Raw genomic sequence first — 72,089 nt, 5'->3', positions numbered from 1 at the left:
AAAAGTGACTGCCCGTGACTATAAGAACATCCACCTTTAATGGTGTTTTAGTGTAGGGTGGTCACACAGGAATAGTTTGTGGCCTACCCCTTTTTGGTATTTTACTCATAACTTTGTCTTAGAGTGCCCGATTCAGCTAAAACTTGACTCACAAGGGTTTTCGACCATACCAAATCCAACAGCGGTGGTGCCACAGTTGTTTGACTCACCAAAAATATAGCTCTAGTTATAGGGTCCATTTCAGGGTGTTAGAGGCCGATTTTGCCAAAATTTTTTCTTTGTGTTCACTGCCTTAAACATGTCTGATGGCGATGAACCTTAGCAGGTGGTCTTTTGAAGTGTTAATAAAGCTCTTAACCAATTTTGGAGTAATTCTAATACTGTCAAAATTTCCACTTTATTTTGTAGGCTTTATTGACCAGCTTCCTCTTTATTCCACATCAAGGACTAAGGTGTTGAAAAATGTGTTCAAGTAGGTACCCCTCATCTTAAGGTAAATGTCTTTCTCTCTCTTTTCTTCTTCCTTCTCTTCTTCTCTCTCTTCTTCTCTTTCTTCTTCTTCGTCTAACTTTTCTCAAAGGCTATGAGTAGTAATGGTTGTGTCGCGCATGCCTCTTTCTTTCTTTCGCTCTCTCCTATTGTGGTTTCACAGGTCATGCATGGTGATGGCAGTGCCATGCCGAGCTTCTTTCTCCCTCTCTTTGTTCATCTCTATCTCTCAGCGAGGTTCGCAGTTGGCGCTGCTCATCGTCGTCCGCAAATGTGTCCTCGACGTCCTGCGAAAGCCAGACGTCGATGCCTATTGTTGCCCTCAAGGGTCTCACCACCTATTGCAGATGGTGATGCCTATCGCCACCCGCAAAGGATGACGGCATTACCTATTGTCGTCTGTGAGTTCCCTTCATGCACTTGGTGCCTATTGCCGTCTGTGAGCTCCCTTTGTGCACTCGGTGCCTATCGTCGTCTGCGAGCTCCCGTCGTGTGCTTGGTGCCTATCGCCGTCCACAAGCCTCCTTTGTGCGCTCGGTGCCTATCGTTGTGCACTAGCTTCTTTCGTGCGCTCGGTTCCTATCGCTGTCCACGAGCTTATTTTGTGCGTTCGGTGCCTATCGCCATCCACAAGCTTCTTTTATGCACTCGGTGTTTATCACCGTCCGTAGGCTTCTCTTGCGTTCCACGCCTATCGCCATGTGCTTCATAAGGAACTATAGTCGTGCGCTTTACAAAAGGGCTATCGCCACGCGCTTCACAAGGAACTATCGCCCCTCACGAGGGGATGTGCTGCCTTCTCGTGTTGCCAACAGCGATGCCTAACGCCATTTGTAGTTCACCGCTCACCCTCAGACTGTGAGCAATAGTGTCCAGCGCTGTCTAAGGGCCGCAACACTGTTACTCCACGGCTATGGGTGTCGATATCTAATGCCGTCGGGACCCCATCTCTTCGTCATCTTGCACCTTCTCTTTATTCTATTCTCTTCTCACTTGACTGAGGAAGACTCAGTCTAGCACTGCCATAACAGTCTGGATGTTGAGCAGTATTGTCATCGTGCTGGTCCTGAGTACCATGCCCATCTTACTACCACTCTAAGTCGGTCACTAGTCTAGCTATCATGCTAGTCTCGTACCTTCATCAAGTCCTCTTCCCTTTTCTCTCTTTATTCAAACTCTCTTCTTCATCACCTTAAATTCTCATGAATGTGCATTGCCCGAAGACAAGGGTGGGTCCTTCAGCCCAATTGTCTTGCAAGTTAACCATGATAGTGTTGTGCAGAAAACAAGGAGATTACAGGTCAAGGGAGGAGATTCCGAACCAGTTGAAGCAGCTGGGGGTCTTTCCATCGTGATTTACGAGGGCGCCCACGTGTGTAAGCCCGAGTAAGTCACGGACCCAGGTGAGGTTGGTCCCCACCTCACATTCAAAGTTCCTCTCTCACCAGTTGGAAACCTGCCCTTGTTCTGTGAACGAGGTTCTCGAGAGAGCGATCTAAGTTCGGGATCTTCCGAACCCGAGACACGTGTCACTTGATCACCTAGATCCGGGGAGGCGAGATCGAGGCACCTAACCACCCAACAGGGCTGTGTCATAGTGATGGCCGTGACACAGTGCTTGTTGTGCAGAAAAGGGGACCCGCATATCGAATTCTGGGGTCTTTCTCAGGTGATTTTCAGTGTTTTTTGGCAATTGTGATTCCTGTTTTTCTAATAAAATCTACTGTAAATTTTTAGGCAGTGTTTCAAGGCCAAAATACATAGATCTAAAGCTCAAGGACCCCAAGGTGGGCGTCAAACTATTTATGCTCAGATTTGCGTCGATCTCAGAGCGAGATCAACGTAAATCTCTAGCTGAACGAGATAATTTTAGAAATCAATAAAAAGAGAGGTGTCACTCAAATTATGGGCTCAAAAACTTCACAAATCTATACGAATCTTGTACTTTCTTGAGTCTACTGGCAGTGCCAGCTTTTGAATCTATGTATAGTGCTTCTAAAATTTTAGTAAATCTATAAAATTACTAAAATAGAAGAAAATGACGAATTTAATAGAGAAAAGGTGGGGTTGCTTACCATGGGGACCCGAAACCCAGAGTTTTAGTCCTAAATTAGGCTGTTGTTCTCATGCCACCATCTCCTCTTTATATGCCTTTTGCTTGCTAGGATTTGTTGGATCTAAGGTTATTTTACCTAGATCTAGGGTTCCTAAGGCTTAGAAAGGGGCTAAGGATTTTTCTAATTATTTCTAAGGTGAAAAGCTTATTTTCCCAAATTTTCTAATGGATTTGGATTATCCAATATTTAATATGAAATTTAGGATTTTTTTTATGTTTTTGGGGAATTTTCCTATTTTTCCTAAATTTATAGGACTTATCGAATGGTTTTTCTTATTTTTTAGAATTTTCTAGAATTTTCTGGAATATTTCTAGGGATTTTCCTAAGTTGATTTTCTAAGGATTTTTCAGTATATTTTTGGATTATTTTCCTTGGATTTTAGAGGGGTATTTATAGGTTGAGCTAGACTCAGGTTTGTAAATAAATCAATTTGATCAAAGGTTTCAGAATTAGTCAATATTTTGATTTTTTGGAATATAAGAATTTTCATCACCTTAATCCTATTTATCATAGAATTTGGGCGAAGTTACACCGCCTCAGTCCATCGGGTCACACGACCCGTCGTGCCACATGGCGAGCGGCCCAGGCACATGATTATTTTGGTCATTTCCCCTAGCTCCTACTGAGGCTCTAGTTTATTAATGGTGGATTTGATTTGAGTAATTATTGGACCATTGGAAAGCTCTCAAGGTCTACTACAGCTTGAGATAGTTTTGAAAGGTTTTAGGACAACTGAACTATGTTTAGTACACTAGGACTTGTGTGATCATCATGATTAAAAAACAAGGCTTTTTAGGAATTCCCTTAGCCAGAATTTCGAGGGCATTATCTACACACCCTCAAACGATTGATCAAACTGAAGCCTTCAACAAAACTCTCTGCAATGCTCCAAAGAAGGTAGTTTCTATAATTAAAAGAAATTGACATGAAAAGCTATCAGAAGTTTTATGGGCCTACAAAACTACAGTAAGTGGTGCCACTAACGCCACTCCTTTTTTCTTAATATATGTTGGGGAAGTCCTACTGCTCAAGATTGCATTGTCATCCTTACGCATCGCAGTCCATGACCAAATAAGCGAGGATGAAAGGGCTCAAATCCGACTTAAGGAGTTGGAAGCTCTGGATGAAAAATGCTTTCACGCGTAACAAAATATCGAGGTCTACCAGGCCCAAATGAAATAGTCCTTCCATAGGAAAGTCAAAGACCGTAGGAGACCTTGTCCTTGCCTTGAGACACCCAATTGCGTTCCCTCATAAACCTTAAGGGACCGTTTGGATATCTGGAACTATATTGTTTGTGAAATATATTACAGACGTAATACATTACTGTGTAATACATTACCTGCAAATGGATTGTCATTGTTTGGGTAGTATCTAGATGCAACTTGGGAAATACATTGCTATTGTTTGGCTATGTATGGAAGAAATATGAGAAATGCATTACCATACAAATATGAAAAATACGTCTATGTTTGGCTAACATGGGTAGACTTTGGTTTCAACATGATAAGTCATTGGAATAATATGATTGGAATAACATGATTTTATTGTGATAGGCCTCATTTTTATTTATTTTTTATAGAAGTCTTTCAAATGTCTCTCAATATATAATTTCAAATAAACAATAAACTTATGATACCAAAATCAAAATCTTTATGGTACAAGTTAAAAAATGGGAAGAAGTTTGATTAGTAAACTATAAGGTTTGGTAATTGCAGTAGAAAATTTTGAAGCATTAGAGGAGACTAAAGATGTATCTTATTTCAATTGAGTTTTTAGTAATATCTTATGAGGATTATGTTGTTGTGTGGATTTTTTTATTATGATTGTGTTGTGTAATTTCTCATCGATTACTGATTATTATTTTTATTATTATTTTTTTTATAGGAGAGCTGATGGCGGGCTACAACCCAAAATTGGGGATAGAGGGATGTAGAATTTTGTTTATTATGATTGCAGTAGAAAATTGTCCCTCGTCAAGTTCTACAACTGTTCAAATCAATTTAGATTTCCCCTTACTTTCACTTACCAATTATTAAAAAAAATTATTTTTATATAAGAGTCAAATGAGGGCTACAACCAAATTGGGGAGAGAGGGATGTATAAATTTTTTGTTATGATTGCAGTAGAAAATTGTCCTCGTACACCTATTCAAATCAATTTAGATTCCCCCATTCATATCCCCTACTTTCACTTTCTACTTAGCTTAATAATTATACAATACAGCTTCCAAAGATTACCCGTCAACTTCGTCAGAGATTTTTCACCCTCAGCGCGCGTAATGGATTTCGTGATTTTTGGGGAAATCTCAGGTAATGTCTTTCCACGTATTCAAGTAATAGATTTCCACGTATCCAAACGGCCCCTAAGGGAAGTTTGAACCTAAATGGGAGGGACCCTACATATATGGTGCATATTCCTTAGTTAACGGAAAAAGAGAACCTGTGTTGTCGGGGATCAATGATAGATACCTCAAATGCTATATTTCTTAACTCAATGAAACTCGTAGATGCTAGAGTCGAAACTAGATGTCGTTGCTCTTCAATATTGGAAGTCTTTGTGATAGCTTTAAAATATATTTTCATATTAATTTATAAAGTTTAAAGCTTCAAAAAAAGTGTAGATAGAAATATCTATCAAAACTTGACAATCTTGAAAATTGATGGTCCAAAAATGTGCTTCAAAATACACTATTTTCAAAACTTGCAATCTATTTTTTGCTCATGTCATGCATCTTGATGTCGAGATGATCAATTTGAAAATACTTAAGCATCAAAACAACCTCTTCTAGTGAAATTTTTTAGGCATCCTCAAATTTGATTGTTTGGAGCATCGGCTCTATATAAACTTTTCCATATATATATATATATATATATATATATATATATATATATGGAAAAAGTTGACGTAAGCCCATTAACCCGTATATGAGCTGAGTGGCCCAAATTCAATCTGGGCCAATTTGATGGTCTCAATCTCATTTCTTATTTTAATTTTAATTTTTTTGTACAAATCCAAATCATATAAAATTTAGGCTTATAGTATTCTCATCAATGCGCATTTAATAAAAATATTAAAACAATAATTTGTAAAATATAAATCGATCAAAATACCCTTAAAAAGTTTTAGGACTATTTTCATCAATATTGTTTTTGCAAAAATAATTTGATATTTTTATTAGATTCTCCTATTTTTAAAGAACACACACTCAAAATTTCAAGTAATATGGATTTATAGAAAAAAAATAAAATTCAAATATGAAATGCAATGGTGATCATTGGATTGACCCAAATTGAATATGGGCCGTTAGGCTCATTTGTAGCTGTAGGCTAGTGAGCCTACGTCATCTTTTTCCTATATATATATATATATATATATATACCTATGGCCAAAAATGAGTAGATTTTTTCCAATAGAGTGGATAAATTGACCACACTACGCAACATTAAACTTGAGAATATGAATTTCCAGAACTGTGAATGTATTTGCATCCATATGTTTGATGACCAAATGACATCCAAATGGGACTCAATCCATCTCAAATGAAAAGCTTGTATGTCTACTTCAAGTTTTCTTTTTATGGCGTGATGAGATATCATATGTATTAGAAGATATGGCTTAAGATGCTGAGACATGTTCACACAGTCGTTGTAAATTCTAGCGACTATGACCCTTATTGGGCCGTACTTTTAGCCTAGCTAACAGTGTCCAAAAACATTGAAATTACTGCTATTGGAAAGGTCTTTGAATGTACTCAAGGTTGTATGCTTTGAAGTTTATGAAAGTCCCCACAGATTTTGAATTATGACCCGAAATGCACAAGTATGTCGCTACGTACTATTGTAGGGAAGATTTCCAACAACTAATGCTCACCCTATACTGAGCTTTTGACCCATACTAGTAGTACATACTAGTAGTACATACTGGTTGTACTAGTATGTACTAGTACTACTAGTATGTACTACTAATACTACTAATACTAGTACTTGTAGTACGTATTAGTCTAGTAGTACATACTAGTGCTTGTGCTAGTAGTATGTAGAACTAATACTAGTACTCGTACATGTAGTACGTACTAATACTAGTAGTACGTACTACTTCTAGTACTACATACTAGTAGTACTAGAACTAGTTGTACGTACTAGTACTAGTAGTACTTGTAGTACTAATTGTACTTGTACTACTAGTAGTACTTGTACTACTAATAGTACTAGTACTAGTACTACTAGTATGTACTACTATGATGTACTACTAGTAGTACTAGTACTAGTATGTACTACTAGTACATATAAGTAGTACATACATGTAGTACTAGTACTACTAGTATTTATTACATGTATGTACTACTTATATGTACTAGTAGTACGTACTAGTACTAGTAGTACATACTAGTACTACTAATACTAGTAGTTGTGGTAGTAGTAGTACATACTACTAGTATATATTAGTACTACTACTAGTCACCCAAATTTCTTCAAATCACTGTTTTTATAAAGAATTGTGTATTAGCTCAAAGTTTCATGTTTGAGGCATCCTGAAACTCCCCCTAAATCGGGATCTACGCCCTCGCTAAGAGGGGCATGTCACTATTACTTGTCACTGCCATATTTTATGACCATGCGGGCCTAAGTTATCTTGATATATGATAAAAGCAAATGTCATATGACAAATCTCATGTGATTGCCATAAAGATATGTGAATGATGTCATGTAAACTACACTTTATGAGAAAGAGGGGCCACGAGTGCGATAGTGATGAAATAAATTCTTAATGAATGCCAAATGCTACTGAGAGGGCTTATGTGTAAATGCCCTGTGAAAGCTTAGGAAAGACATGTCTTTCGCTTAATGCTATGATGTTATTGTTGGTACTTGTGTGTGGCCATGGGGCCTTTAAACGTGAAATATTTATCTCTCTTATAATTTAATGCTTATCACTAAAAAAGGAGGCTTCGTAGAGAGAGAAAGTATCGTTATTTAACAGCTAAAAAGTAACTACCCACTTCTCAAGATTACAGGGCCACGTTTTCTCAGAGATTTCAAGAGGAAGCCGAACGTTGGAGAACAGCTTCCTCCATCCCTCTTTAAGAAGGGTTTCATGATCAAAGAAGGGTTTCATGGTCATGGAGAGGTACACAGAAATTTATAGAGTTCTTATAGTTCTGGTAAAAGTCTGATCTTTGCGATCGATAGTTTAAAGACACTGCCTCTAATCTTAGGAGTGGGTCCATCTCTTCCCGTAAGCTTTTTTAACATTGGTATCAGAGCAGGTTGTGGAAGCATGGTGGGCCCATAACCTACAGGTCCCAATTTTTTTTTGGTATTTTATATCTTATTTTTTTTATGAGTTTAATTTACAGTAACTTTGATATTGTGCTTTGTCATTCACATATATCTTGCTGTAAATTTTTTTTCTAACTTTAAATTTAATAGTCTAAATTTATTTATTTTTTATAAATTTCTCTCTCTTAATTTATTAGATTTAGTGTTTGTTTTTACTGGTATTGTTGGTTCTGGAATATTTTCTCTCCGTAAATTCTTTTGCCATATTTTCTCTCTCTAGATTGCGTTTGGCTTATGTGATCATAACGTATGCGAATGAATCCTCTGTTTAATCTTTTGTAGAGAAAAGTTAAAAGAGATAGAGACGCTAGAAGAATCATCAAAAGAATATAAAGAGAGAGAAAATAAGTTTAAAGTTGTTGTAGAAGAGTTATAAGTTTAAAGTTGTTGTAGAAGAGTTATCGTAACTTAGCATATGCCTCAATATTAGGTTCTCTCTATACGCTTCAATATTAGGCACTTTCTCTATACCTCAATATTAGGCTATCTCTCTAAAGTAGGAACAAGATGTGTAGTTATTTTCTCTCAGATCAAGTTGCTGATACAGTACATACTTGAGCCCAAGGTCAAGTAACAGAAAATAAGGCAAATATTCTCTCTATTTTCTAATAAAATTAATAATAATAATAATAATAATAATTTGTAAGGACTATAAAAAAAAAAAAAACTCAAAATCTTCTACTCTATGCAAGGTAGCTGAGCATCTAAATTTACTTATTGTTATATATACTTTTTTTACTGACCATGGACTGTTGAAAATCAAGCGGCTGGTATCTTCTTTCTTCCATCTTTTTGTTGCTGAAAATTAGTGCATATTATTATTATTATTGAATCTTATTATGCACGCACCAATTCTGTTGGAGTAAAGGCTTACATATCAATTGCATATATATATATATATATATTTATTATTATTATTATTTTATTATTATTATTTATTTATTTTTTTCATGACCTACAATTTAGGGATTTTCGACATATTTTATTTACATAATAATTGTCGCTGCATTGCATAATTATCCTATGCTTTGGTCTCTTCAAGTTAGAAAATTCCATGATCTTGATTTTGTAAATTTTCCTCTTTTTTTTTTTTATGATTATGCAATGCCATATTTTTTGTTGAAGAATATCAAATATCATTGTAGACTCTCTATCTTGTGCTAGGATATATTCTCATATTTATGAATATTATTCTTATGCAAGATTTGACATAAAAGTAGTTGTTGCCTTATTTTATTAATTTTTTGTTGCATCACAACAGTGCGAACATAAACTGTTCGAGAAAATTTTTCTTTGAAGTTGCAGCTCACTGAGAGTCGGCAAACTTATTGATTTAGCTAGCAGACAACTTTTTCTTAAACACAATTAAATTTGTTTTTGAACTTTTAGGTGTTATCTAAAAATTTAAAATGACATCTAGGCTAGTCATGTTAGAATTATCCAAACTTGAAAAACTCAATGGGACCAATTTTTCTGTGGAAAAGAAAAATTGGATATATTCTTTTTCAAGATAAGGTAGATTATATCCTAAAAACAGAACCACCAGTTTTAGAGCCTAATGTCAATGGTCAAGCTAAAAGGGGACTTGAAAAATGGTTAGAAGATGACAAAGTAGCTAGGACTACTACATTGAACTTTATGGAAGATGATTTAATTAGAGTATTTGAGCACCCTATCTAAAAAGTATGGGACCACTTCTGAGACCCATATACAATTGTTGTTAGAAAATATAATTCTTGCAGAATGAAAGAAATGAACCTAGTGATCAAGCATGTCAATAAAATAATAGTGCTCGCAAATGACCATGCTGCAGCTGGGAATCTAGTCCCCGATTGCATGCAAATATCCATTATCCTTAACAATCTCCCTCCATCTTGGGAGTCTGTTGTAATTGCATTAAACTATTCTGTACAAGGGATAACCATGTTAAATCTTTCCATGCATCTTCGTATTGAAACTGAGAGAATCATGAGGAAGAAGTCAAATGAGCTCCACTTTACCCAAAGTTCATCTGCTTAGATCCTCAAGAAACCTTTCAATTATCAGAAAAATACTAGGTATAAGTGAATTAGGAGAAGTTTTAAAAATCAAAAGGGTAAAGTTGAGAAGACCTGTTTTTATTGTAAGGAAATTGGACACATCAAGTTTAATTGTCTTAAGCTAAAAAATAAAAATAGGAACCAAAATAACAACCCTGATAGAAATAATCAAAATAAGATAAATGACTTGATCTGCGTAGTCCTAGAATCAATAGTTGCCGATCATGACCTGAGAAATTGGTGGGTCGACTGAGCCTCCACTCGACATGTCTCGAGGACCAAGGATAGATCCACAGAATTGAAAGAGATTGCAGCCGGTAACTAGCGGATTTATATGGGAAATGACACCTACTGCGATGTACTAGGTGTTGGTACTTTCAAGCTATGTTTATCAGGAAGAACAAATCTCTTATTGATTGATACATTGTATGCGCCCAATATGAGGGGGAATTTGATTTCTGTCCCAAAGCTAGACGACAAGGGTTATGAAATAAGGTTCAGGTCTGGTCGGGTTACCATTGGGAAGCATTCTAGAGCTTTGGTGTACGGTACTAAAGTTGACAATTTGTACCGAATGAATATTAATAAAAGTTCATCATTTTGTGGTCATATTGATACTTCTTTTGATGCTTTTATGTGTATAGATGATCCATATTTATAGCACTTAAAATTAAGACATATAAATAAAGACAAAATGAATCAAATGGTTAAAAGAGGCTTGCTCCCCAATTTAGGAGAAATTGTGTCCAAAACATGCGAGCCATGTATTTTTGGTAAATTAACTAAGAAGCCTTTCCCTAAAGGAAAAAGGTCTAGTAAATTACTTAGTATTGTTCACTCTGAAAGATAAGGGTTTGGAAGACCCTGTTTCTCAGACTCCCTCTACATTTGGTGAGAATGATTCAATTAAATCAAGTATACCAGATAGGCTTAAAAGAACTAGATCCTCACCTACTACTTTAGAAGAACTTTATGTATTTATGAATGAAGATAATTACTCTTCAATGAGTGGTGATACAATAGATGAACCTCGTAGCTACAGTGAAGCTATTAGCTCACATGACTCAACTAAGTGGACTCAAGCGATGGATAATGAACTTGATTCTATTAAAAGAAATCAAGTTTGGGAGTTGGTTGACCTCCCTAAAGATAGAAAAGCCATCGGTTGCAAATGAGTCCTAAAGAAAATGCTTAATGCAAATGAATCCATTAATAAATGTAAAGCTAGGTTGGTAGCTAAAAGATTTACCCAAAGGGAGGGCATAGATTATGTAGAAACTTATTCTCCAGTAGCAAAATTTTCATATATTAGGATCATCCTTGCATTAGTTGCATATTATGATCTAGAATTATTTCAAATGGATGTCAAAACAGCTTTCTTAAATAGAGAATTAAAAGAAGATATATACATGAAACAACCAGAATGATATGTAGTTAACGGCCAAAAAAAAAAGTATATAAACTTAAGAAATCTTTATATGGTCTAAAACAGTCTTTTAGGCAATGGTACTTTACTTTTCATAATGCACTGAAGTTGGTTATATAGCCAATAGGTTATACTATTGTGTATATGTCTGAAATAGTGGAAGCAATTTTGTTATATTGTCACTATACGTGGATGATATTTTGATAGCCGGTAATGATATTGGCATGATTAACCATACCAAATCATGGCAAAGTTCCCATTTTGAGATGAAAGATATAGGAGAAGCCTTATATGTATTGGGCATTAAGATAACAAGAGATAGAAATTCAAAACTGCTATGATTATCTCAAGAAAATTATTTAGAAAGTGTTTTAAAGAGATTTAAGATGGAAAATTACAAGCACATAGATATACCTGATTGTAAACGCTTAAAATTATCATAGAAAATGTGTCCATTAAATAATAGTGACAAAGCTGAAATGGAAAGAATTCCATATGCTCAAGCTGTAGGATGCATAAATTATGCCTTGTTGGGTACAAGACTTGATTTGAGTCATGCATATGGTCTTGTAAATAGATTTCAGAGTAATCTTGTGATGGCTCATTGGCAAGCTGTAAAAAAGATACTCAGGTATATTCAAAAAACTAAAAATTACAAGTTGTGCTTTCAAGCTGATAACTTAGATGTTACTGAGTACTCTGATGCAAATTTTACAAGAAACCCAGATGATAAAAAATCAACTTTAAGAATTGTATTCCTCTTTGGTGGTGGATGCGTTTCCTTATCTAGTAAGAAACAAGGTTGTGTAGCTCGATATACAATGGAAGCCGAGTATATTGCTTGTAGCATTGCTACAACTTATGCCATCTGGATAAATGCTTTATAAATGATTTGAAGCTGGATCTAGCCGACGGACTTGATAAAAATTATTTCGATAATCAGGCTGCTATTTCATCAATTACAAATGGAGCTTATAGTTCCAAGGGTAAGCACATTAAAATTGATTATCATTATATTTATGATAGTATTGGAAAGAATGAAATAACTGTAAGTTATTTGCCATCTTCAAATATGATTGCTGACCCTTTAACAAAGGGATTGAGTACATAAATATTATTAAAGCATGTAGTTTTGATGGGACTTAAAAATATTTAAATCAGAAACTCCCAAATGGGATATTTTTTGATGTCTTGATCATGAGAAGAAAAACTGCATTAGCGTGAAAAACCATAACATGACTTTGGATATGTTTTGTTATGAGATGTATAACCGCACTTGCATGAAAGCCTCATGACAAAAATATGCACATAAATGTTAAATTCATTAAGTTCTAAAGACTTTATGATATTTCAATATATCTGACCCTCATGGCCAAGTGAGAGATGTTGGTACATGTGTGTAGCCATGAGGCCTTTAAATATGCAATATTTCTCTCTCTTATAATTTAATGCTTATCATTAAAAAAGGGAGGCTTCTTAGAGAGAGAAAGTGTTGTTATTTAATGACTAGAAAGTAACCACCCACTTTCCAGGATTACAGGGCCACGTTTTCTCAGAGATTTCAGGAGGAAGCCGAACGTTGGAGAACGGCCTCCTCCATCCCTCTTTAAAAAGGGTTTCATGGCCATGGAGAGGTACATACAAATTTACAGAGTTCTCACAGTTTTAGTAAAAGCCTGATCTTTACGATCGATAGTCTAAAGACACTGCCCCTAATCCTAGGAGTGGGTTCATCTCTTCCCTCAAGGTTTTTCAATAGTTATGATGAAAAATGATTCATCTGTGTGAGATATTAACTAATGAGAATAGAATTCATCCATTATGAGGCATTGAATTGGCCACTACGTGGTGGGACACTCACCGGTAGTGGATATTGTTGAGATACTGTGATAAACGACCAATGCTTATGTTGATATTGACCACTACGCGGTGGGACACTAACTGGTAGTGGATACTGCTATGATATTGCCTGCTACGTGATGGGACACTCATCGGTAATAAGGAAAGAGATGTCGGCATATCCCCTAACCTTCATAATGATAGGAACGGGTTAAGGGAGAGGAAAGAGGGTCACACCCTAGATTTGTGAAATGAAATGATTGATGCCTTACAAGGTAATGCCCTATCGAACCCTAATGCGCGCTGGAGACCATATGCGTGTGTTGAGGGTATTACAAAATGGATTAACCCACTTGTCATTATCCTTCATCTTGTATGATGGTAGAGATCCTAAGCAATGGGATTGACTTAGCCTAATGGATAGGGCCTCTACTGCGGGAATAGGTAATTTAAGGAGTGAGTGAGTAATAATTGAATTTCTATATAAGGAATGTTGAGCATTATAATGATAGAATGGTTTATGATTTCACTAATTGAATGCTCTGATCGTACTGATTTAGTAATGACTGCCATTTAAATGAAATGTTCTTACTTGTTGTCTTGACCTGATATTCATATATGCCAAACTATGACTCTTTACGTTAATAAACTGAACTGTTATCACACATGGATAGAATCATTATCAATGCATAACACTAGACCTGCTTACTGGGTTGTATAGCTCTTCCCATTATTTTTCCCTTCTCCTTGTAGTTTGATAACGACAAATGCAAGGCTGGGAGTTTGTGTTTTACAGCCGGAGTACGAAGCTAGTGTTCTTGAAGAAGGTGCTTGGACCTTATCTATGTCTAGGCTGTTTGGCCCTGGTTTTTTATCTATGTTGATATGTGTAACATCAGGCCTTGATGCCCCGAATTGAATGTAATATTTTGGAAGAGTTCTATATTATGGATGGTTGGTGTATGGAATATTTCCTTACTCTTCTACTGTTAAGTTTGTTGCTTTAGTTTTCTTCCATGGTTTGCTCGATTTCTGAATATAAAGGTGTTGAGTCCACTCCTACCTGAGTGACAAACGTTGCATTGGATTATGAACCCCCACTCGAACGCCCATCATTGTGTAAGGTACGGTAATCGGGGTCCGGGTCATAACAAGAAAAGTTAAACATAGGTAGGAGTAAAGAGAGGGAGAGAAAGAGGCAGGGGATAATAGGTTGGAGAATCATGATAATTTATCTCTCCAGATTCCATCAATGATGAAATCTCTTTTTAAAGCCGATTCTAAACCGATACCAAAGGTAAAATGAGAGGCCTTGTGACCCAAAAGGAAGCGAAAAGGACAAAAATCGTGTACGCAACCTCTCAAGACTATTCATACCCTAAATACATTTCCAGGATGGTTTTAAGTGGACATGGCACATTTATGGCATTTGGATCGAATTGTTGTGACTGAAAAGTATTTCCGCTCGTAATTATTTTCCTCATTTCGAGTTAAAAATAAAAAAATTTGTATCATTATCTTTTACCTTATGAAATTGATTTCCAACCAGATTTCTCCGTTATAGAGACATCCACTTTATAAAATATAATTAATTCTACATTAACAAACCCTATGATTTAGAGAGAAACTATCTTAAAATTTATGTTTTAAAGAGAGAAAGTATTTTAAAATTTTAGAGAGAAACTATTTCTAATTTTAAAGAGAAAAACTATAAAAAAAATTTATGAAGAAAAATTATCTTAAACTTTTTTTAAAGAAACTATTTCAAATTTTAAGTTTTAGAGAAAAAATATATCCTAAAGTTTTAGAGGGAGAAATTATATCAAATCTTAGATAGAGAAGTATCTAAATATGTTTTAGAGAGAGAAACTATTTCAAAAATTTTAGAGAGAGAAATTATATCAAATTTTAAGTTTTATAAAGAGAAAGCACCTGAAAATTTTGAGCGAGAAACTATCTCAAAATTTTTAGAGAGAAACTATTTAAAAATTTAAGGTTTAGAGAGAGAAAATATTTTAAAATTTTAGATAGAAACTATATCAAATTTTAGAGAGCGAAGTACCAAAACAGTTTTAGAGAGAGAATCTATCTCAAAATTTTTAGAGAGATTCAATTTTTAAGTTTTAGAGAGAAAATACTTGTAAATTTTTCAAGATAAAAACTATTTCAAAAATTTTAGTGCAGGAAACTATCTCGAATTTTAACTTTTAGTGAGATCAACTATAAAAAAAAAATTTCAAGAGATAAACAATCTTAAATTTTAAGTTTTATAAAGAGAAAGTATTTGAAAATTATGGAGAGAAAAGCTATCCAAAACTTTAGGTTTAATAGTGAGAAAATACCTGATATTTTTTAGAGAAACTATCTCAAAAAATTTAAAGAGAGAAGCTGTCGCAAATTTTAAGTCGTGGAAAGAAAAACTATCTCAAATTTTTAAGTTTTAGAGAGAAAGTACCTAAACGTTTCTTAAGAGAAACTATCTCAAAATATATAGAGGGAGAAATTTCCTTATTTTTTAAGTTTTTAGAGATAGAAACTATCTCAAAATTTTTAAAGAGATAAACTATTTCAAATTTTAAGTTTTAGAAAAAGAACAGATCTCAAAATTTATTATCTCAAAATTTTTAAAGAGAGATTTTTTCAAATCTTAAATCTTAGAGAGAGAAATTATCTCAAATATTTAGAAAGAGAAACTATCACAAATTTAATGAAAAAAAATGACATTATAATGAATAATACAATAAAAATATTTAACAAAAAAAGTAAAAAAAAAAAAAAAAAAGCCATAAAAATGTTAGGCATACATGTACCATCCAAACAGCAAAAATTTATTTTTATAGAAAATACTTTTCTTGAAATACAATTGAAAAAAAATAAAATTTTCCAAGTAATATTTCTCCATAGATCCAGAAGGCCGGTAAAAGGGAGTCGAAAACAGGGAATTATACGAAAACGAGGAACATTTGAAAAAAACATGTGAGGCTACATGAAGGGAAACCATTAACGCTGTTTTACGTGACAATCCCAATTTATTTGGGATTTGTCCTCGAGTAAGTTTATGCTGTGGGGGTATGCCGAAAATGAGGCTAGCAATTGGGTGGCTGGGCCGATTCGGCCTTAAAAACTAGAGCATGGGCTACATTATGTGGCTCGAAGGCCGGGGTTGGACCGGGACCTCTTTTGTCCTAGTTAAGTCCAGATCAGGCGGGTTAGACACGGCCAAGGCTAGGGTTAGCCTGGCTAGGCTCCGGGAGAAATTATAGATACCCCTTAGACTCTATTTTCGAGGCATCCCTCAAATACTTCTTAAATTATACTATTAATTCTAATATTATTCATTTTTACACCCATCTTTCAAGTAAAAGCATTGATTTTTAGACCATTCCTTGCATTTTAACCCACGTTTCTCTTTTTTTTATTAGCCCCCACTTTTTTTCTCTAAGCCGGTCTAGCACATACTATTTTGGGCATTAGAAGCCGGTCAAGCACATTTTTATGCTGGATTGTCACAATTTCAATATAAGTCCGTTTGTTACAATTTGTATCAAACTAGCACAATTCTAATATCAGAAGTTGGACTTGAACATTTTGAAGATTAGAAGCTGGTCGGACACATTTTTCTGCAGAACTGGCACAATTTAGACAACACATTTTGGGAGAGAAAAATAGGCTAAACTAAAGAATATTTTGGTCTTAAAAATTAATTTTTTTCACTTTACGACAGGGTGCATGAATAAATGTGCAAATAATGTAATTTTAAAAGGAAAATAGTTTGATAGGGCTGCAGTCCTATTGAAATAAATAAATCCTCACCTCATAACTCATCGAAAATTCTACGTCAAGTATTGGAAAACGTTTACATCTATCATTTCGACTTGATATCAATATTATTGTCGGAAAAAAACAAGGGAATTTCAAGCTCTAAAATTTGTGTATATTATAACAAATTATCTAGACTGTCTATTTTACTTCAAAAAATAAGTATTCAATGATTTGCAAGATCTGTATTATTTTTTGAGGGGAAAGTATATAAAGAGACTATTTATCTTTAGTACAAGATGATCACAATTAATCTTGACTATTGGATGTGAAATTTTCTTTAACTTTGTGACACACCTAAGCTATTAGATTTCATATCCGATGATTGTAAGTAATTGTGACAGCCCTATATAAAAAGTAAATGGTCTCATTGTATACAAACCCTTTTTTGAGTATCAAAATTTATTGTTGGTGTTAGAAATTGATTTTTGAGTCTTCATAGATATTTTTGTTGCCAAAAGTACATTCCCTGAGGATTTGAGGTACGGCTTTATTTTGCTTTTGTAATCCTAGGCCTTATAAAAACCCCATCCAATTTAGAAAGCATTGGAAGAAGAAAAATGTTTTGTGAGTGAATGGAGTCACTAGCCCACTCAATCGCAAACGTCTATATTTAAGATAAATCTCCATGACTAAAAATCTCCTATGGATAGGAAATTTTTTTACAAAAGTGTTTTAAAATTTTATTTTATTTTATTTTTTACATTCATGATCATCATAATGTAGAGCATGGATCTTTACAAATTTGGACCCAAGACCTGTATAAAAAAGGGTGTGGTTTCTATAAGGTTGCAACCTTAAACAATCCAATTAAGGCGTACCCCCAAATTTTATCATAACATGTAATTTGGGTATAAAGAATTTTTAGGATTCTTTGAAAATCTATTTTCATATCTAATTATAAAATTTAAAACTCCAAAAATAATTAAAATCAAGTAGATCTATAAACATATGAAAGTCTTAAAAATGGACGGTCTAGATAATGTATTGCAAGATGCACTATTTTTGGGACTCAAAATCTTTATTTTATTTTATATTCATATATCACGATGTCGAGATGATCAATTTGAGGGTTTTTCAATATCAAAACAACATTTTCCGATCGATTTTTTAGGTGCATCTTTAATTCTAAATTTTAAAGTTGCAACCTTATATAAACTTTTTCGATAAAAAAAAGATTGTTAGACGGAGCCCGCATAAGACTAATATGAGTCTGGGGACAAAAACAGGGTCCATGGGAAGAGCGGGGAGAAGCCTAGAAAGCAGGGTCAGAGCGTATCTACAACTTCTCATGTTTTCTATCATCACTGGGTATTCATTCAATGACCGTTTGGGTGTGTCATAGGTCCAACAATTTTTGAAATATTATTTGGATGGGAAGGACACATTCCAACCGTCTCGTCTTATAATCTAATGGCTTGGGGAATGCCAAAAAATTGTTGCGAACCATACGATCGATCTCTACCTCTTACTAATTTATTCACATAAATCCCCAAAAAAAGGGTCCTTCCACCGGCCCCTGCAATCTAATGGCTTTGGGGTTTAAGTTGAAGGTCTGAAATTGTAGCAAACAACGGTCCTTCCACCAGCCCCTGCAATCTAATGGCTTTGGGGTTTAAGTTGAAGGTTTGAAATTGTAGCAAAACAACGGTCCTTCCACCAGCCCCTGCAGTCTAATGGCTTTGGGTTTAAGTTGAAGGTTTGAAATTTTAGCAAAACAACGGTCCTTCCACCAGCACCTGCAACTGGAAGACTCCATATCCGTCTGCTATGAATTCAGACTCTCTCTCTCTCTCTCTCTCTCTCTCTCTCTCTCTCTCTCTCTCTCTCTCTCTCTCTCTCTCTCTCTTTCTCTCTCTCTCCACTTGCTTTCACAAATACCACTTCCCTGGACTGTGCTCACCTTTTAAGGTGGAAAGCATAAACTTCAAACAAAAAAAAGATGAAAAAGCAAAAGCAAAAAGTGGTGCACAAATTCTCTTCTTCTTCCTCTTTTGCAGCTCCTCTCAAGCGCGCTTTGCTTCTTTTCTTTTTGTCTTATCAATTTATGCAACTTATGCTGCACACTTTTCATTGCTCTGTAATCACTCCATTGATCTCCCCAACAACGTGTATTCATTTTACGAAGGGGAACAATCCCATCTCAGTATGGGCCTTTTTCCCTGTACCAACGAAATGGGGCACAAAATTCATCAGATTAGGAACAACTGGTTTATTACTCTCCTTCTACATTTCGTCATAATCTTTCTCAGATTTTCCACCTCTCTCTCTCAATCGAATATTTGCAGGACTGCCTGTGGTGAACTACCCATTAACTACCCTTTTGGCATCGATGACGGTTGTGGGAGCCCCCATTATCGAAACCTTCTCATTTGCAACAATGGGAAGGACCTACAACTCAGGACACCTTCTGGTCGATACCGTGTTCTGAACATCAGCTACACCGACCCCCACATTGTGGTTTCAGATCCTCTCATGTGGAACTGTGAGAACAGGCATCTTGCTCCTAGAGCCTATGCATTCAGCCTGGATACAAGTACGCCATTTTCTCTTTCCAAAATCAACAACTTCCTCTTCTTCAATTGCAGCGACGCCGTCATATCTCAACCCCACCCAAGCTTTTGTGAACAAAGCACCGATCGATGCGACCCAACCTGTGATACTGCCAGTTATCTTTGTCAAAACATACCCATTTGCCCTTCTTTGCTTGGTCACGCCCCGTGTTGCTCGTACTATCCGAGAACCTCAGAATCGTTGCGATTGATGCTTGAACATTGTCAGTATTATACCTCTATATACTGGAGGTTTCGCGATGGAGCCCCCCCTTATGATCAAGTCCCTGCTTATGGTGTCAGGATAGATTTTGAGATACCTGCTACCACAAGGTGCCTCAAGTGCTTGGATGTCCGTAAGGGCAAAGGGACCTGTGGTTTTGATACCCAGTCTCAGAGTTTCCTGTGTCTTTGTGATGGAGGGAATGTTACCACTTACTGTAAAGGTATGCTGCAAAATTTGAGTATTTGCATCTATTGAGCTCTCTCACTTCTGTATATGTGAATGTGTTTATTTAGGCTCTAACCTGATTGAGATCAAGTCATAATTGTAGCTCTGATTTGGTTTTAATTACTTGGTATTATAGAAGTTGAACAAAAACCAGTTGGAGGATACTAGTTAAAATATTTAGAGTTGCTTTTTAAAGTTTTCCTACTAAAGGTCTTCATTAATAAACAAACCAGTATATGGGGACATATCAAACAAGATTATGGCAAGACATTTAATTGGAAAATAATCAATTAGTGATACTTCTAACAATTTCAAATATTCTATAATCCTCTATTGAATAAAAAATGATTTTTCAGTTTATGGTAGTAATCTCCACTTCATAACCATATGTTAAGAATATATCAATTATTGTCACTTGAAAAATTGTTTTTCAGCCGAAAATATTGGAAAAGAGCAAAATTTTAGTGGTCTGGGACTGGTTTAGAGGATGTGGCTCAAATGATTTGTTTTAGCTTTAATGGTTTCCATTTAACCAAAAATTTATCCAAGGTGGGAAGGTAATGATCTGTTCAAGGACTCATCTGTGCCATGATGACCCTGGTGAGCCAAATGAGTTCTGAAGAATTCTAGTAATCTGGCCCTTTCAAGGCAGTTGTTGGCTCATTACTCATAGAAGCTATGATGGGGATGTGAGGTTCAATGGAGAGAAGAAGTATCTTTACTGAATCTCTCTTAGGTAGAATCCCTTACTACCAAATTTTTTACAATAAAATGTCCTTAGATATAAGAATTACATTAACAATAGCTTGTTTGAGAATTTTGAAAAGGGAATATTTATAATTTTAAATCACTTTGAAGGTCCAATCATCATTAAAAAAAAGTCAAAAGAATCTTTTTAAATTTGAAAGTGAGTTTTGCAAGGATTTTGATTAGACAAAAGTGTCATTCTTAAAATACAAGAACCATTTATGATCAAAACTTTTTAAGTAGTAAATTCTAAGTACACCATTAGTTTGACACACACACACACACATATATATATCGAAGAAAAAATCAGATGCCATGGATAAAACGACCGCCACAGACGTAGCCTATCCGTGGCGGTATTGTTACGGACATTGTACTGTTCATTGCAGCTTCGTTCAATAAACCGCCAAGGACATAGCAAGTCTGTGGTGGGACGAAACACCAATCATTTAGGCATTTTTAAGACTTTTCTTAGACCAAAATATGCCCCCTCTTTTGCCCATATTTCTAAAACACAACTCCCAATATGTGTAATTTCGATAAAAAAATGCGTTGAATCGGTTTGTTCTGACCCGAGACAAAATATGCCTCATTGGCTTTTGACAAAAATTGCCAGTCCGATAAAATATGTACCGGACAAGCTTCTAACATTAAAATTCTATTAGTCCACCACAAAATATTTCCAATTGGGTTATATTGTGTCGGTCTGGCACATTTTGTGCCGGATCGGCTTTTATATTCAAGGTCTGTCGGATCGGCTTAGAGAGAGTACATGAAACGTGGCCTAAAACGAGGGTACTTTGGTATAAAAAAAATCAATTTTTTCATTTGGTGGGTGGTTGTGGAAAAAACACAATGTTGGGATTAATAATATAGTATAAAAAATATTGGGGGGCATATGCCTAGAGAGTACAAATTGGAGGGTACCTATAATTTTCACTATAAGGCACTACCCGTCAAATTAACGTGCTAACATGGAATGCTCGTTCCTATATTGTGTTGGTGAGTGCCTTAATCACAATGTCAGCTGTTTGATTGGAAGTATGTAAATACCTTTATTTCTATGGCTTGAACCGTTTTTCTTATCACTTTCCGGGAGCTTTTATGCGGCTTGAACTTTTTTCATTATCACTTTCTGGGAGATTTATGCGAGTATTTTGGGTAATTCAGTAGGGAAGAGAGGCCCGTGCTCATTTTTTAATAGACTGGGAAGTGACATTTTGAAGGTGTTAGACTGGGGAGTTACATTTTGAAGGTGTTAATTGGGAACGTCAACAGTAGGAATGGATACCATGATGTGGTAACTGGGTGTGAGAATGCTACCACGACCCAGCCCCTTTTCGTAATATGTCAAAATTAGCCTTATAGAAATCGTCATCATCATTATCAGCTCATGTTCCCAACTATTTGAGATCGGCCCACGTAAATACCTAATGAAAATACAATATAATAAGCATACCACCTGTACCTTAACACGGGTTTAGGCGTCATGCTATTTTGTTGACTTCTTACAAAAAAAATAATATCTTCCCGTGCTTACCCCAAAAAATGCTATTTACAAATTTAAGTTACAGTAGAAAAGTTGAGACTTTGATGGCGAGGCAATCCTATTGGCTAGCAATGTATTAATCATGCCTGTAGCTTGATTCTCTTGGAATTTTCTTATATACCTATCTGAGTCTGATGGGCTTGAATGTTCTCTGATTGAGATGCACTGCTAATAGGAGTCAATAATGTAATTATGCTACATGTGGTTGGCCAGTGGTTTTATGACTTCAACAACTTGCATATTTTCCTTGTTCCTGTTGCATATCCTCATATTTCATTTTTAGATTTCTTCAACCTGTTCTTCCACTGATTCCTACCCTCCCAACCTTTCCCGAGTTTGTGTTTATACTTTATACATAAGTTGATTGTTTGTTGTGCATATGGAAGCTCAAACTAGAGCATATTGATGCCAATTATGAAATTGCAAACCAAATTAGTTATATAGTGATTGATGGTTCCGGACTTCGCTCATGAAATCCTGATTCACAAATTTTGAACTCTAGTGAGGTGGGTTTGCAAAGCAATTAGCTCCTATTGCACTTGGAGTACTTTTATAAGATAGCAGTGCTAGTATTTCATTAAGTATTTGGAAAGTTGTACAAGTATTGTAATTGTGAATCTCAAAAACATATATCAAATGGCCAAAAAGGTCAACTACCCCACAAAAAAAATAAAAAATAAAAGGAATTGCCAAAAACGATGTAACAGTATATGAAATGAAATTCATGAGGAGATGCTGGTGACTGAGCGAGAAGTTCTGCAAACCCCATCTCTAATCATTTGATCAGCTGCCTTATTTGAATCTCTCCAAAATTGTGAAAAAGAAACCTCAAGGCATGCGGATAGGGAATCTGCAGAAATAGAGTGGGTTACTTTCTTTCAAGGAGATAATGTTGGTGAGCCACAACGCCATTTGAATTGTCGGATTCTGATTCTGGACAGCAATGCATTTCAGCAAAATTGGCACTACAACAGCTACCAAGAGCCAAAAAGGATAACAGGATGTGTACATTGTGAACATGGACGATGTCTCCTACACCAGCAGGCCCTTGATTACCTTTGAACTACCATTCAGCTGGTGGTACCTTTGAACTACTGCCATTGAGTTACTTTGCAAAAGTATTCTGTTTTTCTCCTGCTATAGTGACCATAGGATAGCAAGGAGAGAGGAGCCATAGACTCTACCAACTGAGGCAAAACGGATTGAAAAGCAGCTGGTGGAGAGAGCCCCAACCGATGCTGGACACACCGGAGAAGACTGAACAAATGCATAAATGCCCAGACATGACATTTGTAACTTCTAGTGGATGAATAGGTGATGAATGGTCACCTCCTTATCTTCATTAATGTTGCATTGATCAGGTATAGGCAGGGCCCAATGTTGTGGAATCCACATTTTGGGATTGCCACCCAATGTGGATGGTTGATGGCGACAACCTTGTCATAGAGGGCCAGCTACTCCAAGGCCTGAGTTCAAGGTACCAGGACTTGACAAAACCAAGGTACTCGTCTATTGACAGAGGTGAGTTACTCGGCGAGTCTGAATAACTTGCTCGAGTCCAGCCAGCTAAAAAAGAAAAAGAAAGCCATCTCAGCTAGTGGTGTGGGTCCTCAACAAGAGATTCCTGGATCAAACCCCAGTATTGCTTTTGAAAACCATAATGACGCCTCATTTTAATGGCCCCTTATTTTTTTAATAAAAAAAAAAGGATGGAGTGGCGTCTGAGGGGATTGAACTTCGAACGTGAGGTCCATTAAACCATAGACACTAACCAATAACTCATTTTTGTGCTGTTCTGATTAAAATGGCATACGTATATTTATAAGAATTTACACCCTATACGGACTCGCGCATAGGGTGAGCCCGAATAACTCACCTGAGTCCAAGTCAACTTGAGCGAGTCATAGAACACGGCCTGAGTTGTTGCAGACTCAGATGCACCACACCTACCTTGGGCCTTGTTTAGCAGAGTTCTATTTGATTAATTGGATGGGATGTTGAGAAAAATTAATAGATTTATTCTTGTCTATGCAGAACCCAGCAATACATGATTCCAATCACGTTGAGCTTCTTCATCTGAAAGATTTATCCTGGTATTGTATTAGGCACTTTTATGCTCATAGGTGTTTGAGGATGACTTCCATAATGTGAGTGGACAGTTTACAGAGAAGGAAAGTTTTGGTGGCATATCAAAGAGCTTTTGTCAAAATTTTAGACTTCTCTGAAGCCCCTACTTCCTTTGGTCAATCATTCATCCATATCTGAAATACCTCTCTTATTAATGCAATGAGAGCTCGGATGATCTTTATTTATTACAATAATTTTGGGCCTTCCAGGAATGGTGGCATCAATTTAGTTATTAGTCATGAAGTTTTCTACAGGAATCTCAAACGAAAATATTCTCATCATCATAGCCATCTAGAACATGTTTCTTTCATGTGCATGACTACTGAAGATATATCATTTCATATTTGAAAGTTCCCTCTTGGCAATGACCTTCATTTTCATCTCTACATAAGTGAGAGGCTATTCAACACAATCTAATTACTCTCTAGTGGATGTTGGTGTGGTGTTTGCCTTGTTGGGGTGTCCTGGTAATTTTAGTTGTCTATGAGAGGAAAATTAGATATAAGTAATATATCAGACTTACAAGTGCTCTTAAAACTATCGACTCATAAGTTACTTTGAATAATAGTTTTTATTCTCTGCATATTGCATGTTCACCTTTACTATCTATACAAATTAAAGTAGCCACTTGAATGTGGTAACACTACTTTGATCACCTCAGCTTTCTGTAATTTGTTCAATGGAAGACATCAAAGCTTCTCCTCCTATTTTATTATTTTTCCCATTCCAATTAGTTCATGTTGCCCTTTCTTCCAGAAAAACAACTTTCTTATTCTCCTTATTTTACTTTTTGATGGCTAATGTTGACTTCTCATGTCCATTTTGTAAAGACCTGCCCCACATTGGCTCCCTTAATTAAATTTTTTCTGGATGGAAGATATTAAATCAACATATTTCAATCTTTTGTTCCCTTTTCGGGATTTAACAGTTGCCATTGTTTTCATGTGATAATGAGCATAGAAAATACTAGCTGTTCCTGTTTTTAACCTTGATGATGAATGAAATTTATTTATCCAGAAAAAATGGGAAACAGTTGAAATTCTTTTTTATATCCAGTAAAACTGGGAAGACCTCCCATTATGTTTTCTTTTTTTTCTCTCGCCTTTTGTGGTACTGCGAAGCAATAATGTCTCTATTCCTGTGCCATCTTTGTGAGCTAAGTCATACTCCCCATGTTAGGCACTAATTTATAATGGTGATTAATTTCAAGGGAATCCATGATGTTCCCACTCGGCTCAAGACTTTCTCGGCTTTTCTTTACGGATTAGACCCTTTTTAGTGAAATGACTTTCATGACATGGTGCTAGAATTTTGTTTTGAATGTTGACATGGTGCTATAATTTCTTGAAAACTTTCTGAGTACTAATGGAGTTTATGTTCTTGGGCAGATCGTGGGACTCCTGGACACAGTAGAAAGGTTGCCATAGTTGCAGGTGAGAAAGGAGGCAACTGTTACTTGGGAACTTCCATAATTCTCATAATTTTTGCATTTAACTGTGCCCCTTGGTCTTGTAATTAAAATTTGGACACTGAACTGGATGCAGGGACTGTCACAACTGTTTCAATTGGTGCGGCAGTAGGCGTCACGGGAATTCTGATATGGTATCTGAAGAAGGTTAGACCGAATCAATCTGTGACATTTGGGGTGCAGAACAATACAAATAGGCTTTTCTAAGGTGTAGTTAAGGCCACATTGTCATTCAACTAGGGGATTAGGGCGAAGTACTTGGAGTATTTCTTTGCATCCCAAATCATACTAGCTAATATTTCTCACCCTTTTTTTTTTTTCTTCTATTTGCATCCTTTCGAAGGAAACATATTGTTTTCCAAATCCTAAATATACTTCATATGTTTCGCCCTTCCATTTTAAAATGAGCAGATTGTTTCCAAATCAGTATACTGCACACTTAAGCTTGAAACATAGCTAGTGCTTACTGATGGAGTATTGAAAACCTACAAAATGAACTCAAGAATTTTGAACCAATTGTTTAAATTGAAAGTTGTGCATTTGGTATCCAAATGTTATTACCAGACACTAACAAACAGAACAATTGTTGAATACTAAATTAATTTTGAAAAATTGTGTCAAAATAACTTAAATTTGAACAGTTGTTCACTTAGGACAGATTGAGTCTCATGCACTTGCTTATGGAACTCTTGCTTCAAAAAATCATCCTCAAGAATTACAGGCTAGGAGCCTCAATTGCTCTATATCACAAATTCTCCCCAAAAGAGTCGGAGTCCGGCTCCGTCAGTAGAGGACTCAGTCTCCCATTTGGAGCTCAAATATTTGATAACAGAAACTAGTTCACATGTTTGAACCTTGGAGTGCGTTATATTCTCTAGAGGTCACTCTTAATGTAGCGTCTTGGGGGTCCTCTCTAATGTTGGGAGGCAGTGTCTTTTCATGCATGTGTAAATAAAAAAGAAATAGCAACGCTCAAAGAAATAAAAAATATGGAATTTTGTAGGAAAGTAAAAACCAGCTATAACACCAAGATTTACATGGAAAGCCTTCAAAGAAGGGAAAAAATACGGGAAATCCGCTATGCAATAAAACAATTGGAATGGATCTTTTCCCGTCAATTAATGGTAACGTGAGGTGTAGAAACAAGAAAATACAAAAATACAAGGTTGCTTCTATAAGATCAATTTCCTTAACTTCTTCCCATTTTCAAAAAACTAGTGAACACTTTCCAAATCTTATAGGAGAACACCAGTTTCACCCAAATGAGAAGTACTAAACCTTTGAGATTTGCAAGAGAAGCCCTCCATAATTTTTCAGCTCCTTAAAAATCCTAGAGAGTGAAATAAAACACTTTGACCTCTCTTTAGTTTTTTTTCGTTCGCCTAATCCCACAAAAATAAGAAAAAATTTTATAATTAGAAATCCTAATTATAAATTTTTCCATAATTGCCCCTTTTAATTTTTTTTTCTAAAGGTGGTCCCCACCCTCATAGGGCTAGACCACATTAAAAAAAAAAAAAAAAAAACTTGCAACCCATGAGGAGGGCTCCCCAATACTTTATGGATCTTGCGCCTATACACATGTGCTTGAGGTGCATCCCTGCTTGCTAAGTCCCTAAAGTGCTCTTACTTTTCCTTTGTTGGGGCCTAGTCATCATATCCAATGGATTGTGTTCAACATAGATTTTCTCTATTCGCATCAACTAATTCTCCAAGACGTCTTGTATTCAGATATCTATGTCCTTTGTTTGGCATGATATGTTGCATTCTTGCTTAAGTCAATAGTGCCCTGACTATTACAACGAACCGCAGAGATGTATTGCTTCAAACCCATTTCCTTTAAGAATCTCTTCATTCACAACATTTATTTGCATGCTTTTATTACTGCTATATATCCTACCTTTATCTTGGAAAGAGTTACACACTTATGTAATTTGGGCGGGGCTGCCATGACATGGCTCCCCTTGCAAAAGTGACTTAGTAACTCAATGTGGACTTCCTGGTATCGATGTTTCCAGCCATGTTTGTATCTATGTATCCATCTAGCACAAATTTTTCACTTCCAAAGCATAAGCATAATTGGGATGTGTCCTTGAGATATCTGAAAATCCATTTTATTACTGTTTAGTGTTCTTTCCTAAGGTTGGCGAAAATTACACCCACTACATATGTGTTATTTGGTCTCTCTATTGCTAAAGCACAGGGAACGTCTTTCGCTTCTTTCTTTCCTTCTAGTTTGAAAGGCTATGTCTTGCACTGAATTAAAAGTGTCCTATAAGGGGAATGCTAAACTTGACTTTGCATTCATCATATTGAACTCTTCAAATACCTGTTCAATATATTATTCTTGTGGCAACCACAACGTCTTTGCTTTCCTATCATGTTTTATCTTCATGCCCAATATTTGTTGTGCTATCCCCAAATCCTTCATATCAAAGAAGTTGCTTCATGTGAAGATATTGCCCAACAATTTGCATGTCATTAACAAAAATAAACAAATAATATAGTCATTATTGAAAACTTTTTTAAGAAGCACAATTATCAAAAACTATCCTCTTACGCCAATGTATCATCATAAACGAGTCAAACTTCTTGTACCATTCTTTTGGGGGCTTATTCCAATTCATACAGAATTTTTTCAACTTATAAACCAAGTGTTCTTTACTCTTCACTTCAAAGCCTTCCGGTTGTTCTATATAAATATCTTCTTTCGAGTCACCATGAAGAAAGATAGTTTTAACATCTAATTGTTCCGCTTCTAGATCCAAGTGTGTGGCTAAACTTAGAATCACAAGAATGAATATCATCTTCACAATGGGTGTAAATATCCTCAAATCCAGTAACCATTTTATGCCCTCTTACAATTAAATGAGCTTCATTCTTCACTGGCTTCTTGCCTTCATTCTTCAACCTAAAGACTACTTGTGTTTTAGTGCTTTGTGTCCCTTTGGTAATTCAACCAAATCATATGTATTATTCATTTTCAAGGAACTGATTCCATTTTCCATATCTTGATGTAACTTGTTTTTGCTCATGTATCTTAGCTTCTTGGAAACTTTGAGGCTCTTTTCCCCTTGTGAACATGAAATACTCAATGGGAAAGTAGTTCTTTGATAGTTGCTCACCTTGATAGATCTTCTTGATTAAGTGTTTCTTGAGGGATTTGCTCCCTTTTCTCCATGTCAATATGTACGCGAGAATTATCATTAGTTGCTTCTCCATGAGCACCTTGTACATCTCCCCTAATATTAGATGTAACCAGAGGAGGAACAAGAGTAAGCTCTATAAGGTCATCCATAAAGGCCTGTGATTTTTCAACTTTTTCAAAGTCTTCAATTATTTAGTCTTGTTCAACTTTTTCAAAGTCTTCAATTATTTAGTCTTCACCAAGACGACATCTTGAATTTTAATCATTTTGTTTTCCTCTGGATTGCATAACCTCTAGCCCAAGATTTCATCTGTATAGATATATTGTGCTGATTTGTTATCAAATTTCAACTTCTATTCTTTTGATACATTAACAAATGCTTTGCACGAAATACCTTTCAATGTATTCACATAAGGCATATCTCTTGGTTTACAATCTTTCTGGATAATTTCCCTCCAAAGGAGCTGAAGGGGATAAATTAAATAAAATAGTATCGGCTTATCCCAAAGGGATCTTAGCAATTTAGAAAGTGAGAGCATATATCCGATTATTTTGACAATAGTGTGATTCATCCTTTCTACAATACCATTGTGCTAAGGGATATTATGAAAAATATTCTCATGTCAGATGTCCTGTTTTCCTCTCCACTATTTGTACTAATACACTTTAAAGGTTTTCCTGTTTACCTTCAACTTTTGCATGAAATTTTTAAAAAATCTCAAAGAATGTCTTTGGTTTTCATAGTATATGCCTATAGTTATCTAGGAGCATCACCAATAACGATAACAAAATAAGACGTACCACCAACAAATTTAACTTTCTTTTGACCACACACAACAAAATAACCATTTCCAAAATATATGTTTTTGTTTGACAAGCATGTTCAAACGAAACTCTACTTTGTTTTCCAAATCAAATGATGAGCATGATGACTTAGAGGTATACCTTTCAAATTGGGAGAAGTTGTCTCTTTGCTAGAATGAGTCCCTTTTTACTTTTTTTTTTTGGGTAAGTCAGTAGGGGAGAAGACCCTTTACCCATTTTTCATTAATAAAAAAGCAGATAAAGCAATTAAGATACAACCCTACAGTAGGGAAATTGCTCCAGATCATGTAATAAAAAAGAGGAAAGAAAATCTGGTAGTCTATGGCCCCACACAATAGCACTGGGGCCAGTAGCGGACCTCTTAGCTAGGGCATCAACAACCATGTTAGCCTCACAAAAGACGTGTGATGGACCATCGATGAGAAGACAGTCTGGCGCAACAATTGTCAACAATCGTCTTCAGTCTCCATGATTGCAACGATTCTGAATGACATTTGCAAGCAAGGCTGAGTCACTTTCAATCTGGTTTGGAAAGCAATTACTTTGAATAACCATATGAACTCCTTCTTCAAAAGCCAAGAATTATGCATGGTTATCAGAAGCAAAACTAAAATGCTTTGCAAAAGCAGCAATAAAACCACCCGCACTGTTCCTGATAACTCTACCACCACCTGCTAAACGTGGATTTTTCAATCAATATTGCGATTGTAACTATGAGTCTCAGGAAAAGACCACGCTACCGAAGTAAAGGGCTCAGCCCTCTGCTGCTGCCAAGTTATCCGAATGTTAACAATGATGGCCTTTCTTAATAAATGAAAATACCATTGCTGAACTTCTGCTAGTGTCTGAACATGCAGGGTAATTCTTTTCAAAATAAGCTCTCTCCTGGTGGGTCTTGACTCAAAAACTCTTCCGTTGCGCTTTTCCCCTAAAAACCAAATAGAAGTAAAAAAGATGGAAGACCAAATATAATGAAGTCCATGTCATTTAAACCCGAAAAGCATCCACCACTTAAGTAACTCAGGGACAGAGGTACTAAGGACAAACCTTTTTCCACATATCCAAGCGAGTGATCTCCATACACCCTGTGCAAAGACACATTAGAATAATAGATGAAAAAGATTGTCATCATGGTTACTACAAAAGGGACATAAAGAGTCCAATTGCATGCCTCGCTACTGTAGTAAGAATGTAGTGGGTAATCGATTATGCAAGGCCAACCATGAAAACCATTTCGCCCTTGGGTGGCATTTGGAGGACCAAAGTTCACGTAAGATAGGTTGTGACGAACCTTGATGCCTAATAAAATCCCATGCCCTTTTAATAGAGAAAGATCCATCAACAGAATGAATCCAGACCAGTGAATCCTTTATGAGCTGTAGAGGAAGAGTATAATTTTCAACCTCTCTCCATATATTCCTCAAAGAATTAGATACGGGATGCGGTAGAACCCAAGCTTGAGGAACTCTTCTGATAAAGTCTGACACCCTCCTCCCTGTAGAAGCCCCCATATATTCCTGAATTATCATCGTGGAGGTCTGAAAGTGGCTGACCTGCTAACCATGGTAGATAGGTGCCTCGATCTCACCCTCCTGACCCTTTTGGGGATCAGACAGCATGCATCTCGGGCTTCGAGGGAAGACCCGGGATGTTTTTTTGAGATCGCTCTCTCGGGAACCTCGTTCGAGAACGGGGGCAGGTGTTACCAACCGGTGAGAGAGGAATTTAAGGTAGGTTCGAGACTTACTCGGGCTGACTCGTGTGGACGCCCTCTTAGATCACGAACAAAGCCCCCCAATAATAAAACCTTTTCGGATCGCCTCCCTTGGCTTGTATTCTTCTTATTTTCTGCATTCACACATATATATGGCAAATGTTATAATGCAGGTGGGTCAGACCTCACCCTTTTCCTCTTTGATGAACGTACACAAGCATGCGCATTGAAAAAAAGAAGAAGAGAAGAAAGACAAGGGAGAGAAGAATGCGACTAAACGAGAGGATCTGAGCAGTGACTAAGTTGGTTCATAATTGGCTTGATGTGGTAGCAAAACGGGCTCTGTAACTAAGACTGGCTCACAGGATTACTACTAGACGTCATTACCAATACCGACTAGCTAGGCACGATGGTCAGTCTGTCGTGGCAATAAAGCTGGCCAAGCAATCCTGGCACAACAACATTACGGCTAGACGATAGGACTACCCATAAGAGGCTAATCACAATCCCTCTTAGTTGAATGAAGGAACAACATAATTAAGGTTATGAGGAAAAAATAAGAAGAGAAGAAGGGAACAGAAGGGTGGAGGGAGAAGAAAGGAAGAGAAGAGTATGAAAGGCAAGAGGATGAACGAGAGAGAGGGAAGGATGATGTAGTCAGCACTAAGCATTATTGATTGTGTTAGAAGGAAGAGAGAGAAATACAGTCGGCGTTAGGTTTCACTGACTGTGTTATATAGAGGAGAAGAGAGAAGATGTAGTCGGCGCTAGGCTTCACCGACTGTTCCAAAAGAGGAGAGAGAAAATACAATCGATGTTAGGCTTCGTCGACTATCAAAAGAAGAGAGAGAAAACCAACCGGCACTAGGCTTCGCTAAATGACAGAAAAAGAGAAAGAAAACCAACCGACGCTAGGCTTTGCCGACTAATAAAAAAAGAGAGAGAAAACCAACCGGTGCTAGGCATCGCCGACTGACAGAAGATGAGAGAGAAATTCAGTTGGCATTAGAATTTGCCAACTGACATAAAAAGAGAGAGAAAACCATCCGACGCTTGGCTTCATCGACTGACAAAAGAGGAGAGAGAAAACCAAGCGACGTTTGGCTTCGCCAACTGACAGAAAAGAGAGAGAAAACCAACCGGTGCTAGGCTTCGCTGATTGACAGAAGAGGAGAGGGAAATCTAATTGACCCTACGTTTCACCGACTGACAGAAAAAGAGAGAGAAAATCAACCGGTGCTAGGCTTCACCAACTAACAAAAGAGGAGAGAGAAATCCAGTCGGTGCTAGATTTCACCGACTGATAGAAAAAGAGAGAGAAAACCAACCGACCCTAGGCTTCGCCGATTGATAGAAGAGGACAGGGAAATCCAATCGGCACTAGGCTTCACTTATTGCATTAGAAGAGGGACACAGATGGAGATAGAGATAAGAAGAAGAGAGATAGAGCTTTCAACGAGAAAGAGGGGAGAGAAAGAGATAGAGCTGAGAAGAAGAGAGATAAAGATAGAGATGAGAAAAGAGGAGAGAGAAAGATCGGAGAGAAAGAGACTGAGATGAGAAGAAGAGAGATAAAGATAGAGACGAGAAAAGGGGACGAGAGAGAAAGAGGGGAGGAGAGAGAAAGTTACCTACTCGAAGGGTACTGCCCCTTTTCTTCTCTCTCCAAGACGTACTCACAAGCTCAAGAAAAAATCAAAATTTTTATTGATTGATCTAAAGAAGAATGAATCCGTCCTTTGTACGGTGAGTCATTGCCTGTTTATATAGAATTGGCTAAAACGTGGGCGTACGCCCGAAAACTACTTAGAATTGAAGATAATTACAATTTAATAGAATTTAAAGGAATTCTAAAAAAGGGTGCAAAAGGGCTGTTTGCCCCTGCCTAATAATGTGTGGAATTCCATAACAGTTCCTACTGCTACCCGAGAATTTGTGTGATCTTCCGTGGCTGACCTGAGGTCTTTCTGATGCCCGTTTTATCGAAAGATTATTGTTTTCTTGTAGGGCTTAGCATGACGATCATTTTGATGCCAACTTCGAGCCATTAATCATTTTTTTGAGCCATGATCATGAGACTTGAATCTTGGATGAATCTTGAAAATTTTGAATCGATTGTGTGCTCGTTCCTTGGTATTTCTTCGTGACTTCTTCATTGAATTACACTGAGCATACTATCATGATCACGTTGCAAACAACGTAGCTTGATTTCGTGTCCAGATGAAGATTTTGTCGTCGTGTTTTTGGCCGGACTCTTGACATCAGGTGGTCATATTTTATAGAATTTTTGATGCCTTCATGTGTGAAATCCAATCATTGATCATACGCGAGGTTCAGATTAGAGATAGCCCCAGACCTCACGCACATGATGCAATTGGTTTCGTGCCGATCGGGTATGCGAGCGTCGTGATCTGGCTGCTTGAACAAGGCGTGCTACTGATGAATTTTCTGTAACTTCCTTCACGGATCAACAACTTTCATTATGTTTTTCTCTTTGCTCAGGCGTCGTTACGAAGCGTACCACATATCGAATTGTTTGTCTTAATGATACGAACACGCTCATCAAATTTCGAAGTGATCCGACTTAGAACAAGTGAGATATAAGGCCCAAAAGTGACTGGCTGTGACTGTAAAAACAACCACCTTTAATGGTGTTTTGATGCAGTGAGGCCTGCAGCCCACCCCTTTTTGGTAGTTTACCCATAACTTTGTCTTGAAGTGTCTGATTAAGCCGAAACTTGACCCATAAGGGTTTTCAACCGTACCAGATCTAATGGCGGTAGTCCGACAACTGTTTGACTCACCAAATGTATGGCTTTAGTTACAGGGTACTAGAGACCGATTTTGCTGGAATTGTTTCTTTATGTTCACTGCCTTAGACATGTCTGGTCGAGATGAAAATTGGCAAGTAGTCTTTTGAAGTGCTGATGAAGATCTTGATTAATTTTGGGGCCATTATGAGATTGTAAAGAATTTCCACTGTTTTGTAGGGTTTTATTGACCTGCTTCCTACCAGGGACCAAGGTGCTGAAAAATACGTTCAAACAGCTTGCCCCACTTAATGTTATGTTTCAAGAGAAGCGAGAAGGACAATCATTCAGAAAATTTCCTTCGGCTTTTACTTTTTTTTTCTTCCTAGCCACAAGACCACGTGAATGTCGAGGAGATTCACGTAAAGGTGTAACTAGGCTGCTCAGACGTAGGGATGCATTTTTTATCGGCCCGTCTAGCAATTGAGTGCCACGTTGAAGGGAATTGTTCCCATTTGTTTTAGGTTCATTTGTTTGCTTTTGGTCGGTGCGGTTTTCTGCTACACCAGGTTTTCTTTTAATGTTCAAAGTACCACTGTAGGTCTCGTCTACCGAGTTCAGGCGGGGGCAGGATTGTTAGCCGATCCCGAGGGTCTGGGCGTGTTGGCTAGGCGATTCCGCCTTGGCTTTGTCAGTTTCTTGCCTTTGCAATGGTGGTTTCTAGAGTGTATTTGTGACCTCGTGGGAAAAATTTTCTTCCTCATGAGACTTGTCTTGCAATCTTAACGAGTCTTCTGTCTTTCGAGTGCTTTGGCAACTGGACTCAGGGTGTCGGAAACTTTTCCTTAAAGCTCCTATTTTTGGATTCCTGACATAGTGTTACTAGGGATTTTTTCTTTTGAGTGAGGGTTGAAGCCGCCTGTTGAGACGAGTGCTGCATCAACCTGTTTATTCGTCCAAGCGTCCTTCGTGGATTTTTGCTTGGACTTAGGAAGCTTCGCCGTAGAGATGGTTTTCACCAACTTCTTTTTATTTTGGGGCTCTTTTACCCATGACCTTTCAGCTATGTCCACCATTTTCATCCCTTTTACTCATGATGCCCTTTCGGGTTTTCACCGTGCTCGTTTTTATTCACGGAACTCTTTGACTCATGGTTTCGTGACCATGCCCACCTGTCATTTTTACTCATAGCGTTCCCTTATTAAGGTATGTGTCATGCCCATTATTTCATCATTTTTTTGTGAGGGCGTGTTTAAGGTCATGCCTCTAGGACCTGTGCGAAACAGTTTAACGTCATGCGGACATGACATGCACTATGTTTTAAGGTCATACAGCTAGTCCGTGACGGTGATGAATGGCAGTCCGTGGAGGCCATGGAGTGAGTATGGTGGTGGTTTGACTCACTTGGGGAATTGGCATTTAGGCTACCTATGAAAGATGGATGATGTATGAAATGTGAGTGGCATATGGATGGTGGGATGCTTCGCCATTTTGTGAGCACGGGTGAGACTCACTGGGGAATGAGGTATAGTGACGTGGTGAATGGACACACTGGGGAGATAATGAAGGTGTCGCGCGCACAATAACAGGTGGGTTAGGGAAGGCATGCGTAAAAGTGCACGTAAAGGCGTGTGCACGTATGTGGGGGAAAGTTTTAAAAAGTCATACCTCCGAGACCTGTGCAAAGCAATTTATCATCATGTAGCCAGGATGTGCACTATGGTTTTAAGGTCATACAGCTGGACCGTGGTTATGTAGTTTTAAGTCATACAACTAAGACCCTACAGTTTAAGGTCGTGCAACTAGACCTCCGCTACAGTTTAAGGTCATATAGTTCGAACCATGGTGCTGAGTCATTTAAGCGTCATACGGTTAGGACATGTATTATAGTTTAAAGTCATGTAGCTTGGACCGTGGTTATGTAGTTTTAAGTCATACAACTAGGACCGTGCAGTTTAAGGTCGTGCAACTAGACCTCCGCGTTTTAAGTCATACAACTAGGACCGTGCAGTTTAAGGTTGTACAACTAGACCTCCGCTACAATTTAAGGTCATATAGTTTGGACCATGGAGTTTTGGGGTCGTGCAACTAGACCAAGGCTGTGTTAGGGTCATACAGCACAGACCGTGTAGTTTAAGGTCATGCAACTAGACCTCTACTACAATTAAAGGTCATATAGTTTGGACCAAAGCTCGGCAGTTTAGGGTCGTGCAGCACGGACCGTGATTGGGCCTCCATGTAGGTGAAGCTCCATGGGGAATAGGTCTGTAGGTAGCAATTCGGCTCCCTGGGGATAAAATGGTTAAGACCATTCACAAACTGAAGGCTCAGATGGAAATGGTGCCTTGATGAAGGACGACCAACAAAAGCGGACTTCACTAGGGCCTTGGGGGGGTAAGCATACTCTCTGAGGTGAAAGATGAGACTATGGAGAATAGGTAACCCGACTTCATGGGGATAAGAGAGCTAGGTGTAAAATAGTCCCTCTATGAATTGAAGTTGTAGAAATGACCCTAACTCCACTAGGGATAGTGGGCTGCAATATGGGTGTGACTCCTACTAGGGGATGACGAACCGTGACCTACTACTGACTCCATTGGATGATAGATCACATCTTGGGTGCAATAGCCTGGGTGGAACTCCACTGGGGATGATAGGTCACATCTTGGGTGCAACTCCACTAGGGATAGTGGTAGGGCTCACAAGGCTTCAGCCTAGAGTAGGTGACAACAAGCTGCTTGAAATACAGTTGGCGCTTGGTGTAACGCTAATGGTTTCTTGCGAGTGTTCAACCAGCGCTGAGTTCTCAAAAACACAATCGGCACTGGGTAGTTAAAAACTCAGCTGGCGCTATGAATGACCCTTGACATTATTTGAACACTACTAGCGCTAAGTTAATCGACGCTAGTGTCTTTTCGCAACTCACCCGACGCCAAGTCAACCGGCGATAGGGTTGCTTGAGATTCACTCGATGCCAAGTATGGATCGATGAGAGTTACCTCGAGCCTCGAGTCAAGGCCCTACCCGGCTCATCGTCGCTTGGCTTCCCTTGGACGCAACTGGAATTCCTAGTTTGTGAGGGACATTTGAGGGTAGTGTGGTCTATATAAGGGGGTAAAATCCCATTTTCCCTCACTTTTCACCAAGGGTAAAAACTTAAGCGAAAAGTTTCTTAATAGTGAGGAGAGGGTGTTCGGTTGAAGTTCCGGCAAGCAGTGGGACTCCAACAAAGGTTTTGCAGGGAAGGTTCTCGCCAAACAGTGGGACTGCAGGAGATTTTTGCAAGGAAGGCTTTCGACGAGCAGGCTTCACCAAGAATTTAGTAAAGCTGTAGAGAACGTTTTTTAGCACAGGGGACTTTCTGGTGGAGGGAAGAGCTCCAGTCTTGGTATTTTTGAGGGTAGAAGAGGCGGGAGGTGGGACAGTGAGCATTTTCGCAAGTCTTGGGAGTTTTTCAAGGAGTTTTGAGGGGTTTCCTGGGGATCGTGGAAACTTCCCGACGTTGTTAGTGGTGTTTGCAGAGGTTCCTGGAAACTTAGGGGAAGGTTGCAAAATTTTTTGGTGACGTCCAGGTGAAAAACACAGGCAGGAAAGTTTTTCAATGGGTTTTCGATCGTTAAAAGAAGTTCCGGGGCAAGACGAACGGTCACGAGAGGCGGACCATTGTGGAAGGCATACGGTTGCAGGAGGTGAACCGTCGTGAGAGGTGAACCATCACAGGAGGTGAACCATTGTGGGAGGTGAACCGTCATAGGGAAGGTGTACGGTTACCTCCAAAAAATGTGCGACCATTAAGGAGGTGCGAAAAGTTAGGCTTTGAAAACGAGGAGTCTTGGGAAGAGAACAGTCGCGACAGGGCCGACGCTAACAGAAGTGCAGTCGGCGCTGAGGCAACCGACGCTGATGATTTGGAATGCCGACACAACCGGCACTGACCCTCAAGAAAAGTAGCCGGCGCTAGGGGTTAGGAGCACAACCGGCGCTGGCCTTTGGAGTGCTAACACAATCAACATTGACCCTCAAGAAAAGTAGTCGGTGCTAGGGGTTAGGAGTGTCACCGGTGCTGGCCTTTGGAGGACACAGTCGGTGCTGGCTTCAGTCGGCACTCATCAGCACGTGTACCTTATCATGAAGCGTCGAGTGATGCTCGCATGTGGCAATAAGTCACGTGCGGGATTTGTGATGTTCGACGATGAGCTATGTACGACGATGTTCATGGGTCGGGCAAAAGTGGTCAATGATGATAAGGCGTGGCCTTGTGGTACCTGTTGGAAGCCAAATCCTTTAACACAATAGTGAGGTCCATGTTGTTATGTGGAAGGGCATCCACTGTGAACATGGTATGCTTCCGTCATAGGTCAGTTCCTTGCCAGAGCAGCCCACCTTGTATGTTTGATATACACATCGAATGAATCCTACGTTGCATATTTGATATACATGTCAGATGGACTGAGGCTAACTTCTTGGCATGGCTCTGCTTTGTCTTCTGGACTGTAGCCATCCTCTTACTCGTCAGATGAATTAAAGCTAACTCTCCAAGTGATTTTGTTTCTTCTTCATGAGGAAGGCCTTTCTTTGGTGGGTTTGCTTCTTCCTCATGGGGCAGGCATTTGTTTTGGCCCGTAACCATCCTCTTAGCCTCAGATGCAAGAGCGAAAGTACAAGTTTTGGTTTGTAACTGTCCTCTTATCCTCGGATGCAAGAGACTTGTAACCTCAATAGTAATGGCCTTCTTGTAACTTGTAACTCGTTTTTACTGCAATAAAAGAGTTAGAATTTTGTTTGGACTATCTTGCTTATTTTCACGTTGAGTCTCTTTCTTTTGACTACGGATTATGGGTAGTACTTCTTTAAGGTGCATTGCTTCCCCTCCTTCGAGATGTGCCAGTATGTAGGCTCTGTTGGGCGAGACCTTTTTTACTATAAAGGGACCTCGCCACTTAGGCTCAAACTTCCCTTTACACTGGTCGTGCATAACAATATGCCTTTTGATAGCTAGGACTAAATCACCACGGGTGAATGAGCGGACTTTGATAGACGTGTCAAAAGCCCTCTTCATTCTCCCTTGGTTGAGTTCAAGGCTCTAGGAGCCTCTTTCTATCGACTGCATCCAATTCCTGATATCGGAGCATAACTCTTTCATCTTCGATTATTCCTTGGTGAATAACGACTCGCAGTGAAGGGATTTATATTTCAAGAGGTAAAGCTGCTTCACCCCATAGACTAAAGAATAAGGGGTGGAATTAGTGGCACTTTGCGTAGCAGCACGATAGGCCCAAAGTGCTTCGAGATGCTTCTCATGCCAGTTCTTCCTTGTCTTTTATACTGACTTTCTCAAAACTTTGTACACAGTCTTATTGAAAGCCTCAACTAATCCATTCGCCCGAGGGTGGTACCTAGTCGAGTACCTCCACTCGAAACCGAACTAGTTAACTAAGCGATCGATGTGATGACTCCTAAATTAAGGACCGTTGTAGGATATAATTCGGTCGGGCACTTCGAAGCGATATATGATGTGATGTAGCACGAAGGAGGCCACCGCTGTCCTAGGAACCTGCTTAAGGGGGACGGGTTTAACCGACTTAGAGAAATACATGGCCCATTGCGGAAGGAGGGTCAATAGGCCCTACGATGTCCATACCCCATTGTGAGAAGGGCCATAATGCAACCGTAGGGTGTAAGGGCTCTGGAGGCTGGTGGACAAGGCTCGAGTGTATTTGGCATACTTGGCACTTTTTAGCATAGTTTAAGGAATCGGCAATCATGGAAGGCCAATAGTATCCCAACCTATGTATTCGTTCATAGAGCTTAGGACTGGACTGGTGTAGTCCACAATTGCCTGAGTGGACTTCTTCTAACACCTTATTTGCCTCTTGGATATCGACGCATCTAAGAAGAATGTCGTCAAACGACCATCTGAAGAGAGCGTCTCCTTCAAGGAGGGTATACTTGGTAGACATTTGACGTATGTTGTTGCGTTCGGTACGATCTTCTGGGAGCCTGTCATGTTTTAGGAAACTGGTGATGGGCTCTCTCCAATATTCTACCTGCTTAACTTCTGCACATATTGGGTCAAAGAATTCAGGTTCTTGATTTTGACCCTTAGCTCCTTGACTCTGTGCTATTCCTTGTTCAGTCTTGATTATTTCTTTGGTTGATAAAGTGCTCTAAATGGATAAGGAGGGCACTCGGGGAAGATATTTCTCTCGTCATCCGCGTCGACCTCTGTTCTTAGTTTGTTGTGTCTCCATTCTGCCACCCAGATAAGTGTGGGCCCTGATGAGGATAATTGAATTGTAGCATCGAGTTTTGCAAGTACGTCAGCCTGCGAGTTTAGCCTCTTGGGGATGTGACTCAGGGATACGTCCTCAAACTGAGCCATATACGGTTTTGCAGTATCGTGATAAGGCTTGAGAGTGTCTTTTCTTACTTCATAGATCCCTTTGAACTGTCGGATAACCAACTCAGAGTTGCCATAGATCTTGAGCTGCTCCAAGTCGAGGTCAAAGGCTATCCCCAGTCCGATTATAAGGGCCTGATATTCTGCCTCATTATAAGAACCGACTTGAGAGAGAGAAAAAGAAAGTGGCAATATTCCTTCTCTTGAAGTCAGAAATACTACTCCGGTGCCTCTTCGATCTGATTGGAAGGCTCCATCGAAGTACAATTTCCACACAAGAGGAAGGTCAGCGCAGAATACTTCTTCATCAAGGAGGTCGCTTGATAGAGGAGATTCTGCCGATATGAGGTGTTTTGTGAGAAAGTCTGCCAAGGCCTGGCCCTCAACGGCCTTTTGTGGGAGATACGTGATGTCGAATTCCATCAGCAATAATGCCTACTTAGCAGGGCGCCTTGATGGGCGTGTCATGTGAAACTTTACAGGATCAGCTTTTAATATAACTTTCACTTCATGACCAAGCATGGAGTTTTTGTACTGCGAAGATCAGGGCCAAACACATCCTCTCAATAGGGATATAATTCTTCTCGGCCCCTTGCATCCTGCGGCTGAGGTAATATAATGCAATCTCTTTTCCCTCTTCATTATTTTGTGCCAACAATGCTCAGAGTGACTCGTCTAAAGCAGTCACATATAGAATGAGGGGTCTTCCCAATACTGATGTAGAGAGCACTGGAGGATTGAGTAAATAATGCTTGATGTCGTCAAGGGCTGCCTGACATGCTTCATCCCAGATGATTGGGGTATCTTTCTTTAGCAGGTGTAAAGGGTTTATAGCGACCTAAGAGGTTCGAGATGAACCTGCGAATGTATGCCAGTTTCCCTTGGAGTGAGCACAGTTCTCGAAGCGTGGTCGGTGATGACATTTCTTGGATTGCCTTGATCTTGACTGGCTCGACTTCAAGTCCTCGATGTCTGACGGTGAACCCCAAGAATTTTTCGGAGCGAACGTCGAAAGCGCATTTCAATGGGTTCATCTTTAGCTGATGAAGGCGCAAGTGCTTGAACACCTTTTCAAGATCTCTCATGTGAGCATCCTTCTCTTCATATTTTACCACCAAGTCATCTAACACTCCACCTCTTTATGCATCATGTCTTTGAAAATGGTCGTCATTGCTCTTTGGTATGTGGTGTTAGCATTCTTTAATCCAAAAGGCATGATTGTGGAACAGAAGACCCCTTTTGGAGTTAAGAATGCAGTGGCCTCTTCATCTTCGGGAGCCATTCTTTTCTAATTATACCTGGAGTATCCGTCCATGAAGGAAAAGACTTGACAGTGAGCTGCAGAGTTGATGAGCATCTCGGTGAATGGCAACGGGAAGTCATCCTTGGGATAGATTATTCAAATCACGAAATTCAATACACGCCCTGATTTGACCATTCTTCTTCTTGACCGGAACAACATTTGCTAACCATTTCGGGTACTTGACTTGACGAATGAATCCTGCTTGTTTGAGTTTGGTTATCTCGGCGTCTATTTGCATTTCAAGGTCAGGCCTAAACCTTCTTGATTTCTGCTTGACAGGTTTGACGGTTGAATCAATGCCGAGACGGTGACCAGCGACTTGAGGGTTTAAACCCGACATCTCACGGTAATACCAAGCAAAGACGTCTCGGTTTGCTTGCAAGAAGGTAGCGAAATCTTCTTTCTCTTGTGGCGACATATTCGCTGAAATGAAAATGGGTATGGGGTCGCTTCGTCTCCAAGATTTATTTCTTCAAGTTCGTCAGCTATGGCCTGACCACCTTCTTCCCATTCTTCCAGGGCTTCTTGCAACTCTTCCTCGTTGTTCTCGGAGGCCTTTTCATCAACTTCAAATGTAAAGACCCATGATCCTGACATATCTACTTCCAATAGGGCCCCAAAGTAGGTCATGATTTCTGCACCTTTCTCAAATCGGGGGACGAAAAGGTTAATCTCAAAAGTGGAAAGCCTATAAGGCTGCAAGAGCTTGTCTTGAAAATTAGAGAGAAATTGAGGTTTAACGATGCTGATGCTAAAAGCGTCCTCGTATGAATCACACGGTATTTGCACGGGTGCCTGCAGTGTTTGCCCTCTTGACTCTCTCAGCCTCTGCTCAAAGTCAGGCTCAAGTGGCCACTGGGGTTTCTTTGGCTTCAAGTTCTTGTGCTGCTTTGAAGAAGGTGGCTCTGCCTTGGCTTTAGTGACCAAGGCATCGGCAACTATTAGGAATCCTGCGGCCTATGCCAAGGTCTTTCTCAATCGTTTCCGCTACGTCCTGCTTAAGTTGATTCCTTCGAATTCTCTGTCGAAAGCCTCAAAGTCCGGACACTTCAACGTTGTACCTGTAGAGGACGTAGAAGAGAGAGTATGAGAAACAGAAGAAGAAGAAGGAGAAGGGTTAGAAGGTGGGGGACTTTTAAGGTTGTTCCCGTCATCAGACTGATCTGGGCAGCTTTTTACGTCATCACCAGGGTTGGACGGGTGCAGGGGGTCTTTTAGATCTTTCCCTTACTTAGACCGTTGGGAAGTACTTTTAACGCTGTCACCCTCATTGGACATATGCGGAGTGGGAGATGGCACGGGAACGTCTTCTTGACAAGATGAAGAAGGAAGAAGGATCGTGTCAGGGATGAAGTCTAGTAAAGCTGATAATGGAGGAAAGGGCCTGAGAAATTCCTGCTCAACTGTGGGTTGAGCAGTCTTGTTTCTTCGGCGAGCAGCCCTTAGTGCCCGTCTCTTTCTGGTTTTCTGAGGTGATATGTGATTCGTCTCGCTAGGCTAGTGAAAAGCCCTAGCTTGGCGAACTACTTCTCGTCTTAAAGACTTGAGTCTACTTCGATCATTGTAGACTATCCATGGCTAGGGAATCGAGGGCTCCATAGAATTTGAGTTATTGATCGGAAGGTCCTACTTTGGGAGATCTCCTTGCCCCGAGGGAGAAGTGACTTGGGGATCCATTACAGGGAGATTGTATAACTCCTGACACTCCCGCATTTTCTTTACAAATATATCAAGGAAACTTATGCATTCTGACAGGTAATGGCCTCTTATCTGATGATACGAGCACCAACAATCTTCAGTCCCCTTAGCAAGGTGACGAGGTTGCGTCACCTGCTTCAATGTGATTATACCTTCCTGAAGCATTATAGTGAAGAAGGCATAAAGGATACCAGGCATTTCGTCTTCCTCTTGGATGGTTACGCATGTGAGGGCTCGGCTGCCCCGAAGGCCTTCTTTAAGTCTTCAAGCTTTATCTGATCCTTCTGAATCAGGGCCTCGATAATATCCTTTAGTGTGTAGCAGTCATTTGTAGGATGATTGATCCTCCAATGGTAGGCACAATAATTCACTTGAGTGTCAAGGCCAGGTTGCTCAGGGAATTAGGTTTCTGGAACCTGGATCATATTTTGTTCCAATAATAATCGGAACAGCGTAGGGACCGATTCCTTCTAGAAAGGGTAGGCCTTGTTCCTATGCCTGGTGAAATAATTACCCTGATCAAGGTTGGCTGGTGGGGGTACTCGATTGTATGACTAATGTTGCTTGCCAGCTTGAGGTATTACCTTTGTCGTGCTTACCCCTTTTGAGAGGTCCAAAGTTTGGGAGGGAGCCTTCTTTAAATCAGTGGCCATGACGGCTGCACTGATTACCCCTTTCTGTTGGCTGCACCATACATTATTTCGAGAGTTACTATTGCCCCAGTTGTTTGCTGAACTTGTAGATGGTTGTCATGTCCCACCATGGTGGCATGATAAACTTTTTATGTGGACTAATTTAGAGATCAACTCTAACATGGAGGTCGGATTAGAGGCCTCAACATGTAGAGCGATCTCGGGTCGCATGTTCCGCACGCAAGTTTGAACTGCTTCCTTCTCAAGCATAGGATTAGGATGGCGGGAAGCCAAGTTTCTCCATCTTGATATAAACTGATCCATGAGCTCATCGGGGTCTTGAGTTAGGGTGAGAAGTTCGATGGTTTGAACCTCTCTCGACCTCTTAGAAGCGTTGATAGAATAGTTTCTCCATCTCCTCCCATGTATGGACTGAGTTTAGAGGAAGTCGGGCATACCATTGAAATGCTGGGCCATCGAGGGTCTCAACAAACTGTTAGAGAAGAAGTCTCTCGTCAACCTGTGTTTCTCGACATGCTTCTTGGAAGTGGGCAAAATGCTGGTTTGGGGATGTAGTTCCGTTAAATAAAGGAAACTTCCCTTTCTTATAATCTAAGGGAAACGGGACCTGATCAATGCATGAGGGGTGTGGCCTTTGATAAGGCGTCGTGCCCTGTATTCTTGAGATTTGTCTGTTCTTTAGGCTATGGGTGACCATAGCATCAATGTCTATCTGAGACACGGGATGAGGAACAGAATTGTCCTGTGAGGTAGAAGGAGGGGGTTGCCATGGAGGTGCACCAACGGAGTGATGCGAATTGACCTCATGGTTGGCCGACTGACGTGCGATGTCAACACGATCGATCTTTTCCATCATCGCGCACACTATATCCTAAAACTTGTTCACGCGCTCTTCCTGTGCATCAATGAGCTTACTTACTACCATTACACTGACTGTTTCTCTATGGAGGTTGACGTTAGTGACAACTAAGGGCTTGCGAACTTGATGGGCCGTACGTGGTAAGTCAATCAGCAGGGGGCCAGCATGCCCTGACTGAACTCAACTCTTGTATGCTGATTGCATTTGGACTGGTTCTCGACTGTCTTGGGACCGTGCTGCTGAGTGGCTGGGTCTTCTTCTACAACAGTAACCACAACACAGGGCTCTTGGAGCTCTTCTTCAAGCTTCATCATCGGAAGGGGGTAGAAGGGATTTAAGTGAAGAGGGTCGTCAGAATTGGTTGTTTTGACTGCCTAGGTCACCTCCTTAGTCAAAATTTGCAGACCTCTATCGCGTTTAGCCTTGAGGTTTCAAAGGACCTCGTGCCAAAACTGCGATCTAGGTCCCGGCTGGTCAGCTCTTCTTGCACAGGAGAGAGCTGTCTCCATCAAGTGCGGCAATGGATGAGGGCTAGGAACTGGAGTCATCTTGGGCCGGGGAGGACGACGGACTCGATCTTCCATCAGGTTAATGCCCTGAGCTCTCTTGTAGGCTCCAGAGACCTGACCAAAGTGATGGAGCTGGTTCAGGATGGTACTCTTAGGGAAAACCTTCCGAGCACAAGGCTAAAGGTGCTTGATTGATGAAGGCAAAGTGGACCGGAGCAGGATTGACTCATAAGGAGGCCTAAGTCAAGGGCGAGAGGGCATTTATGATGGCGACGCGTGTACCCCCCTTGAAGAAGGATTACGGGAAACTTGGGGGTCAGCCCGGGCTCGTGCAAGTAATCTAGCCTTAGGAGGCTGAGAATTATGAGCAGGTGTCTGTAAGAGAACAGGTGTAGGCTTGCCCCTTACAAGGTGTGCTTGTGTGTGCAGAATAGGAAGACAAGGAGGTCGTTTCCTGTGTACTTTGGCATGATGATGATGTTGCCCCGAGCAGTGAGATGCATGTGATCAACGTGCGCAAGACTTGACCTTAAAAGGTTTGATCTTCAAACACGGACTTAAGGTAACACGAGGGTTTCCCCGAGGTGTGACTCGAGTGGGTAACCCACGAGCCTTGCAGTTTGTGTGAGGGGTGGAGACTGTGGGGTTTCCTCCTCGACATGTTGAGCCTCTAGGGATAGAGACCAATGGTGCTGAAATATGGGGGGCAGACTGATGGTGACGCATAGAAGCAATGGCAATTTGTTTGCCTCTTACAGAAAGAGACTGAGCAGCCTTCCGGCATACCTTATGAACTCGACCGGCAAGTGACTTGCCGGTGGCTGGGTGCATGTTGCGTGGGGCAACAGACTGCTGCCAATGGAGGGCGCTTTGATAGAGTTTCCACCACATCGAGGAGATGGAGAGTGAGGGATTTTTAGGTCCCGCCTCATGCCGGTCTAGGTTAAGACCTAGGAGTTAGACAAGGGGTCTTTGCTTAAGAGGATGGTTGGCAACAAAGTCTTTGCTTAAGGACACTCTCGAATGTGGGGATAAGAAAATCATCGATCCTAATAAATGGATTAAAGAACCCGCAAGCCATAATAAAATGTGAAAAGATAATGAAAGCAGAAAATAAAAGAAGAAACTAGCCAAACAAGAATGATCTGACTAAAGGGTAATAAGTCCCCAGTGGAGTCGTCAAGTGCGCCTCGATCTTGCCGTCCAGACACTTTTGGGGATTCGACGGCACGTGTCTTGAGTTTTGAGGGAAGACCCGGGACATTTTTTTAAGATCACCTTCCCAGGAACCTCGTTCGAGAATGGGGGCAAGTGTTATCAACCAGTAAGAGAGGAATTTAAGGTGGGTTCGGACTTACTTGGGTTGACTCGCGGGCCGCCCTCTTAGATCAAGAAGAAAGCCCCCCAGTAATAAAACTAGTTCGGAATCTCCTCCCTTAGCTTGTATTCTTTTTGTTTTTTGCAATCATACACATAAATGGCAAAGGTTATAAGGCAGGTGGGTCAGACCTCACCCTTTTCATCCTTGATGAATGTACATAAGCATGCGCATTCAAAAAAAGAAGAAGAGAAGAAAGACATGGGAGAGAAGAATTTGACTGAACGAGAGGATCAAAGCGGTGATTAAGCTAGTGAATAATTGGCCTGACATGGTAGCAAAACAGGCTCGGTAACTAAGACCGGCTGACAAGATTACTACTAGACGTCATTACCAATACCGATTAGCTAGGCACAGTGGTCAGTCTGTCGTGACAATAAAGCGGGCCAAGCAATCCAGACATAACAACATTACGGCTAGACGACAGGACTACCCATGAGAGGCTAACCTCAATCCCTCTTAATCGAATGAAGGAACAACAGAATTAAGGCTATAAGGAAAAACTAAGAAGAGAAGAAGGGAACAGAAGGGATGAAGGAGAAGAAAGGAAGAGAAGAGTATGAAAGGCAAGATGATGAAAGAGGGAGAGGGAAGGACGACGTAGTCAACGCTAAGCGTTATCGACTGTGTTAGAAGGAAGAGAAAGAGAACACAGTCGGCGTTAGGCTTCGCTGATTGTGTTATACAGTGGAAAAGAGAGAGAAGATGTAGTCGGTGCTAGGCTTCGCCAACTATTCTAAAAGAAGAGAGAGAAAATACAGTCGGTGCTAGGTTTCATCGACTGTAAGAATAATAGATAGAAAACCAACTGGTGCTAAGCTTCACTAACTTACAGAAAAAGAGAGAGAAAACCTACTGGCGCTAGGCTTCGTTGACTGATAGAAAAAGAGAGAGAAAACCAACTGACGCAAGGCTTCGCCAACTGACAGAAAAAGGGAGAGAAAACACACCGGTGTTAGGCTTTACTGACTAACAAAAGAGGAGAGAGAAATCCAATCGGTACTAGGCTTCACCGACTGACAGAAAAAGAGAGAGAAAACCAACCGACACTAGGCTTCACCGACTAACAGAAGAGGAGAGAGAAATTCAGTCGATGCTAGCATTCTTTGACTGACGGAAAAAGAGAGAGCAAACCAACCGGTGCTAGGCTTCACCAACTGACGGAAGAGAAGAGAGAAATCCAACTGGTGCTAGGCTTCGCCGATTGCATTAGAAGAGGGGGACGGATGGAGATAGTGATGAGAAGAAGAGAGATAAGATGGCGACGAGAAAGAGGAGAGAGAAAGACATAGAGATGAGAAGAAGAGAGATAAAGATAAAGATGAGAAAAGGAGAGGAGAGAGAAAGAGATGGAGATGAGAAGAAGAGAGATAGAGATAGAGACAAGAAAAGGGGAGGAGAGAGAAAGTTACCTGATTAAAGGGTACAGGCCCTTTTCTTCTCTCTCCTCTCTCTCTCTCTTCAAGAGGTACTCACAAGCTCAAGCAAAAATCAAAAATTTTATTGATTGATCCAAGAAGAATGAATCTGTCCTTTGTACAATGAGGCCTTGCCTGTTTATATAGAATTAGGCTAAAACGTGGGTGTACGCCCAAAAATGACCTAGAATTGAAGATAATTACAGTTTAATTGAATTTAAAGAAATTCTAAAAATAGGTGCAAAAGGACTGTTTTGCCCCTGCCTAACAATGTGTGGAATTCCATAACAGTCTCTGCGTCCGAGAACTTGCGTGATCTTCCATGGCTAACCCGAGGTCGTTGTGATACCCGTTTAATCAAAATATAATTGTTTTCTTGTAGGCCTCGGCATGACCATCATTTTGATACTAACTTCGAGCCTTGAATCATGTTTTTGAGCCATGATCATGAGACTTGAATCTTGGATGAATCTTGAAAACTTTGGATTGATTGTGTGCTTGTTCCTTGATGTTTCCTCGTGATTTCTTCATTGAATCGCACTGAGCATGTTGTCACGATCATGTTGCAATAAACGTAGCTTGATTTCGTTTTCGGATGAAGATTTTGTTGTCTTGAGTTTTTTACCAGAATCTTGGAATTCGAGGGTCGAAATTTACAGCAGCTTTGACGTCTTCATGTGTGAAATTTAATTGTTCATCGTATGCAAGGTTAAAACCAAAGATAGCCTCGGACCTCACGCACATAATGCAATTAGTTTTGTACCAATCGGGTATACGAGCGTCGTGATCTGGCTACTTGAACGGGGCATGCTGTTGCTGAATTTTCTGCAACTTCCTTCATGGATCAGCGACTTTCATTTAGTTTTTCTCTCTGTTCGAGCGTTGTTATGGAGCGTACTCATACCGAATTGTTCGTCTTGATGAGACGAATGTGCTCACCAAATTTGGGACTCACCCAAAAGTGACTACCCGTGATTGTAAAAACAGGCACCTTTAATGGTGTTTTAATGCAGCAAGGCCACACGGGAATAGTGTGCGGCCCACGCCTTTTTGGTATTTTACTCATAACTTTGTCTTAGAATGCCCAATTAAGCCGAAACTTGACCCATAGGGGTTTTCGACTGTGTCGAATCTAATGGCTATGGTCCCACAGTTGTTTGATATATCAAAAGTATAGCTCTAGTTACAGGGTCCATTTCAAGGTGTTGGAGACCGATTTTGCTGAAATTGTTTCTTTGTGTTCACTGCCTTAGACATGTTTGATCGCGATGAAACTTGGCAGGTAGTCTTTTGAAGTGCTGATGAAGATCTAGACCAATTATGAGGCGATTATGAGATTGTCAAGAATTTCCACTGTTTTGTAGGCTTTTATTGACCTGCTTCCTACCAGGGACCAAGGTGCTGAAAAATGCGCTCAAACACATGGGTCCATTCAAAAATCCACCATGTGACCATTACCAATATTACACTGTACATTGCCTCTCAAATGAAATAAGCCAAGTAAAATCCCCTTCCATGCATGAGAACATCCTCTTCTGCCTTCCGCCTCCCAAATAGAGGAATTTCTAAAATATCTATGTGTGAAGAACTGTGGCAACAACGAGGATGCTTTTCCAAAATCCTCCATGCTTCCTTATCATTCCTGCGATATTGAAATCCATCATATCTCTTACCCCAAGACCTCCTTCAGCCATAGGGAGGCACACCGTTTTCCATTTTATAAGATGAATACCTTTTTTTTTTGCTTCCCCGACCCATAAGAAGTTTCTCTGTATTCTCTTTATCGTAGTACATGTTTTCTTCTGAAGAATGAAGGATAATAGCCAGAAAACAGATGACGCCCCCAGTACAGACTTAAGCAACTGAAGAAGATCGGCATAAGAGAGGAATAGAGGCTGCCAAGACCCGATCTTACCGAACACCTTACCCACCAGACTATGACAATAATTGTACCTCAGATGTCCATGAAATAATGGTAGGCCCAAATAGCAGACAGGAAGTGACCCTTCAACAAACTTTAACTCTCTCAGAATTCTCCCCCGTCCCCCCTGTGATGCACCAAAGAAAAAGACCTTGTTTTTAGATGAGTTCAGAATCTGACCAGTGCTCCTCTCAAACTTTTGAATAACTTCACGCATAGCTGTAGCAGTAGAGATGGATGCTTCATAGAAAATAAGCACATCATCAGCATAAAAGAGATAAGAGACCCCATATTTATACCCTCAAGGAAACGCCCTGAGAACCATGCCTTGCAACATAACATAGTCAAGTTGTCTGCTAAAAAGATCTATGACCAGTTGCAACATAGATAGAGGGTCCCCTTGCCTCAAGCCTCTCTTACCTTTAAAAAAACCTTTGGGTGAGTCATTCCTCAAGATAAAGAAAGAAGTAGTGGAAATACACAAGTGAACCTAAGAAACAAATAAGTCAGGAAAACCCAAAGCATGCATCATACCCACTATAAAATCCCAGGATACTCTGTCGTATGCACTACTCAAATCGATTTGCAAACACATTTTAGGCCAATCTGAGTTCCGATAGCAAAGATACATAAGTTTGTTTGCCATGATAATAGTATCAGTGATAAGCCTACCTTTCAAGAATGCAGTCTACCTAAGGTCAATAAAATAAGCAAGAACAACTCGTAGGCGATTAGAAATTATTTTGCTGATGATTTTTTATAAGACATTACACAACCCTATAGGTCGAAAGTCTTTCATTACCCTAGGTGCATCCACTTTAGGAATCAGACAAATAAAGGTGGAATTGATTTGCTTGAGAAGCTTACCCTTAGTGAAGAAATCTTTACGGGCCAAAAAAAGATTATTTTTAATGACTTCCCATCCAAACTTGTAGAATTCCACTAAAAGGCCATCTGGTCCTGTAGCACTTTCATTTTTCATGTCTCAAATGCATGCTTTAATCTCCTCCATAGATATTGCATCCACTAGTTTGTCCTTCGGAGAAGAATTGAGATGGAATGACTGCAAGACCTGATCAACCATGTGAAGGTCAATATTGCTCTCCTGAGCCAATAGGTCTTTAAAATAACTAATCATATGATTTTCAATATCATCCTCAGTAGACAATAGATTCCCATTATGATCTTTCAAAGAGATAATTCTATCAGTCCTCCTTCTAACCACAGTCGATAAGTGAAAATATTTGGTGAAAATAACCACAGTCCCTTCTCACTTAATCAAGGCACTTATGCTATAGGTGTTGTGAAAGTGAATGTTGACTCCAGTTGTCTTTTAATTATTTTTTAAGCCCCCAAGGACTTCTTTTTCTTTCTTTACCTTAAAGGGTATTTTTATACTTGAGTTTTATAATTAATATAAGGGTGCAGTTGGCATACGGATGCACCCGTAGTTGTAGAGGAAAGGTGCACCTTCAAATTTTATCATGATATATAATTTTGATGTAAAATGTTCTTAGGATTATCTCAAAATCTATTTTTATATCTAATTATAAAATTTTAAGTTTCAAAAATGGTTAAATCAAGTAGATCTATAAGCATATGAAAATCTTGAAAATGGACGATGTAGATAATATGTTGTAAAATGCACTATTTATGAGACTTAAATCTTTTTATTTTTCTTGGTCATACATCTCGATGTCGAGATGAGCAATCAAAGGGTTTTTCAACATTAAAACTACCTTTTCAGATGGATTTTTGAGGTGCATCCGTAGCTCTACATTATTAGGTTGCAACCTGATATAAACTTTTTCCTTAATTTAATGCAATAAAGAGGTGTATGGGGGTAACGTTAGACCTCACATGACCTTCTTTCTTGCTCTCCTTTCTCAGAGTATTTGTCCTCCCTCTCTTTCTTTCCAGTCGAGCTTGTGATCTCTATTACTTCTTTCTCTCTTTGGTTGCTGCTTTATTGTTAACTTGGTATTAGAGCAAAGTTACTTCAAGAGGTTTCTTTGAAACCCTAAATATGTAGTCTAGATGTGCTAAGGTCTCCAAAAGCTATATAGTAAAAAACCCTAGACCTAGAAAAGGTATGGAATAGAAAAAATCTAGTTTCATGGTTACCTCTTTGAGTTAGTGATGAAGGTTCAAAAACCCTAGATCTTTTATGTAGGTGCAAAAACCCTAATATGTATATGCGGTTTTTAATTTTCTTCTTTTCTACTGGCTAGAACACTTACAGAGATCCAACTACATTTAAATAAACTCCAAATAAATATAAAAATAGGTTCTCACTTTCTGTCACTAATAAAAATTCTTTCATTCAATAAATAAAAATCACATAAGCCACTTGGGAATAAGAAATCACAAAACTATAAAACATAAAACCCGATGTCAGAAGATTACCTCAACTAGACTCTGCACATTCCACTCTCGGTCTCCTCCTCCAATAACACGCTAGATCAATGGTCTATCTCATATCTTCATATGGGAATCCTTAGGCTACAACCCTTTTCCAAATCAGAGAGCAATGGTGGAACTATGGGCAAAGCAAGAAGGCCTTAATGCCTTATATGTGGGGCGTGTCCCTCTTTTCTATTAAGCTTGGGGCATGCCCTCCTCTTTCGCATTATTTTTTAAGTCGAGGAGAGAGATGATAGATTAAGAGAAATATGGAGAGATGGTGACGTGCCATCTAGAGAAGAGAGAGAGAGAGAGAGAGAGAGAGAGAGAGAGAAGAGATGAGATGAGATGTGTAGAATGAGTCCCCCATAAAGGCATATTTATATATTTTCTTTGGGGTTTGGGTTTCTTAGGGTTAGCCATCTTTATAGAGATTAGCTCTAAATCATTGATCATAGGAGACATGTTGGGTGAGAAATATTAGCTATAAAATCATTACATCAACCATCATGATTAAATGGATGGTGCTGGAACCTCATTATTCAGCTTCTTTAACATAAACCCATCAAACAAATAAATAAAAAAAATATAAATACTCTTCCTATCTCTTTCATAATTCTCTTATACATGCTTGTTATACGTCATTTTTTATGTAATTTTATCCCAAGGGAGAATAAGGAGAGAGCATGTAGTAACCTGGTTCCAACGCTCCCTAAAAAGCCGTCAAACCACGAGAACACTATAGCAATAAGTCTAAAATTGGGCGACCTTTGAAAATGTGTCAAAATGACCTCAAATTTCATGAGAGTTTAGTTTTGGATACCTTAAGGATACCCACAAATTTTTTTCTCGTTCTGATGAGTTTAGATATGATCAGGATGAAACTTGGTTTTTGAATCCAGTTCCTATCATGCTGAAAATGGACGCTATAACTATATCCCTAGTTTATGGGTCTCAAAATAGTATTAGACCACTACCATTGGATCCGTAACATCGAAAAACTCCCAAGTGCCAAATTTTGGCTTAATTAGACCCTTCGAAACTATTATGGGCCAAACTTACTGTAAAAGTGTGGGTTTTACACTATTGCAGGGCAGCCTTGGTGAATCATTTTCATTTATGGAAATTGTGTTTTCTCATCTCGGGATGATTTTAAAATTCTTATAACTCGCTTGTTTTGGGTCCAATTGAGCTCAAATTTGGACACACGCTAGATCTCGACGATACGCTCGTTTTGACATATGGTACGTGTCATGCCATTGCCCGAAACGAGAGAATTTTTAGAGAAAATATAGGCACAAAACATGAAAATTCAGATTTTATAAAGACGAACATCCAAATCTTTGAGAGGCCATAGTTCAAGATCCCGATGTTGGATCATCACAAGTATGGGTCCATTGCGACCGTGCTTCGAAGAGCTACATTTTGATACAATTTTTATGTATCGGAGACCAGATGACACGAATCTTGACGTCGAAAATGACATACTTTACTGGTGATGGAATCCCAAAATTAGAACATGCTCAAATGGAGATCAAAATGGGCTAAATTTATTGCAAAATTATCGTAATAGTGTCATCTTCAATTTGTGAACAAAATGAAGGCTTAGATCGTCATAGATCATGCCAGATTGGAGGTCGAAGAATCACAAAGTTTATGGATTTGGCCGGATGTTGGGTTCTTCCTTAAAAATCTGTTTCAAGACGATCAAGGGTATCAAAACGTGCGCAGGAGCTCAAGTATTAATTCTACGACGATTGATCGTCTAGATTACTGTCGTAAGCATCCAAAAAAGCTCCTGAGGCCTAACAATGGCAAGAGGTCCCTCATGGAGGGATGGTTTTATCATTGTTTAAAAGTACACAGGAGTATTTTGGTCATTTGGTCCAAAAACGAGATTAATATTTTAATTCATAAAATATGTATTTTTTTTACAATGTTTGGTGTTTTTTAGCATTCCACCCTTGTTTTATGGTTGTTCTATATAAAAAACCCAAGTCATTTGTAATATCTCTTGGAGTTGGTCATTTCCAATCAAGCTCTTGAAATTCTTGCTTGTTCAATTACTTTGCTTTCAAGTTCAAGACTCAAGATGAGAGGAGAGAGAAACATTTCATAAATAGAGAAAATACCCTTAGAATTCCAAACTTCCTAGAACCCTAAAATTCCAAATACCTTAGGATTCCCAACTTCCAATCCCATACTCCCTAAGATTTCTAGCTTCCATACACCTTAAAACCCATAGCTTCCAATCCTACTTCATACGCCCTATACCCTACCTTAGCTAGCCCACTCCCTACCCTACACCATGCATCCTAGTTCCTATACAGCATACCTTAACCTAACTCACCTAAGCAATACACCTAGACCTTAAACCCTAACCTTGGCCCAAGACCAAGACCTCTCTCTCATTTGCATGCAAAGGACCGATGGAAGCGCATTTAGGCTCAAGTTCGTTTTAGGTCCATTCTCTCTCCTCTCTCTCTTCCTCTTTCTCCTCTCTCTCTTTCTCTCTCTTCTCTTTATTTTGTTTTCTCCTTCTCTCTCTTCTTTTTCTCTTTCTCTCTTCTCTCTTTCTTTCTCTATCATCTCTCTTCTTCCTCTCTCTCCTCTTTTCTCCCTTCTTTCTCTCTCTCTCTCTTTTCTTTCTCTTTTTTTCTCTTCTTTCACTCTTTCTCTCTCTTCTCCCTTTCTTTCTCTCTCTTCTCCCTTTCTTTCTCTCTCTTCTCCCTTTTTTTCTCTCTCTTCTTCCTCTCCCTTCCTCTTTCTCTATTTCTGCTCAGACCCAGGGCAGGTCTGAGCCTCCCTCCTCTACCCTCTTTCTTTGCTCGGACCTAGAGCGGGTCCGAGCCTCTCTTTTCTTCTCTCTTTTCCCATTCTTTCTCTCTCTTACGTCCGAGTACACGAACCCGCATCTAGGGCGGGCCCAGCTACTCTTTCTCTCCCCATTTTCTCTTGTTCTCTCTATCCTCTCACCCTCACGAATGTCTCGGACCTGTGCTTAAGGTGGGTCTGTCTATTTCCTCCCTACTCTCATCATCTCTCGCTCTCTCTCTTTCATTAGTTGATGGACCCGCGCCACAGGCGAGTCCATCTCTCCTCTCTTCACTCTCTCATTGTCTCTCACTCTCTCTCTCATTAGTTGGTGAACCCACGCCATAGGTGGGTCCATCTCTCTCTTCTCTATTCTCTCATTGTCTTTCACCCTCTCTCTCATCAGTTGGCAGACCTATGCCATAGGCGGGTTCATCTTTCCCCTCTCTTCTCTCTTATCTTCTCTACCCTCTCGTCCCTTTTAATAGTTTAGACTCGCACCATAGGTTGGTCCATCACCCTTCCATCCCTTCTTACCCTTTCCTACCCCAAGCTGCCCCATACGTAGCTTGGACCCGCACCTTAGGCAGGGCTATCATCCTTTGACTCCATTAACTCCATTCTCTCTCAGTTTTAAACAATCTCTTCTCTCTAAATTATACATCAACTACCTATTCATCATTCTTTTATTTCACTTTTATTTCATCATTCTTTTATTTCTCTCATTACTCATTGCTTCTCTCACCTCTTCAACACTCCAATTGGGGGTCGTCTTAAGATAGAGCCCTAGGGTTCTAACTCTCGGATTGCTACTCTAATCATCAGCTGATACAATGAAGCCAGGTCATAAAAGACACTGATTCCCTTACACTCTGTCACTTGGGTTAGGGTAATCCTAAGTTACCATTCTATAAAGTTCTAACCCTTTCACTACTCTAATCACCGAGTCACACAGTATTCGGGTTGTGAGAGACTATCATTTCTTTTTTTTTCTCTCTCTCTCTCTCTCTCTCTCTCTCTCTCTCTCTCTCACTTTCTTCTCCACCTTTATCACATTTAGGAGGCTCTTTGGTTTAGTGACATAGTTATATGCTCAGTCATGTACCTCCACTTTCCAAATCCTCCTGGTACCAAGGTTTCATGCCTGGTACTTTTTTCTTGTCTCCAGTAATACCTCTTGGGAGAGGTTATGCCGAGAGGCTGCCCAATTTTCTTTGGGTCATCCCTTACTTCTTTTACTTCTCTTTTTCTTCTTCTTCTTCTTGTCCTACCACTCTACCCCAAAACTAGAGCCATTAACTCGTAAAGTAGAGGAGTACATTATATTTGGATTTCATTAGCAGCTTTTCAGTGAGAGTTGAGGTGAGGTGTTGAGTTTAGAGAGGGAGCTGAATTCAAACCGCATTGCTGGACAGCCAGATGGCTTTCGTTCATTTATTTAAGAGGGTAATAGCCCAGGCTTATCTCATGAACTCAAAACCATGGTGAGGTAGGTGCTCGAGTCCATCTCTTTATCGCATTGAAATCCTCTTATAGTTGGACATACCTATCCGCACGTGACACACAAGCCATACATGCACTCGTGAAGGTCAATGCAGTTGTTCGAGAGGGGATCAATTGAACCCGGGTTTCAGAGGGAGCCCGGGCGAGGTAGATCCAGGCCCGACCAATGCATTAATTTGAAAATCATAACTCCTTAATTTTCAACTTTCCCTTTTTATCTTCAATTTGATTGAGAGCCTTGATGGCCTCATCACAAAATAGAAGGTAATTACACGAAGTGCGGCATGCCACTTTTGGTGCCCATAAGTGCGCCCCTCATGGTGGGGCCCTATATATTTTATGATTTATAAAATATGAAATTTGATCTTTGGAGAAAGTTATTTATTTTAATTTTTTCTCTGAATATTTAAAATACTGATTATTTAGTTTCTTTCTACTTTATGAATCCATTTTGTGAAAATAAAATATCCAAAGACTTCCAAAAATTCAAACTATCTACTTAAAAATCATTGAAGACTAAAATAATTATTTTTAAATTAATTTGATGGGATTTAGATCCAACTATTTTAATGAAATATTAAATTTCTTGAAGCACTCTATCTTACTATGGGCTATAATCCATATTCACTTTCTCAAACTGACACAGAACATTGCAGAGATTCCAAAATTACTAAAATCAAACTGACCCAACAGTTTCTATGACCCACAAACGATCTCCCATGACCCACAGATGATCTCCCATGACCCACAAACGATCACAGGGATTCATGATTATGCTACCAAACTTACTATAATCATCGCATGACCCACAGACCATCGCAGATGTTCATAATTGGGCTACTAAAATTACCAAAATCATTGTAGGGATTCACTACCAATGATTGGGATACCAAATCCCATGACCCACAAACCATTTCCCATAACCCACAGACCGTCACAGGGATTCATGATTGGGCTACCAAAATTTCCAAAATCATCACATGATCCACATACCATCGCAGAAATTTATCATTGAGTTACCAAAATTACCAAAATCATCGCAGGAATTCGCTACCAATGATTGGGCTAGCAAAATTACCAAAATCAACTAATAGATGAGAAAATCAGTCAATAGATGAGAGGACACAATCCTTGGATTACAGGTTCCCCTAGGTTGTTTTTTTTTCTCGGTTTTGTCAAAAATCAATTTGGATCAAGGTTTCAAAATTCATTTTTGTCACTGGTTTTGTCTAAATTCAATTTGGATCAAGGTTTCAGATGTTTTTTTAGTTGGTTTTGTCAAAAATCAATTTGGATCAAGGTTTCAAAAATTCAATTTCGTCAAAAATCAATTTGGATCAAGGTCAAACCGATCAAGGTTTCAAAATTCAATTTTGTCATAAACCAGTTTGGGGTTTGAATCAATGATGAATTTTGTCAGAAACCAGTTTGGGGTTTGGATCCAGGTTGTTCCATCCTTCAATTTTGTCAAAAATCAGTTTGGATCAAGGTTTCAAAACTCAATTTTGTCAGAAACCAGTTTGGGGTTTGGATCAAGGATGAGTTTTGTTAGAAACCAGTTTGGGGTTTGGATCAAGGATGAGTTTTGTCAGAAACCAGTTTGGGGTTTGGATCAAGGATGAGTTTTGTCAGAAACCTGTTTGAGGTTTGGATCAAGGTTCCAACCTTCAATTTTGTCAAAAATCAGTTTGGATCAAGGTTTCAAAATTCAATTTTGTCATAAACCAGTTTGGGGTTTGGATCAAAGTTGCAACCATTCAATTTCAATGGGCCAACCATTTAAGATAACACCCTCGGATTCCAGCAATACTGACCCTTTATACCTCGGATGGGTTGCGTCTATTTTATAGTGGGACTATTTCCTGACCCCTTTATACCTCGACCTTGAAAACGTGTTTTGTTGCGTGTTCTTGCCTTAATCAATGAAACTATCAAAAACAAAGGCGTGCTATGCGTTACCATATTAGATACTTTATTTCTTTTAGCTTGTGTATGTTGCCCAGATACGGAGGGATCCAATCCTCTTTGACTTTAAAATTTCATTTAGGAGGTCTTGTTATCTACTACACATTTTCTTTTCCATAAAAAAAAAGCCTCAGCTCCTTCTTTTAAAACTTTAACCCCAATACAAAATGAGGTAATAAACGGTAGAAACTAGAAACCAATAGTATTATACTATTTTACAAATGGTAAGATTTTTGTACAAGTTGTAAACCTTATACTTCAACTAACGTCCAGTTTATAAAAATAAAACCAAACCACAAAAAGTTGTTGTGATAATAAAATAAACTATATGATTTACATGGTATATGATTTACCATTTTTTTAAAATTTTTTTTTTTGAAATCTTTATTTTCTACTTTTTAGGGTAAAAATGTTTTTTTTTAATTTTTTTTTAATGTCATAACATTGAAATTTATAAATGGTTTTTTTGTTTTAATCATATGATATGGAAACATTTTCTAATAATTTTTTAATCATGTTTATTATTATATTTTAATTAATAATTATACACTGATAACCAAATCTTGTTTTTATTTATTAATTTATTTGCATTATAAATTATGTAATGTATTTTTTTTTTTTATATAGTTGTAAATAAGATTTTTTAAATTAGATGATATTATAATATATTTTAGATTTGTTCTTATTTGTATAGTACAATAATTATAAAAGATAAACCAACAATCTCAATTTTAGTATATAATATTATAGTTAGTTGTGATAATTTTATATGTGTAAAGTGAATTAATGAATGTTTGATCTTTAATGTGATATTAATTTCACTTTATATAAGATTTTTTTTTTTAATCTTATAATGTGGAAGTGTTTTCTAATATATTTAACTTATTTTTATGTAATATTATAATAATATATTATAATTAATAATTATACAGACATCCAGACAGGAAAGCAACGTCTCAACATTCACCTATTTTTACAAAGTACTGAAATTACCTAATGCATCACTCTTAATTTCTTTTAGAAACTAAAAGAACGCTATATTTAGAGATTTATAATGATGTTTTGAAAAAGTTTGGGACAAAACTAGCTGATTCAACCGATTCTCCAATCTGCAACGCGGATCCAACGATTTGATACAATTTTTGCGGTGGACGATATGGATCACCGATTTTTTTTTTTTTTTTTAAACCTTGCTAACCCTTATTGATTGTGCCCTATGCAAGGTATTTAGGATTTTGTAACTCGATTGGCCTAGCTCGTTAAGCCTAGTATGAGTTTTAGCAAACATCATTTACCAAATCTCAGTTCCATTGCACCATACTCCCATTGAGTTCATTATTTCACTATAGCAAAATATTGATTAAATTATCTCATAAAGCCTTTAATAGCCACTAATACCCAAGTGGCCCTTGGAAGCCCATACATTCTCTTTTCTATTTCTTCCATTATTCACCTACTCATACTTTAATTTGAAAATCAGAACTCCTTAATGTTCAAACGTTCCTATTTTATCTTCAATTTGATTGAGAGTCTTGATGGCCTCGGCACAAAATAGAAGGTAAATTGCACAAAGTGGGGTGTGCCACTTGTGGTGTCCATAAGTGGGCCCCACACAATTCCCACGTGTGTTTTATGGTGGGCCCTATACCTCATGGTTGGCCCTCATATATTTTATGTTTATAAAAAATGGAAATTGACTGTTAGAAAATGTTATTTATTTTATTTCTCGTTAAATATTTAAAATACTGAAATTTATTTTTTCTCTATTTATGAATATACTTTGTGAAAATAAAATATCAAGATACTTCTAAAATTTCAAATTATCAATTTAAAAATCATTTAAAATCAAAATAATTATTTCTAAATTAATTTGATGGGATTTGGATCCAACTGTGTTAAGAAAATAGTAAATTTGCTGAAGCCCTCCATCTTCTACTATGGGCTATAATCCACACTTGCTTTCTCAAACTGACCCAACAGTTCCCATGGCCAACAAACCATCGCAAGGATTCATGTTTAGGCTACCAAAGTCAGCCAATAATCTTAGTCTATGGATTACAGGTTTCCCCTAAAGACAATCCAAAGTCACATAGATCTGGTACACACATAACTCTATGGTGCATATGGGGGCCATCTGTCGCACATGTACATGTATCACCCTCAATGGTGATTTGTTTTCCCAACACAACTATCATATGTACATACCGTGTGATGGTTCAAGATGACGCTTTGGCCCTCATCTCTACGGGCATACCATCATATACAAGGGTCACACAATCCCTTGGCTCACTACCCTGGGTAACTCCGGTCACATCAAGGGATAACCTTGCGAACCATCATCGGTTGTGCTCTATGCCCAAGTATTTAGGATTTTATAACTCGAATGGCCTAGCTCGTTAAGCTAAGTCTGAGTCTCGACAAACATCATTTCCCAATCTTAATCCCACTGGACCATGCTCATATAGAGTTCATTATTTTGCTATATCAAATTATTGCTTATATGCTCTCATAAGGCCTTTAATGGCCACCAATACCTCACCTGTTGGTGTGATCCTGTGGTGTTAACATCTGAAACTCAATTTTCTTTGAGATATCTTGCATAGAAGATCTTAGGTCTCTATTTGAGGTGTTTTTAAATGGCTAGTTTGTTGATTAACATGTTTCCTTGGAGGGTTTATCCTTCATTTTGGGCAATATGTTGAGTATGAGTGATTCTGGACACTCTTACACCTCCACTAGTATTCTAGGCATTACCTCCCATATGGGTATCCATGGAGATAACCATGGACTACAAATTACCATTATCAAACTTGATGTGACAAATTGTTTAGAGTGGTCATAGTCTACAAAAATGTTCATTGTTAGAAGAGAGAAGTTAGAATTTATAAATGGGAAGATTACTAAACCCATGGAAACAGATCCTTCACATGAGAAGTGGGAAAATTAAAATCTGAAATGTCTTGATTATTACACTGAAACCAAAAATTAGTAGGGCCTTTTGTTTCTTAAATCTATGAGAGAAATTTGGGACTCTATACAACAAATTTACTTTCAAAATAAGAATGTGGCTTGAGTATACCAGTTGAGGCATGAAATTTCTTATCTTTGATAGGGGGAGATGTCTCTTGCAGCATACTTTTCTTTACTTTGTAGTATGTGGGAGGAGTTTGATCACTATCAAATATTTAAACCGGAGTATAAGGTAGATGGAGATAAATACAAAGAGTTTGTAAAACAAAATCGAATTTGAATTACCTAAAGTCCAAATACTCAGGGATACTCTTTCATTGCTTAACTAGAGGCATTCCATTGTCCATGACGAGAAAAGTAAAAAAAGTGTCATGTTGTTTGGCCTAGTACTTGATCAATTTACCCTTGTTTCAGCCTCATTACCTCCTTGAAATAATAAGGGGGTGGAACCTAAGAATTTGGAAAAGGAGGCCAAAATCAAGGAGATAAAAGTAAGTTTAAGTGTGACCATTATGATAAAAATAGTCATCTTAAAGAAACTTGTTGGGACTTGGTTGGTTGGCTAGCTAAATTCAACCATCCTAGTCAAGTTAATGCTCATAATGCTTCATCCTCCATGAATTCAGCTACTGCGATTACAAATCAACCAGTACAAAAGAAAATTCAATCTTAATTAATCTCTAAAACGGAGATTGAAAGTCTTTGTCGATTGTTTGCATAGTTCGATGACACATCCACAACCTCTACTTCACCATTTGCACACTCAAGTACTCATGCTTCTACTAATATGTCTCCCTTGCTCTGTCTGGACAATCTTGGATTACTGATTCAGGAGCATATGATTACATGGCATGTATGTCTTCCATATTTTCTTCTTAGTCTTTTTCGTTCTAGTAGAGACAACTTGGGTTTTTTCCTCTATCGTTAGAAAATGGACTATAAGTGTTCTCCTCAAATACAATTATCATCAGTTCTTATAATCCTAGCTTTGCTACAAAACATAATATCTATCAGTGACATTACTGAGAGTCTAAGTTGTAGCGCAACATTCTTTTCTTACCATTGTATTTTTTAGGATCTAAAAATGAGGAAGACAATTGGCAGTAGCCATAAAGCTAATAGTCTATATATCCTACACTCGACAACAACTACCTCTCAAACCCATTAGTCAAGTTTCGATGTTAATAATGATTGGATTTTACAATGGCGTCTCCTACTTAATCATTTGTCTTCATAGGCCTTAAAGGTTTTATTTCTTAAACTGTTTATCTCTATTAGTATGTTTGAGTTACAATGTGATGTTTGTGAGTTATCAAAACATTGTAGAAACTCTTATTTACCATGCAATAATATGCTAGGCTCCTTTTGTTATTATTCATTTCGTTGTCTGGTGCCCTTCTCCTATTATATGCTTTGATTATTGGTATTTTGTTTCTTTTGTGGAGGGTTACTCTCTCTTTATACACATGGATCTACCTTATGAAAGCCAAAGGTGAAGCTTCAAATATCTTTAAGGATTTCATAAGATGATTCTAACTAAGTTTAATACAAAAATTAAGGTACTTTGATATGATCAAGGTGGGGAGTGTTGTAATGGAGTTGTCCTAATTTGGATGAGCATGGATCTTGGACTTGTACACCACAACAAAATGGTTCAAATGAAAGAAATACTAAACATATTTTAGAAGTATGTCATGCTTTACTCTTGAGTGTGAATGTTCACAAGAAATTCTAGTATGAAGCCTTGCTCACTACATCTTGTCTTATTAATCAGATGCCATTTGGTGTTTTGGACTACAAGTTCCCCATATGAACTTTTCCATCCTGGCAGTCTATTGTTCAATGTCCTCCCTTAAAGTCTTTAGTTGTACTTGGTTTGCTCATGTATGGATCCATACTATAAAAAATTGGATTCGAAATCTATAAAATTTGTCTTTCTTGGTTATTCATGTTTACAAAAAGGTTACAAGTGCTATGATTCAATATCAGAGAAGGAATTTGTCTTAATTGCAATGGATGTAAACTTTTTTTGAGTCCATACACTTCTTTCACATGTCTCTTTAAAAAGAGAACAATGTGGAGGAGAGGTCCTCTCTTCCACATCCTATCCCTATTAATTTTTATTTTGGAACCCAAGACAACATGGGGAATTCTTAGGATGCTGAAAACAAGGAATTATAAGTCTATACTCGATGGAAATGAAAAGAAGCAGAGACCATCATATTAATTGACCTTCATGTCAATCTTATACCTCTGATCCAAGTAATAACTAAGATCCCATAATATTTTTAGACCTAAGTGTGACGACTTGAATCTGTGCCTTGTTGTATGCACGAGTAGGCTAAGTTGCACAATAGACCCGGTTAAGAATTTTGTTTTATTGAATTTTTTTCTTCTTTTGATGGTGCTTTTGTTTCGTCCATTCTTTTGTTTCTATTTCATCTAGTAGTACGAAAGATTTAGCTCATCCTAAGTCGAAAGTGGCTATGTGCAAGGAGACAAGATCATAAATGAAGAATGATACTTAGGAGTTGGTTGACTCTCTTGGAGGGAAACAGTTGGTTAGTTACAAATATGTTTACACCGTGAAATATAAGGCTAATGTTACAATTAGTAGATACAAGACATGATTAATTACCAAGGATTCACTCAAACTTATTGAATAGACTACATGGAGAAACTTGCTTAAGATGAACGCTATTAAGTTATAGCACTTTCGAGAACAAAAGTAGAGTATCGATCCATAGTCCATAGAGCATGTGAGTCGTTATTGTTAAAAGTCCTCTTAGTAGGGCTTGCTTTTTCTATAGAGGGATCAATGCCCTTACATTATGATAACAAAGCATCCATTAGTAGAGCTCACAACCTGGTTTAGCATGATCAAACCAAGCATATAGAGGTAGATCGACATTTTATTAGAGAAAGAATTGCTACTAGAGATAGAGGTAGATCGACATTTTATTAGAGAAAAAATTGCTACTAGAAATATTTGTGTTCCTTATGTGAAGACAAAAGATTAGCTAGCAAGTAGTCTAACAAAGGCCATTGGGAAATCTCAACTATAATTTATCTTAGGCAAATTCGACATGATTTGGCATCTATGTACCACCTTGTGGAGGAGTGTTGTAAAAGTGAAAATCGACTCCCAGTTGTCTTTTAATTGTATTTTAACCCCTTAAGGACTTGTTTGTCCTTCTTCAGGCACTTTTGCACTTAAGTAAGTCTTATAATAAATAAAATACGATAGAGCAATGCATTGGGATCCTATTAGACCTCGTGTGACCTTCTCTCTTCCCCTCCTCTCTCAATGTATCTCTCCTTCTCTTTCTTTCCAACCCAACTATAAATGTATTTTTTTCTTTAGGCAATTTACTTGGGACAGGATCCCCTATCCCGTGATAGCAAAACCACTAAAGGCATCATATTGTAACACGTCTCCACCCTAATCAACTAGCCTTGAGCCCTATCCTAAGCCTTGATTTCTCTCTCTCTCTCTCGAAACACCATCCCCCCCTCCCCCCCCCCCCCAACTATTTTCCCCTTTCTCCTTCTCTCGTTGATTACTACTGTATTTTTAACTTGAAGCAAGTTGATGAAGTTTTCTCGATGATGTTCACTTCAACATCCCATAAATAGTACAACACTTCTTTACTCTTGCCACTAGAAAGCAATAGACCATTTGATAAACTTCTAATTCCATCACCAAAATGATTATTACATCATTTTTCATCTAATTTGCTAACGGAAATCAAATTAAGTACCTGATCCAAAACATGCTTAACATCCTTTAGAGCTAATTTGCAGTCAAGGTTGATCTCAATAAAAATATTACTCGTTCTCACAATTTTTGATGTGTCATTGTTTTCCATCCCTACAATGCCAAAATCTGATGAACTAAATCCTTTCGTGCGATAGCATGGTAGGAAGTACTGGTATCATAACCAAATTTATATCTTGAAATACAATGGTTAGGCAAGCCTTATCACAAGAAACTAATAATATCATCATTAATAGTAATTGTAGTTGTTTCCTTGTTTTCTCATTTGTCTGTCTTTATTTTCCTTTATCTCTTTCTTAAACTTCTAACAGTTCCTTTTAATGTATCCAGGTTTGCCACAATTGTTGCAATTTAATCCCTCCCTTAATTTCGACCTTCTTTTTTATCTTTCACAGTTGTGAGATTTTATGCTTATACTTCTCCGCCTAGTTTCCGTGACAAGAGTTTATGAGTGAGAGGAGTACAAGAATTTTTCTTTTATATCCTCATCTAATAAAATACGTATAACTTGACATATCACTACTTCCATCTACTGAGAAGTTGCTAAGAGACACTACCAAACTCGTCCAACAATCAGGTAATGAACTGGGGAGTAACGAGACTAGTAACTTGTTATCCAATACCATCGTCATGGACGAGAAATGATTGATTATGCTTTGCATCTTATATAAATGTTTTGCAATTGACACACCTTATTTAAACTATATAATAACTAGCTTTTGGTCCAAGACTGCTTTGCTGCCAGCTGTCTTTCTTTCATGTAAACCTTCCAACTTCTTCTATAAAGAATATGTCGAAGTTTCGTTCAACATATGGTGAAATAGACTGTCATCCAACCATTATCGGATGTACCCAATGGCTTTCCGATCTAGCTTCTTCCACTCCTCATCTATCATCTCGTTTCCTTTGGCTCCATCACTCTCAATGGGAGCATATAAATCTTTACAATTTAGAACATCCTCCATGTTAACCTTTCAAATTGACCAATTGTTTCTTTTCAGGCCAATCATCGTGCTTGTTTGCTTCCACGATTTACACATGATCATTTTTTCTTACTTATTTTCTTAAAAAATAAAATTTATAACTAGGGCACTTGCTGAGAAGCAATACCTTCCATCCATGTATGAATTAAAAACAAATATATTTGTAAATCTGTAAAAAAATTAAAAATCAGTCATGACTCCAAAATTACATACAAAATCCTTCAAGGAAACGAACAACTCTAAAGCACCATAGATGAAATCCATTATGTAGCAAGGCAATGGTTCTTTCCAATTTGACTACTTGTAAATTGAAGAGTTGAGAACAAGAAAATAGTAAACTTATACTTTACGTATGTTAGATCAGTTTCCTCATCACTTTCCCCTTCTTAAGATAGTAGTGTACACCTTATTCCAAAAGGTTTTGGTAGTTATAAATAGAGCAATGATCCTATGAGACCCTCCCACATCCATGTGTGTAGGACCCCAAAGGATCACCATTAAATTTGACACAAATCTCTAGAAAAGTTATCATATGGGTGTGGGATTTGACTTTTCCAAAGATCTGTGCCAAATTTAATGCTGATTCGTAGGGGTCCTATACATATGGGTGTGGGAGGGTGTCATAAGATCATTACTCATATATATATATATGGAAAAGTCTTTCCAATGCCTATAGGCAAAAATGGACGACACTGTCCGTTACAGTTCGGCTTGAATGTTTGGATCGCCACGGACATGTGGCGGTCGATAAATGCACGCTGTCCAATTTTTAGGATGGCAACTGGCCTAAGGGCAAAATCACTGTAGCACTTACAAATTGTTACAAACTACCAAATGAAAGAAGAGATAGAGTACTTACAGAACACACAAACAATAACTGCAGAAATCTTTCCACTCTGGTGGACAGTGGCTTGAGAATAAGGAGTGGTTACAACCACACATAGAGAGAGAATATTACAAAGAAGAAGAGAAGAGAGAGAAAGAGAAGGATGAGAAAAGAGGTGCTCAGGAGATAAGGGAATTGCTCTTAGGAATTGCTCGTCTCTGGTTTTTTTTTTTTCCCTGTCGTCGAATGAAGTGGTGCCCTCTATTTATAGAGGAAGGAGAGCCTGGATGGATGCCAAGTGGTCGGTCTGGATTATTTGGGAATCTTTCTTTATTGTGAAAGATGGCTTGATCAGATTTCTAAGACAGGTGGCATTTGTCTTTTAGCGCAGGTGGTATTTGTCTGTGCTTGATGAGATGTCTGAGACAGGTGGTATTTGTCAGTGGCTGTCATATCATTCTGCTTTGGGTCGCATTAGTCACTTTTTTCTTTACTTTAGTCGCGTCTTCTTTTACTTTAGTCACGTCTTCTTTTATTTTAGTCACGTCTGTCTTGCATTTTGTCGCATCACATCTTCTTTTTGTCACATCTGCTTTTTGTCACATACGCTTTTTGTCACATCTGCTTTTTTGAAATCCTATTGAACAGAATGAAGGAGAATCTTTGATATGTACATCTGGGATTTGGTAGATTAATACAGGGTATGTTTTTGGGACATTCCATGTCCTGATTGGTCTGGTGTGTCAGGTGGTACTTCTATTTCGGGGGTGTTGGGTGTGCCAGATGCATCATGAATTTGGGCAGATTCTGCCTCTTCTTGAAATATTTTCATTAGTTGTTTTTCTAATTCCTCCTTGATGGCTTTGGGATTTTGCTTTTTCATCATGGTAAATATTCTGCCAAACTATTTGGGTTGGAGTATGAATGTGAGCCATATGCTAAAGGGATTTGTTTGAGCTGTATATTGTCTGGTTCAATATTATGGTTGACAAAAACGTCCCACTATTTTATGGCAATTTGTTTGCCTAAATATGGCATATATTCAAAATTATTCGTATTATTTGGGGATATCACAAAATTCCATTTGACGATCCATGGTACCTGATACATAACAATAAAATATAGGTGGTAACCTATATTGGGATCACTCCCATTGATTTCAATAAAAAAGTTTTGAGAAAGTTGTAGAGGTTCAGATAGTATTTAGGTTAAAGATCCCTATGTTGCAAACCAGTTTTGAAACCAGTTTGGAAATTGAGTGTTTACAGGCATTTTAAACTGTAAGAACCAGGCGTGAGAATTATATGGGTTTTGGAGTGTTAGAATTTTATGTCAGGCATCAATGTAATCAGCATGTCTATAATATTTATTTGGAAAATTCGGAGAATATAATCTCTTGGCTTTAGAAGGGTCTGATCCCCAATCTTCAAAGGATAATACCTTTTTTATTTGTAATTTTGAATTTGCTATTATTTTCGAAGTTTTCTGATTATAATGTACCAAGGAAATAGATTATGTTTCTAGCAGAATCATTTCATACCATTCTCTTATTTTGGTACCAACAGATGGACAGAGGTTATTGCATAAGTAATACTTAGCAACATTATTTGGGTTGTCATTCACATGTCTGGATTCAATTATTGCATCAGCAACAAAATAGGTTTCAAGATATTGAGATTTACTTGGTAAATTTGGTTTCTTTGGTGTAGAGGTCTGAAAAACTAGAGCTAGAGGAGAAACTGGAGGTTGACTTGAATAGGCTGGGTAATTGACATTTGGGGAATAAGAAATAGGACTATTACGGGGTGATAAAGTAGGTTCTATTCTTATTGGTGATTGGGTAATATTTGCTGGAATGATATCTAGTGAAGTTTCCATAGGGGCTTTTCCCCTTTGTTCAGGAGTAGAAGTTTTATTATTCTTATTCATATTTGCATAAAACAAAGTTAGTGGAAAAGATAGAGCTGGTGGATCAAAATGATCAGTGTTGCCCCCTGCAAAAATTCACGAGTAAGAAAATCAAGGAGATGGTTAGTAACATCTTTCAAGTGTTCAATGGAAAAATCAAAAGATGATAAGATCGCCTTCCATCGAGCAACGATTTGCTTAGAGACAAGGTTTTTCACATCCTTAGTGAGAATATCAGTGGCCGCTTTGCAATCTGTTCTAATAAGAAAATGAGTGTTAAGAATATCACTATAGAATTTAGTAACACAATGAACAATTGAAAGTATTTCTTTTTTCACAGTCGAATAATTTTGTTGAGTAGAGTTCCAAGCTTTCGAAGTATAACGTACTAATTGTTCATTAGAATTAATTCGTTGTTTTAAAATACCTCCTAAGCCTAATTCAGAAGCATCACATTCTATAATTTTGAAAGCATTGAGATTAGCTAAATTTAAACAAGGTAATTCTTTAGTTTTAATTTTTATTTTCTTTACAGCCTGAGTATGTTCATCCGTCCACTTGGGGGGATTCTTTTTTAGTCTTTCATATAGAGGTTTAGCATCTATTGCTAAATTCGCATAAAAGTCTGCTATGTAATTTAAACATCCTAAAAATCTTTGCAATGGTGTTTTGTCTAAAATAATAGCAGGAAATTTATCAACAAATTGAGTAGATCTTTCAATTGGTATGATTGTACCATAATGAATATGATGTCCTAAAAGTCTTACTTTTGTTTGAAATAGGTTTATCTTTTTAGCAGATACTACTAAGCCTGCATTTTTTATTATATGTACAAATGTATGAATATGTTTAAAATGTTGATCTATAGTATCAGTAAGACTAAAACATCATCAATGTAAACTATCATAAATTTATAATATGGATTAAATATTTCGTTTATTATTTTTTGAAATTCTGATGGAGCATTTTTTAGTCCAAATGGCATTACGTTCCATTCATATTGTCCAAATGAAACACTGAATGCAGTTTTATATTTATCCTCTTCTTTAATTTGTATTTGCCAATAACCAGATTTTAAATCAAATTTAGAAAAGATTGTAGCAATAGCAAGTCTATCGAGTAAGTCTCTTTTATTAGGTATTGGATATCTAATCCATTGTAAAACTTATTCAGAGGTTTATAATTTATTATTAATCTTGGTACTCCTCTTTCTTTTTCAGTGTTTTTATTTACATAAAAAACAGCATAGCTCCAAGGAGATGCACTTGTTCTTATTAGATTTTTCCTTTGTAATTCATCAATTTCTTATTTAGAAAATTCTAATAAGGTTGTATTCATTTGTACTGGTCTAGCTTTGGTAGGAATTTTAGTTTCATCAAATCCTTTTTCATAGGGTAATCCTACTATATGTTTTTTTCTTTTCCAAAATGTATTGGGAAGATCACTACAAATTTCGGTTTCCATTAGAGTTCGAAGATTATTAATTTTTGTTATTATCTCAGGTTTTTCAATTCTTCTTCTATTTGTTTATATTTTATTTCTATTTTAAGGGAACATAAAAACTTTTCTTTTCTATCTATTTTATCTTTGACTCTATTTATTTCTTTGAGTTTTGGTTTTTCTAAAAATTCAAACTTAATTGTTTGTCCTACTCTGGATGTTTCAATTCCTGTATTATTAATTGTTAAGGGATAAAGTAAGGTTAGGAATGGGACTCCATGTATGACTGCCTGACTTAAACTTTTTACCATAATAAAAGGTGTTGGAAAACAGTGTCCATTATTGCATACCATGGCATTTTATAATTTATATTTAATAAATAATCTACTACTATCAGCAGTATTAAGTATTGGAGTGGTTTTATCAGAATTTTTTGATGGAACTAAACCTTTATTAATACTTTTGGACTAAAAAATGCTCCATCAGAATTTCAAAAAATAATGAATGAAGTATTTAATCCATATTATAAATTTATGATAGTTTACATTGATGATGTTTTAGTCTTCTCTGATACTATAGATCAGCATTTTAAACATATTCATACATTTGTACATGCAATAAAAAATGCAGGCTTAATAGTATCTGCTAAAAAGATAAACCTATTTCAAACAAAAGTAAGATTTTAAGGACATCATATTCATTATGGTACAATTTAAATCTGCACCTGAATCTACTAAAGCTAAGGTTTGAAAATTATATTCTCCTTGGATGACAATTTTTACTAATTTAAACTTTTTTTTTGAAATAATTTTATTTACTAGATTTACAGATATATTTTCTTCAACTTCTTTTGTTCCTGAAGTTTTTGGTTCTATATGAGTAGCATCTGCTAGTTGGTCAAATTCAATTTTATCTGTATCAGTTATGGTTCCTGATATGTCATTTTGTAATTCTAATA

At 38.2% G+C, this 72,089-nt stretch overlaps 1 protein-coding gene across 1 annotated transcript; it reads left to right on the top strand.

The window, feature by feature from the left end:
• Positions 1–18,251: 18,251 nt before the first annotated feature.
• On the top strand, positions 18,252–26,388 carry LOC18437329 (wall-associated receptor kinase galacturonan-binding protein). The gene is made up of 3 exons (XM_006847539.4): positions 18,252–20,069; positions 25,886–25,930; positions 26,042–26,388. The coding sequence occupies exons 1-3, from the start codon at positions 18,842–18,844 to the stop codon at positions 26,170–26,172; spliced, it is 1,404 nt and encodes a 467-aa protein (XP_006847602.3). The 5' UTR covers positions 18,252–18,841; the 3' UTR covers positions 26,173–26,388.
• The last annotated feature ends 45,701 nt before the right edge of the window (positions 26,389–72,089 follow it).

The sequence above is a fragment of the Amborella trichopoda genome, chromosome 3 (genome assembly GCF_054954075.1).
Source record: "Amborella trichopoda isolate Santa Cruz 75 chromosome 3, AtrichopodaSantaCruz75HAP2 v2.0, whole genome shotgun sequence".
Lineage (NCBI taxonomy): Eukaryota > Viridiplantae > Streptophyta > Magnoliopsida > Amborellales > Amborellaceae > Amborella > Amborella trichopoda.
This window is presented reverse-complemented; position numbering and strand designations above follow the sequence as displayed.

What these genes read in the sequence shown, in the direction of transcription:
- LOC18437329 (XM_006847539.4), top strand. Translation starts at nt 18,842, where the DNA reads ATGAATTCAGACTCTCTCTCTCTCTCTCTCTCTCTCTCTCTCTCTCTC. An exon ending in TGTTACCACTTACTGTAAAG is followed by an intron (nt 20,070 to 25,885) that starts GTATGCTGCAAA and finishes GTTCTTGGGCAG; the next exon opens with ATCGTGGGACTCCTGGACAC. An exon ending in AAAGGTTGCCATAGTTGCAG is followed by an intron (nt 25,931 to 26,041) that starts GTGAGAAAGGAG and finishes AACTGGATGCAG; the next exon opens with GGACTGTCACAACTGTTTCA.